General features: G+C 49.0%; 1 protein-coding gene across 7 annotated transcripts; it reads right to left on the bottom strand.

Annotated features, from left to right (window-relative positions):
* Positions 1-21,347: 21,347 nt before the first annotated feature.
* dhdds (dehydrodolichyl diphosphate synthase) lies at positions 21,348-45,586 on the bottom strand. Of its 7 annotated transcripts, XM_038797752.1 has the most exons (10): positions 45,510-45,586; positions 43,371-43,488; positions 41,362-41,478; positions 40,552-40,694; positions 38,509-38,625; positions 38,251-38,352; positions 35,992-36,106; positions 33,608-33,715; positions 24,320-24,594; positions 21,348-22,085 (listed from the first exon to the last, which is right to left on the bottom strand). In XM_038797752.1, the coding sequence occupies exons 2-9, from the start codon at positions 43,431-43,433 to the stop codon at positions 24,349-24,351; spliced, it is 1,011 nt and encodes a 336-aa protein (XP_038653680.1). In that variant the 5' UTR covers positions 43,434-43,488; positions 45,510-45,586; the 3' UTR covers positions 21,348-22,085; positions 24,320-24,348. The 7 variants fall into 7 exon arrangements, with proteins under 7 accessions (XP_038653680.1, XP_038653643.1, XP_038653672.1 ...); XM_038797715.1 differs by lacking the exon at positions 21,348-22,085 and having other exon boundaries at positions 23,548-24,594; XM_038797744.1 differs by lacking the exon at positions 21,348-22,085 and having other exon boundaries at positions 23,548-24,594; positions 45,518-45,536.
* Between the last annotated feature and the right edge of the window lie 9,959 nt (positions 45,587-55,545).

Here is a 55,545-nt window from a genome sequence, read left to right as displayed (position 1 = left end):
CCCCCCCCCCCCCCCCCCCCCCCCCCCCCGTGCATACATAAAGGAAGAACATAGAACATTACAGCGCAGTACGGGCCCTTCGGCCCTCGATGTTGCGCTGACCTGTGAAACCATCTGAAGCCAATCTGACCTACACTATTCCATTTTCATCCATATGTCTATCCAGTGACCACTTAAATGCCCTTAAAGTTGGCGAGTCTACTACTGTTGCAGGCAGGGCGTTCCACACCCCTACTACTCTCTGAGTAAAGAAACTGCCTCTGACATCTGTCCTATATCTACTACCCCTCAATTTAAAGCTATGTCCCCTCGTGTTGGTCATCACCATCCGAGGAATGAGACTCTCACTGTCCACCCTATCTAACCCTCTGACTATCTTATATGTCTCTATTAAGTTACCTCTCAGCCTTCTCCTCTCTAACGAAAACAACCTCAAGTCCCTGAGCCTTTCCTCGTAAGACCTTCCCTCCATACCAGGCAACATCCTAGTAAATCTCCTCTGAACCCTTTCCAAAGCTTCCACGTCCTTCCTATAATGTGGTGACCAGAACAACACCCGTCATTCGCACAAAACAAATGCCCGTCCCTTCAGCAGAAATGACAACCCCCCCCCCCCCCCCCCCGTGTATCCGTGTATACACAAAAGAAGAAACTAATAGTACCCATCATTAGCACAGAACAACTATGCACGTCCCTTCAGTCCAAAACAAAGAAACGACCCCATCGTGGCCCCCACCTCCCCCCTGTGCCGCCTCCATTGCCCCCAAAATTTGAGGGTAGCCGCCACCACCGGGCTCGTAGTATACCTTGTTGGAGGGAGCGGCAGCGGCGCCGTTACCAGCGCCTCCAGGCTCGTGCCCACACAGGACGCCTTCTCCATCCTCTTCCATGCTGCCCCCTCCCCCTCCATCACCCACTTACACACCATTGCTGCGTTGGCAGCCCAATAGTACCCACAGAGGCTGGGCAGCGCCAGCCCCCCCCTATCCCTGCCCCGCTCCAAGAACACCCTTCTCACTCTCGGGGTCCCGTGTGCCCACACAAATCCCGTAATGCTCCTGTTAACCCGCCTGAAAAAGGCCTTCGGGATAAGGATGGGGAGGCACTGGAACAGGAACAGAAATCTCGGGAGCACCATCATCTTGACTGACTGCACCCTACCCGCCAGAGACAGCAGCAGCATGTCCCACCTCTTAAACTCCTCCTCCATTTGCTCCACCAGCCTTGTGAGGTTAAGCTTATGCAGGGCCCCCCAGCTCCTGGCCACCTGCACCCCCAAGTACCTAAAGCTCCTCTCCGCCCTTTACAGTGGGAGCCTCCCAATCCCCTCCTCCTGGTCCCCCAGGTGTACCACAAACAGCTCGCTCTTCCCAAAGTTGAGCTTATACCCTGAGAAATCCCCAAATTCCCGGAGAATCCCCATCACCTCCGGCATTCCCTCCACCAGGTCCGCCACATACAACAATAGGTCATCCGCATAGAGCGACACTTGGTGCTCTTTCTCACCCCGGACCAGCCCCCTCCAATTCCCCGACTCCCTCAGCGGCAACCCCCGCCTCCAAATCTGGAATCCGGCCCAACATGCGCCGCATGAAACCCGCATAATCCCAATTCGGGGTGTATACATTGACCAGCACCACCCGCTCCCCTTGCAGCTTGCCGTTTACCATCACATACCTCCGGCCACTGCCTTCACCACATTCGACACCTCAAATGACACCCTCTTCCCCACCAGGATCGCCACCCCCCGAATTTTTGCATCCAGCCCCGAATGAAACACTTGGCCGACCCATCCCTTCCTCAATCGAAGCTGATCCGCCACCTTCAGGTGCGTCTCCTGAAGCATGGCCACATCCGCCTTCAGCCCCTTCAGGTGCGCAAACACGCGGGACCGTTTGACCGGCCCATTCAGTCCCCTCACATTCCAGGTCATCAGCCGGATAGGAGGGCCACCTGCCCCCCTCCCCCGTCGACTAGCCATCACCCTTCCGTAATCCGCCACATGCCCGCGCACCCCGCTCAGCCCGTTCCCCACAGCGACAGACCCCCATCCCGACCCCCTCTACACGCTCCAGCTCCTTCTTGGCCATTCCAGCAGCAACACGGTACCCCCTCCCCTCTTTCTCCCCCCAAACCTCCCCACACCCCCCCCCCAGCTGCGTAACCCCTTCCATTGTACTTCCGTAAGTCAGCCAACTCCTGCTGACCCCGGCTGCTCCCGCCACCCCAATGAATCCTCCCCAGTGCCACACAACCATCCCCCCAGTGCCGGCCCCGCCCCCTGCTCCTCCAGCGCGGGAGAAAAGCCCGCGTTTCCATCCCAAGCCCCAAAACGCGGTAAAAGACGGGCACATGACCCAACAGGACCGCGAACCCCACCCAAACTCTCAACCAGTGAAAAATATATATAAAAATCCAAACATGACGAAACACCCAAGTAAACAGATAACAGTCCCAAAAAACAAAAAAGCAGAACAGCAAAAAACATCGACCAATAGAACCGTTCAGTGAGTTGGTCACACCGCAGATTAGGATTGGTGACGGAGACAGGGAATGGGTGACCAAAAGGCAGAGAAAGAGCAGGAAGCCAGTGCAGGTGTCCCCTGCGGTCATCTCCCTCCAAAACAGATATACTGTTTTGGATACTGTTGGGGGAGATGACTCACCAGGGGAAGGCAGTAGTAGCCAGGCTCATGGCACCGTGGCTAGCTCTGCTGCACAGAAGGGCGGGAAAAAGACTGGCAGGGCTATAGTCATAGGGGATTCAATTGTAAGGGGAGTAGACAGGCATTTCTGTGGTCGAAAACGAGACTTCCGAATGGTATGTTGCCTCCCGGGTGCACGGGTCAGGGATGTCTCTGATCGGCTGCAGGACATACTGAAGGGGGAGGGTGAACAGCCAGTTGTCGTGGTGCATATAGGCACCAACGATATAGGTAAAAAAAGGGATGAGGTCCTACAATCAGAATTTAGGGAGTTAGGAGATAAGTTAAAAAGTAGGACCTCAAAGGTAGTAATCTCAGGATTGCTACCAGTGCCACGGGACAGTCAGAGTAGAAATTCAAGAATAGTCAGAATGAATACGTGGCTTGAGAGATGGTGCAGGAGGGAGGGGTTCAGAGTTTTTGGGACATTGGAACCGGTTCTGGGGGTGGTGGGACCATTACAAACCGGATGGTCTACACCTGGGCAGGACTGGAACCAATGTCCTTGGGGGTGCTTTTGCTAACACTGTTGGGGCAGTTTTAAACTAATGTGGCAGGGGGATGGGAACCAGATTAGGAAGTTAGAGGTCAGTAAAGAAGCAGCAACTAAAGCCAGTAAGGTACGAGACAATAAACTCAATGTGACTAAGGGGAAGAGTAGACAGGGAAGAGATGATGAACGCAAAGGTGGTCTGAGGTGCATTTGTTTTAATGCGAGAAGTGTAGCAGGTAAGGCAGATGAACTTAGGGCTTGGATCAGTACCTGGGAATATGATGTTATTGGTATTACTGAGACTTGGTTGAGAGAAGGGCAGGACTGGCAACTGAATATCCCAGGGTATAGATGCTTCAGGAGGGATAGAGAGGGAGGTAGAAGGGGTGGAGGAGTTGCATTAGTTGTCAGAGATGATATCACAGCTGTGATTAAGGAGGGCACGATGGAGGATTCGAGCACTGAGGCAATATGGGTGGAGCTGAGAAATAGGAAGGGTGCAGTAACATTGTTGGGACTTTACTACAGGCCTCCCAAAAGCGAGCATGAAGTAGAGGTACAAATATGCAGACAGATTATAGAAAAATGTAGGAGCAATAGGGTGGTTGTGATGGGAGATTTTAACTTCCCCAACATTGAATGGGATTCGTGTAGTGTTGGAGGCGTAGATGGAGCAGAGTTTGTAAGGAGCATCCAGGAGAGTATTTTAGAGCAGTATGTAAATAGTCCAACTCGGGAAGGGGCCATACTGGACCTGGTATTGGGGAATGATCCCGGCCAGGTGGTTGATGTTTCAGTCGGTGATTACTTTGGGAATAGCGATCACAATTCCGTAAGTTTTAGAATACTCATGGACAAGGACAAGAGGGGTCCGAAAGGAAGAGTACTAAATTGGGGAAAGGCAGAGTATAACAAAATTCGGCAGGAGCTCGGGAATGTGGATTGGAAGCAGCTGTTTAAGGGTAAATCCACATTTGAAATGTGGAAGTCTTTTAAGGAAAGGTTGATTAGAGTGCAGGACAGACATGTTCCTGTGAAAATGAAAGATAGAAATGGCAAGATTAGGGAACCATGGATAACGGGTGAAATTGTGAGACTAGCTAAGATGAAAAAGGAAGCATACATAGGATCGAGGCAACTCAAAACTGATGAAGCTTTGGAGGAATATCGGGAAAGTAGGACGAATCTCAAACGCGCAATAAAGAGGGCTAAAAGGGGTCATGAAATATCTTTGGCTAACAGGGTTAAGGAAAATCCCAAAGCATTTTATTCGTATGTAAGGAGCAAGAGGGTAACTAGAGAAAGGATTGGCCCGGGCAGCACGGTGGCACAGTGGTTAGCATTGCTGCCTACGGCGCTGAGGACCCGGGTTCGAATCCCGGCCCTGGGTCACTGTCCGTGTGGAGTTTGCACATTCTCTTTTTTTTTTTTCTTTTTTTTTTAAATTTAGATTACCCAATTATTTTTTCCAATTAAGGGGCAATTTAGCATGGCCAATCCACCTACTCTGCACATTTTTGGGTTGTGGGGGCGAAACCCACGCAGACACGGGGAGAATGTGCAAACTCCACACGGACAGTGACCCAGAGCCGGGATCGAACCTGGGACCTCAGCGCCGTGAGGCGGTTGTGCTAACCACTAGGCCACCGTGCTGCCCGAGTTTGCACATTCTCCCCGTGTCTGCGTGGGTTTCACCCCCACAACCCAAAGATGTGCAGGGTAGGTAGATTGGCCACGCTAAATTGCCCCTTAATTGGAAAAAAATAATTGGGTACTCTAAATTTATTTTTTAAAAAAGGATTGGCCCACTTAAAGACAAAAGAGGGAATTTATGCGTGGACTCAAAGGAAATGGGTGAGATTCTTAATGAGTACTTTGCATCGGTATTCACAAAGGAGAGGGACAAGATGGATGTTGAGGCTAGGGATGGATGTTTAAATACTCTCAGTCAAGTTGTCATACGGAAGGGGGAAGTTTTGGGTATTCTGAAAGACATTAAGGTGGACAAGTCCCCAGGACCGGATGGGATCTATCCCAGGTTACTGAGGGAAGCGAGGGTCGAAATAGCTGGGGCCTTAACAGATATCTTTGCAGCATCCTTGAGCACGGGTGAGGTCCCGGAGGACTGGAGAATTGCTAATGTTGTCCCTTTGTTTAAGAAGGGTAGCAGGGTTAATCCAGGGAATTATAGACCTGTGAGCTTGACGTCAGTGGTAGGGAAACTGTTGGAGAAGATACCGAGGGATAGGATCTATTCACATCTGGAAGAAAATAGACTTATCAGTGATAGGCAGCATGGTTTTGTGCAGGGAAGGTCATGTCGTACCAACCTAATAGAATTCTTTGAGGAAGTGACAAAGTTAATTGATGAGGGAAGGGCTGTAGATGTCGTATACATGGACTTTAGTAAGGCGTTTGATAAGGTTTCCCATGGCAGGTTGATGGAAAAAGTGAAGTCGTATGGGGTTCAGGGTGTACTAGCTAGATGGATAAAGAACTGGCTGGGCAACAGGAGACAGAGAGTAGTGGTGGAAGGGAGTGTCTCAAATGGAGAAGGGTGACTAGTGGTGTTCCACAGGGATCCATGCTCGGACCACTGATGTTTGTGATCTACATAAATGACCTGGAGGAAGGTATAGGTGGTCTGATTAGCAAGTTTGCAGATGATACTAAGATTGGTGGAGTTGCAGATAGCGAGGAGGACTGTCAGAGAATACAACAAAATATAGATAGATTGGAGAGTTGGGCAGAGAAATGGCAGATGGAGTTCAATCCAGGCAAATGCGAGGTGATGCATTTTGGAAGATCAAATTCAAGAGCGGACTATATGGTCAATGGAAGGGTCTTGGGGAAAATTGATGTGCAGAGAGATCTGGGAGTTCAGGTCCATTGTACCCTGAAGGTGGCAACGCAGGTTGATAGAGTGGTCAAGAAGGCATACAGCATGCTTGCCTTCATCGGACGGGGTATTGAGTACAAGAGTTGGCAGGTCATGTTACAGTTGTATAGGACTTTGGTTCGGCCACATTTGGAATACTGCGTGCAGTTCTGGTCACCACATTACCAGAAGGATGTGGATGCCTTGGAGAGGGTGCAGAGGAGGTTCACCAGGATTGTGCCTGGTATGGAGGCTGCTAGCTATGAAGAAAGGTTGAGTAGATTAGGATTGTTTTCGTTGGAAAGACGGAGGTTGAGGGGGGACCTGATTGAGGTCTACAAAATTATGAGAGGTATGGACAGGGTGGATAGCAACAAGCTTTTCCCAAGAGTGGGGGTGTCAGTTACAAGGGGTCACGATTTCAAGGTGAGAGGGGGAAAGTTTAAGGGAGATGTGCGTGGAAAGATTTTTACGCAGAGGGTGGTGGGTGCCTGGAACGCTTTACCAGCGGAAGTGGTAGAGGCGGGCACGATAGCATCATTTAAGAGGCATCTAGACAGGTATATGAATGGGTGGGAACAGAGGGAAGTAGACCTTGGAAAATAGGAGACAGGTTTAGATAAAGGATCTGGATCGGCGCAGACTGGGAGGGCCGAAGGGCCTGTTCCTGTGCTGTAATTTTCTTTGTTCTTTGATAAAGCGAAAGGATACCAAGGAGGACAAAGCCTCCGGGATGTGTACAACGTTCCCCAGCCCCCAGTCCTCAGTTCAAGTCCAGCTTCTCTGCCTGGACAAAAATCCAGGCCTCCTCCGGGGAGTCAAAATAGAGCTGGCGGTCTTTATAAGTGACCCACAGGCGTGCCGGCTGTAACAGGCCAAACTTGACCCCCTTCTTGTGGAGCACTGCCTTCGCCCGGTTAAACCCAGCCCTTCTCTTCGCCACCTCCACACTCCAGTCCTGGTAGATCCTGATCTCTGTATTCTCCCACTTGCTACTCCTCTCCTTCTTCGCCCATCTCAGCACACACTCATGGTCGACAAAGCGGTGAAAACGGACCAGCATCGCCCGAGGCGGCTCGCTTGGCCTGGCCTTCCGCAGCAGCACCCGATGGGCACCCTCCAGCTCCAAGGGTCCCTGGAACGACCTCGCACCCATTAGCGTGTTCAGCATCATAGCCACATAGGCCCCCAAATCCGAACCTTCCAGCCCCTCTGGGAGGCCCAGAATCCGCAGGTTCTTCCGACGGGCCCGGTTCTCCATCTCCTCCATCCTCTCTGACCACTTATTATGGAGCGCCTCGTGCGACTCCACCTTCACTGCCAGGCTCAGGAGTTCATCCTCGCTCTCCGAGGCCTTTTGTCGAAGCTCTCGGATCTCCGCACCCTGAGCCGTCTGGGTCGCCATGAGCTTGTCCAGGGAAACCTTAAAACGGTTCCAGAATCTCTGCCTTCAGCTCCTTGAAGGAGCGCCGAAGCAGCTCCTGCTGCTCTCGCGCCCACTGCTGCCACACTGCTGCTTCCCCGCCCGCCGCCATCTTGCTTTTCCTGCCTCGCACCTTTCTCTGCTCCAAAGCCGATTTTTTGACCGCTCCACTCCTAGTCCAGGCCATCCACCGGCGGAGAATCTTAGAAGAAGTGTTCCCACACGGGGCAAAGTCCAAACAGCACCGCTACGGACCCTTAAAAGAGCCCAAATGACCGGAAATAGTCACCGAACATGCGGCTTAGCTCCGCATCACCGCAACCGGAAGTCTCAGGTATATAATTATTATTGGGTCGTTGCCAGGTACTCCATTGGTCTTAGTTAATTGTATTCACCGGATTGGGATGATACAGCTTTTATTTAAAAAAAAAAAAAATTTTGCATAACCAATTATTTTCCAATTAAAGGGCACATTTTGGGTTGAGGGGGTTGTGGCTCTAACAATTGCACACAATTGTACCGACTCGAATCGATACAAGAGAGGCTTTACTACAGTGAGATGCTATTTCTTCGGCTGCAGCTGTAGAATGGCAGCTCAGGGGAACTTATGAATATTTATACTGCTCCCTGTGGGTGGAGCTAGCCGGCAGGGGCTTACCGGAAAACCTGTAATACAGGTACTGTCTGTGCCCCCCGACCAGGCTGATCACCTGGAATGTCAAGGGACTGAATGGGCCGGTTAAGAGGGCGCGGGTGTTCGCGCACTTGCGGGCCCTGAGGGCGGACGTAATTATGTTGCAGGAGACACATCTGAAAGTGTCGGACCAGACCAGGCTAAGGAAGGGCTGGATTAGCCAGGTCTTCCACTCGGACTTGGACTCGAAGTCCAGAGGGGTGGCAACCATGATCAACAAGCACGTGCAATTTGAGGCAGAGGGCATATCCGCAGACAGGGGGGGCAGATACCTGATGGTACGGGGCAGACTGGAGGGGAGAAGAGTGGTGCTGGTGAATATATATGTCCCGAACTGGGATGACGTGGACTTCATTAAAAGAGTACTGGGGAAGATCCCGGACTTGGATTCTCGCAGGCTAATAATGGGAGGGGACTTTAACATGGTCCTTGACCCGACTTTGGATCGGTCGTGTCCCAGAACGGGTAGACTCTCAGCAATGGCAAGGGAGCTGAAAGGGTTTATGGAGCAAATGGGGGCAGTGGACCCCTGGAGAGATAGACAGCCAACAGGAAGGGGCTACTCGTTTTACTCGCACGTCCATAAAGTATATTCCAGGATAGATTTCTTTATACTAAGCAGGGACTGTATGGGGGAGGTAAAGAACACGGAATACTCAGCAATTACCATTTCAGACCATGCCCCGCATTGGGTGGACCTGCAGTTCGGGGGAGCGAGCTATCAACGCCCGCAATGGAGGCTAGATGTGGGACTGCTGTCGGAGGAGGGGATCTGCGAGAGGCTTCGGAAATGTATAAAAAATTACCTGCAGGTGAATGACACGGGGGAGGTCTCAGCGGCGACCTTGTGGGAGGCGCTAAAGGCAGTAGTGCGGGGGGAGCTGATTTCAATCGGAGCCCACAGAGCCAAGGCAGACCGGGCAGAGATGGATAGATTGGTCAGGGAAATGGGTCGGATAGATGAAGAGCACGCGGAGTCCCCGGGGGAGGTTTTACTCAGGGAGAGGCAGAGACTACAGGCGGAACTGGGGGCACTATCCACGAGCAGGGCCGTGGAACAGCTTAGGAAGGCGAGGGGAGTGGTGGACGAGCATGGGGAAAAGGCTAGCAGACTGTTAGCGCAGCAACTCAGGAGGAGGGAGGCGGCAGGGAAATAGGTAGAGTGATGGATGGGGAGGGGCGCAAAGTGGAGGACCCGGCAGAATTGAATAGGGTATTCCGGGACTTCTATCGTAAGCTGTATACTTCGGAGCCGCCGGAAGAACCGGAGGGGATGAAAAGGTTGCTGGACGGGTTAACATTCCCAACAGTTGGTAGGGGGCGAGTGGAAGAGCTGGGGGCCCCGATTAGAGTAGAGGAGGTATTGGGGGGCCTTAAGGCTATGCAGTCGGGGAAGTCCCCGGGGCCGGATGGATACCCAGTAGAGTTTTATAGGAAGTTCTCTGAGCTGGTGGACCCGGTCTTGGCGAGGGTTTTCAATGAGGCAAGGGACAGAGGGACCCTGCCGCCGACAATGTCACAAGCCACCATATCTCTGATATTGAAGCGGGGTAAAGACCCGGAGGCATGCGGGTCCTACAGGCCAATCTCCCTGATTAATGTAGACGCCAAGCTCCTGGCAAAGGTACTGGCGGGTAGAATGGAGGACTGTGTACCGGAGGTGCTTGGGGAGGATCAAACGGGGTTCATGAAAGGTAGGCAGCTGGCGGCCAATCTGAGGAGATTGCTCAATGTGATAATGATGCCCCCGGCGGGTAGAGAGGTAGAGGTAGTGGTGGCAATGGACACCGAGAAGGCCTTTGACCGGGTGGAGTGGGACTATCTATGGGAGGTGCTCGGACGGGTTGGGTGCGGGGAGGGATTGGTGGATTGGATCAAATTATTATATCAGGCCCCGAGGGCCAGCGTCAGGACCAACAGAGAAGTGTCGGAGTACTTTAGGTTGTACCGAGGGACCAGACAGGGCTGCCCGCTCTCCCCGCTGCTGTTTGCGCTGGCCATAGAGCCGCTGGCGATTGCGCTGAGAGCCGCAGAGGGTTGGAAGGGGATGGTGAGGGGCGGGGTTGAACACAGGGTTTCTCTTTATGCAGACGACCTGCTCCTGTACGTGTCGGACCCAGTGGCCGGGATGGGAACTATACTGGGAATGCTGAGGAAGTTCGGCCAGTTCTCAGGATACAAATTAAATACGGTCAAGAGTGAAATGTTTGTGGTCCAGGCAAGGGGCCAGGAGAACAGATTGAGAGGGCTACCGTTTAGGCTGGTTGAGGAAAATTTCCGGTATTTGGGAATCCAGGTGGCACAAGACTGGGACAGGCGGCATAAGTTAAATTTGGCCAGGGTGGTGGAGCAAATGAAGGGAGAGTTTCGGAGATGGGATGCACTCCCGCTGTCGCTGGCAGGGAGGGTGCAGACTGTAAAGATGACAATCCTCCCTCGATTTTTGTTTATTTTTCAGTGCCTCCCGATCTTTATCCCACAGTCCTTCTTCAAAAGAGTTAACGGGCTGATCATGAGCTTTGTCTGGGCGGGAAAATCCCCACGGGTGAAGAAGGCGATGTTGGAGAGGAACCGCAGCGAGGGAGGGCTGGCTTTGCCGAGTCTGGTCAATTATTACTGGGCGGCCAACATCGCTATGATAAGGAAGTGGATGGTGGGTACGGGGTCTATTTGGGAGCAGGTGGAGGCGGCTTCGTGCAGGGGCTCCAGCTTGGAAGCCCTGGTCACGGCTCCTCTACCGCTGCCGCCGGCCAAGTACACAACCAGCCCGGTAGTGGTGGCGACCCTGCGGATATGGGGCCAGTGGAGGAGGCATGTGGGGGAGATGGGGGCGTCTGTCTGGGCGCCAATCTGCGACAACCATCGGTTTGCCCCCGGCAGCATGGATGGGGGGTTCCAAGTATGGCGGCGAGCAGGGGCGGGAAGGGTGGGTGATATGTTCCTGGAAGGGAGCTTCGCGAGTTTGAGGAGCTTGGAGGAGAAATTTGTGGTGGTAAGGGGAAATGATTTTAGATACCTACAGTTGCGGGACTTTGTTCGTAGACAGGTCCCATCTTTTCCGCGCCTCCCGCCAATGGGGATCCTCGACAGAATAGTCTCTAGGAGGGAAGAAGGGGAGGGCAGAGTCTCGGGTATATATAAGGTGCTCATGAGGGAGGAAGGGTCCCAGACAGAGGAACTGAAACTTAAATGGGAGGAGGAGCTAGGCGGGGAAATGGAGGATGGGCTGTGGACAGAGGCCCTGAGTAGGGTAAATTCGACCGCGACATGTGCTAGGCTCGGGCTGATCCAATTTAAGGTCGTTCACCGGGCCCATATGACGGTGGCTCGGATGAGCAAATTTTTCGGGATAGAGGACAAATGCGCTAGGTGCGCGGGAGGACCAGCGAACCATGTTCACATGTTTTGGGCATGCCCTAAGCTGAGGGGGTACTGGGAGGGATTTGCGGGGATCATGTCCCAGGTGCTAAAAACAAGGGTGGTGATGAGTCCAGGGGTGGCAATTTTTGGGGTTTCGGAAGACCCGGGAGTCCAGGGGGAGAAAGAGGCCGATGTTTTGGCCTTTGCTTCCCTGATAGCCCGGCGACGAATATTATTGGCGTGGAGGGACTCAAAGCTCCCGAAGACTGAGTTGTGGCTTGCGGACATGTCGAGTTTCCTGGGGATGGAAAAAATTAAGTTCGCCTTGAGGGTATCTGTGCAGGGGTTCACCCGGAGGTGGCAACCATTTATTGACTTCTTTGCGGGAGAGTGAGCGTCAGCAGGGGGGTGGGGGGGAGGGGGGGGTAGAGTAGAGTAGGAGGGAAAATATGGCGGGTAATACCGGTGGGAGGGGAGCGGGCTTGTGCAATATATTACGATGGAAGTATTGAAAGTACGTGGATGTTTGCACATTTTTGCCTTTTTTGCTTTCTTTCTGATGATGTCTGTAACTGTTTATAAAGCCAAAAACTACCTCAATAAAATTGTTTATTAAAAAAAAATACAGGTACTGTCGTACATCCCCTAATGCAAGCACACACATATATATACAGTGGTAGATCACCACATTCACCCCCTGTAAAAAAGGAGTCCGGCGGGGGTGACGTGAAACTATAATACATAAACGTGATCTATTTACAGAGGGGGGGGAAGACCCAAGTGTCCATCGGGCAACCCAGTGCCCGTCACAGGTTGAGTCGGACCGGCGGTCGGACGTTCCGTTGTGAGCGACGCAGCAGTGGTGGCGACGTCTGCACAGGCGGTGTTGGCGTCAACGGCGTAGGTGCTGGTGGTGTTGGTGCTGGCCTGTGGCTGGATGACTCCGGGAGCGAGCCAAAATCTTCCATGTCCTCTAGTGTTGGCAGGGGAACGAGGGATGGACCTGGTGGCTGAAGTCGGGGGCGCCGGGGAAAAGGAGGGTGGCGCGTGGGTAGGGAGGAGTGTGGGCATGGGATCAGCACCCGAGGGAGCCAGGTCCCTGAGCGAGACTGTATCCTGGCGGCCGTCGGGGAACTCCACGTAGGCATATTGGGGGTTCACGTGGAGCAGGCGTACCTTGTCCACCAGAGGGTCTGCCTTGTGGAGCCTGACATGCCTACGAAGAACGACCGGCCCTGGAGCTGCGAGCCAAGTCGGGAGCGACACCCCGGATGTAGACTGCCTAGGGAAGGCAAAAACACGTTCATGGGGTGTGTTGTTAGTTGCGGTGCACAGCAGTGACTGAATGGAATGGAGCGCGAGGGAGGACCTGCTGCCAGCGATCGGCTGGGAGGTTCCTGGACCGTAGGGCCAGCTGGACGGCCCTCCATACCGTCCCGTTCTCCCTCTCTACCTGCCCGTTTCCCTGGGGGTTGTAGCTGGTCGTCCTGCTGGAGGCGATACCCCTGCTGAGCAGGAAATGATGCAGCTCATCACTCATGAATGAGGATCCCCTGTCACTGTGGATATAGGCGGGGAAACCAAACAGAGCGAATATGGAATCAAGGGCCTTGATGATGGTGGCAGACGTCATATCCGGGCATGGGATGGCGAAGGGGAACCTAGAGAATTCATCGACCACACTAAGGATGTAGGTGTTGCGGTCGGTGGAGGGGAGGGGCCCTTTGAAATCCACGCTGAGGCGTGCAAAGGGGCGGGACGCTTTCACCAGGCGCGCGCGGTCTGGCCAGTAGAAGTGCGGCTTGCACTCCGCATAGACCTGGCAGTCTCTGGTGACTGTCCATACTTCCTCGACGGAGTAGGGCAGTGTGGTGAATGTGATTCACACCGGATTATAATCTGTATATACATGTGTCTGTATTGTAAGTGCAGTTGCACTACCTGTCCTCCAGGGGAAGTAGCTCTGGGAATGCTCGAGTTGTACGGGGCTTCTCCCTTGGCTCTGCCCAGGACTCCTCCCCCGGAAGCTGCTGTATAAAAGATCAGTGCCACATGGTCAGCCGGCCAGTTCACCGGAAGTTCAATGGCTAATAGGCTGGCTCTGTTGTGAGTATATTAAAACCGCTATTCTAATCCTACAAGCACGTGTCCGTAGAATTGTTGGTTCCAACAGGCAGATTGCGGGCTTTGACCAGATGGTACAACCGAGTGACCCCCGGATGGCAAAGGCTCTCGTGCAAGGCACGGAGCTGGTTCACTTGTGCACTGGCACATGTACCTCGGGAGAGGGCGTCTGGGGGCTCGTTGAGCTTGCCGGGGCGATACAAGATCTCGTAATTATAGGTGGAGAGCTCGATTCTCCACCGCAAGATTTTGTCGTTTTTGATCTTGCCCTGCTGCGTGTTGTTAAACATGAAGGCTACCGACCGTTGGTCAGTGAGGAGAGTGAATCTCCTGCCGGCCAGGTAATGCCTCCAGTGCCGCACCGCTTCAACGATTGCCTGGGCCTCCTTTTCAACAGAGGAATGTCGGATTTCAGAGGCATGGAGGGTGTGGGAAAAGAATGCCACGGGTCTGCCAGCCTGGTTTAGAGTGGTGGCAAAGGCGACATCTGAAGCGTCGCTCTCTACTTGGAAGGGCAGTGTCTCGTCTACTGCGTGCATCCCGGCCTTGGCTATGTCTGAGCCAATATGAGCGAAAGCCTGTTGTGCCTCGGGCGTGAGGGGAAATTGTGTGGACGGGATCATTGGGCGGGCCTTATCCGCGTATTGTGGGACCCACTGGGCGTAGTAAGAAAAGAACCCCAGGCATCGTTTGAGAACCTTGGGGCAGTGGGGGAGGGGGAGCTCCATGAGGGGGTGCATGCGGTCGGGATCGGGCCCCAGTAGTCCATTTTGGACTATGTAGCCGAGGATGGCTAAGCTGTCTGTGCTGAACACTCACTTCTCCTTGTTATAAGTGAGGTTGAGGAGAGATGCGGTGTGGAGAAATTTTGCAAGGTTGGCATCATGGTCCTGCTGGTCGTGGTCGCAGATGGTGACATTGTCTAAGTACGGAAACGTGGCCCGCAGCCCGTACCAGTCAACCATTCGGTCCATTTCTCTTTGGAATACCGAGACCCCGTTAGTGATGCCGAAGGGAACCCTAAGAAATTGATAGTCGACTGTCCGTCTCAAAGGCAGTGTAGGGACTGTCCGATTTGCGGATGGGGTGCTGGTGGTAGGCGGATTTCAGGTCAATTGTTGAGAAGATCCGGTACTGTGCAATCTGATTGACCATATCAGATATGCGAGGGAGGGGGTATGCGTCGAGCTGCGTGTACCGATTGATGGTCTGGCTGTAGTCCACGACCATCCTGCGTTTCTCCCCAGTTTTAACCACCACCACTTGGGCTCTCCAGGGACTGTTGCTGGCCTCGATAATACCCTCCCGAAGCAGCCGCTGGACTTCGGACCTGATGAAGGTCTTGTCCTGGGTGCTGTACCATCTGCTCCTGGTGGCGACAGGCTTGCAATCTGCAGTCAGATTGGCAAAGAGGGAGGGAGGGCAGCACGGTAGCATTGTGAATAGCACAATTGCTTCACAGCTCCAGGGTCCCAGGTTCGATTCCGGCTTGGGTCACTGTCTGTGCGCAGTCTGCACATCCTCCCCGTGTGTGCGTGGGTTTCCTCCGGGTGCTCCGGTTTCCTCCCACAGTCCAAAGATGGGCAGGCTAGGTGGATTGGCCATGCCAAATTGCCCCTTAATTGAAAAAAATGAATTGGATACTCTAAATTAAAAAAAAAAGGTTTGCACATTCTCCCCGTGTTTGCGTGGGTTCTCACCCCCACAACCCAAAAAATATGCAGGGTTGTTAAGGAATGGGTTAAGAAACATTCCAATTAGATGTCTCATTGATCCAATAATTGGAACTGATATGTAAAGAGGCTTCAGGTGGCCTTTGGAGCATGTGATGTGATGATAGAGTTTGGTGCTGAGTGTGTTCAAAGTGAAATAAAGGTGTTTGGGAAAATGAGCAGATCTCTTGACCCTTTACTCAACAGCAGCCAGAGGCTAACAAGGATATGTAGTTTGGCTACACAAAATTTCCCCTTAATTGGGAAAAGAAATACTGTATATGCCCACTCACTCAGCCTTTCCAAATCCCACTGAAATATCTCTGCATCCTCCTCACACCTCATCCTCCCACTCAACTTTGTATCATCTGCAAAGTTTGAGATAATCCAAATCATTAATATATAATGTGAACAGTTGGGGTCCTGGCACAGATCACTGCGGTACCTCACTTGTCACTGGCTGCCAATTGGAAAAAGACCCATTTATTCCAACATTTTGCTTCCAGTCTGCTAACAAGCTCTCCATCCATCTCAGTTTTGTTTTCTTTTGGGGGGTTAGTTTTGGAGTTGTATTTGTTATGTGTTGTGGTTTTACTTTGTTATAATTAAACATTTTCTGCATAAGTCATTTTAAATTAAACAAAAAAATGAACTTACCAGATCAGTTGGAAACAGCACCATTATTACTGGTTGGCAGCAGGTTGAAGTTTAAAATTGGGACCTAGATGTTAGGGACCAGACGAGGCCATTCAGCCTCTTGATTGTTCTGTTATTTACTTAAATCTTGCCTGTCTTGTAACTTAACTATCAATCTAATTTTTGAAATGTTCAATTGACACCAGCCTCTGAGCTTTTTGTTTCTTGTATTGTCCAGCTCTCACTTTATGGCCAAACCTTCTTGTACTCGCTGTTTATTTGTAGTTTTACCTGTTACACTCTGTCTCCTGTGGTCAATCTCTACCTCATTCCTTCAAAGTCCACCTTATGTAAATTTCAAAACTTGGTTCATGACTCGCCCATCTCTCTCTAAAACCTGATAACAAATACAATCATGTTACAGTCACTACTGCCTCATTACTCCTCACTAAATCTGGTATGGTCTATTGATACTGAAAGCCAACAAAAGCATGTGACAAAGTATATAGACCAGTATGAAGTGCAGATATAATTTTTTTAATAAGATGCATAGATAGGCTGAGACACTTGTACTATGTGGAACAAGCAGAGGTTGAAGTTCTGAACAGAAACTTATCTTGGGTGACTCCAGCTCCACAAACCACCTGGCACCGTGGTAAATCCAATCGACACGAAGACTTCACCTCCAGCAGGGTGTGATTATGGGACTCAAAATCAGGCCTATTAGGCTGTAGTTAATACTGTGTCTCATATTCCACAATACTTTTTTGTAAGAAAATATTTTATTGAAGCATTTTTAATTTTCACAATTTAACATGTTGACATTTCTAAAACAACTGCATATTCCACACTACTAATGGAGACCTACAATTGCAGCCCACGTCAAATACTAGTGCCACCATTTTGAGTACCATTCCAGCCCATGATTGACTACACAAGGCTCTGAGAGTCTCTATTAAGTCACCTCTCAGCCTTCTCCTCTCTAACAAAAACAACCAAGTCCCTGAGCCTTTCCTCGTAAGACCTTCCCTCCATACCAGGCAACATCCTAGTAAATCTCTCTGAACCCTTTCCAAAGCTTCCACATCCTTCCTATAATGTGGTGACCAGAACTGCACGCAGTACTCCAGGTGAGGCCGCACCAGAGTTTTTGCTAAGATTGCGCCCGCAGATGCTGAGCAAGTCTTGATGGGCACCCGTCAATCTTAAGTAATGTCCAATGTTTGATTAATAAATCATCCTCTAACAGACATCCATTTGAACAAACCAGGAGGGCCTCAGCTGAGAGTTAGAAACCAATGAGAGTAAATGAGGGATTAAACCAGAGATAAGAATTCCCTTAAAAGTAGGACGTCGTGGTCAAGGTCCTGTTCTAGATTTCCTGAATTCTTGAATCATCTATCTGTTTGTTTGTGTTCAAAGTGATTTCTTTATGCTTTTAGCCATGAGTTTGCCCCCTCAAAATCTTGCAGACTTCTATCAGGCCACCCTTCAACCTCTGTTGTTCCAGTGAAAACAAACCAATTTCTCCAACCTTTCCTCATAGCTAATGCCCTCCATAATGGGCAACATCCTGGTAAATCTTTTCTGTATCCTCTCCAAAGCCACCACATCCTTCTGGTAGTGTGGCAACCAGAATTGAACACTATACTGCCAAGTGTGGCCTAACTAAGGTTCTATAAAGCTGAAACATGACTTGCCAAGTTTTAAACTCAATGCTCCGGACAATGAAGACAAGCATGCGGTCGTATGCCTTCTTGACTACCTTTTCCACCTGTGTACCTGTACATCCAGATCCCTCTGCCTATCAATACTCTGAAGGGTTCTGCCCTTTACTGTATATTTCCCATCTGTATTAGACCTTCCAAAATGCATCACCTCGCATTTGTCCAGATTAAACTCCATCTGCCCAATTCTCCAACCGATCCATATCCTCTGACGGTCCCCCATCACTATCTGCAATTCCACCAACCTGTGTCGTCTGCAAACTTACTAATCAAACCAGTTACATTTTCCTCCAAATCGTTTATATTTACAGCCCTCCATTTGGAAACACACCCTTCCACTGCTACCCTCTGTCTTCTATTACCAAGCCAGTTCTGCATCCAACTTGCCAGCTCACTTCTGATCCCGTGCGACTTCACCTTCAGTACCAGTCTGCCATTAGGGTCCTTGTCAAAGTCCTTACTTAAGTCCATGTAGACAATATCCACTGTCCTACCCGCATCAGTTATCTTCATCACTTCCTCGCAAAAAATCAATCGAGTTAGTGAGACACGACCTCCCCTTCACAAAACCATGTTGCCTCTCGTTAATATTTCCAAGTGGGAGAAAATTCTATCTCTAAGAATCCTCTCCAATAATAAGACTTCGGACACAAGTACTTTTGGGCTGTTGAAGACTGCCTTTGTTGCTGGTTTGAGAATGGATGTCTACTGCATTAAAATTGGTGTTTCCTTAGTGGGACTGAGTATCAATAACATATGCGATATTAATAGATCGATGTATTCAAATTGACTGGGATATGGAAGCTAGAATTTGTGCTCTCCAGAGAGGGTTACAGCCTAAAGATTTACCATTTCAGTCAACAACTAATGCCCTATATAATTCAAATACTACACGGGAGCTGAAACCAATATAGTTAAAATGCCACAATTGTGGAAATGGCGGACACTGGGCCAGGTCTTGCCGGGCAAAACCATAGGGGTGTCAGGGACATGGCTCTACGTAAGGAGAGATGCATAGGGGCCCCGCCCTGTATCTCTGCGGATGGAAGCAGGTTACAATTTCTATGAAGATGGGATTTGGAGACAAGCAGACACTGACAGACCAGTTGCACCACAGTCACTGATACCCTTTTCGGCCCAACAGATCCACTCATGGGGGCACCTGGCCCCCTCAACAGATGTTGGCTTTATTCCAGAAAAGCTGCTGGGGTTGAGGATTCAGTAAACACACCGAGGTGGTCGCAGACCGCTGCGCCACCTGTCAGAAGAACAACTTTATAGGGCAGCATGGTGGCACAGTGGTTAGCATTGCTGCCTCTCGGCGCCATGGTCCCAGGTTCGATTCCGGCTCTGGGTCACTGTCCGTGTGGAGTTTGCGCGTGTTCCGTCCCCACAACCCAAAGATGAGCAGCAGAGGTGGATTGGCCACAATAAATTGCCCCTTAATTGGCAAAGAGTCATTGGACTCGAAACGTTTGCTCGTTTCTCTCCTTACAGATGCTGCCAGACTGAGATTTTCCAGCATTTTCTCTTTTGAATTGGAAAAATGAATTTGGTACTCTAAATTTATTTTAATAGGAACGATTCAGGACCTAGAACATCAATGCCTCAGTTGAGAGCTTCTACCCTGCAGGACCATTCCAGTATATACCGGTCGATTACATTACCATTCCGCCATGTCAAAGGTGACGTCCTGATAATAGCGGACAAGTTCTCCAGGTGGGTCGAGGCCGATCCGACCAGAAGAGCTACAGCTAGCCACACAGCTAAGGTTCTATACAAAGACTATATTCCCAGATGAGAGTACCTACCAGCATAACCTCAAACAGAATCAAAAGGGGAACTGATGAGTATTGATTTATTCATAGGTTTAGGTGCTAATTAAATGTATGTAGCAGAGAGGTAAAAATTATTAAGTGTCTTGACTGTGTGAATCCAGTCATTGTTTCAGTCACTGTTTCACATGATGCATTCCAATGTATTCAGCAATAAGAATGCATCAACCAGTCAGTTATATCAAGGTCACCAGGCCGAGCTGCAGCATGAGAAACATATCCGGTAATTTTCCTAAAACTGTGCACGCAGATGCTGAGCAAGTCTTGATAGGCACCAGTCAATATTAAGTAATGTCCAATACTTGATTAATAATCATCCTCTAAGTAACAGACATCCATTTGAACAAACCAGGAGGTATCAGCTGAGAATTAGAAACCAATGAAGGATTAAACCAGAGATAAGAATTCCCTTAAAAGGAGGACCTCCTGGTCGACGTCTTGTTCCTGAATTCCTGAATCATCTATGTTTGTTTGTGTTCAAAGTGAGTTCTTTATGCTTTTATGTTTTATGCTTTTTACCATGAGTTTGTCTTTTTTGTGTATCGTTTAATATTTCATTTCTGAAGTTTTGTTTCAGTTCTTAATCAAGTGAATAATTAGCAATAAAATCGTATTTTTTAAGGCTCCAATCAACCAGACTATCGACTCTCATCAGAAGGTAAAATAAGAACCCCAACACCTCAAGAATTCTCTTAGAAGACACATCCTAAGGTTATTTACTTATGTTGGGACCATCTATAAGTATGCCATAGTCTTCTGAATCTTTAATTCTCCTCAACTCCAGCTATTCTCAGAAGTAATATTTTCATTTACCATCTCGAGACTAGATATTCCAGTCCCTTGATCTGGTTACTTTTCAATACTTAAAAGCTAATTCAGCTGATTGTTTTATTTGCAAAATAAAGTAAAGTACAGTGAGGCCCTCTAAATTCTCCCACTAGCTTCAAATTAGGCAATCTAACAGCTCCTGTTCCCTCAAGATTCAAACTGAGTTTGTTTTTTTTTGTAATTAAGGGTCAATTTAGCATGATCAATCCACCTACCCTGCTCATCTCTGGGTTGTGGGGGTGAGATCCACAACAGACACGGGAAAAATGTGTGAACTCCACACAGACAGTGACCCGAGCCAGGATCAAACCCAGGTCCTCAGCGCCGTGAGACAGCACTGCTAAGCACTGCGTCACCGTGCCACCATCAAACGGAGTTTATGACTCACCCATGTTCCACACACTAAATTATGACATTAGTTAGTTACTCTGCTCAAGGTGAAGGTCTGTCATTTACTCTGGCTAAGTTCTCTCAGTGATCTAAAAACTGTATGAGGTCCAAACTGCAACTAACTCCCAGCAAACATCTAAATAAATTGAAACCAGAGGACTGTCTCAAGCTCCACCCATCTCCATGTTGACATAGCTTACTCTGGGCTGGACTCAAACTGATGGTATCCCTCAATTACAATTTCTTCCTTGATCTGAGGAACTACATTCATTTTACAACCTTTCAGGAATTACTGAAAGCTTTTTAACTAATTTAGCCCCACCTCCAAAAGCAAAAACATCGCTGGGCTGTCATTGTTCTTGCAGACATCATATCACCAGCTCTTTAGAGAAGCAAACCAACCTGCTACTATGTAGGTCGATCTCTTCTAACTTTATTAAATAAAGGTGCTTTTGATTAATAAGTGGAGATGCGTATTTCCCAATCCCTCGGTTTTGGTGTGATAAGAGTTTTCTATTAATAACCCAACAGCAGACTTGAGATACAATGAACTCAAAGGCTTAGTTTATTTGCGCACAAACACGAGAAGAGGTCCACAACATTGCGTCCTTTGCATCCATACAGTAAAAGAGGGATTGGGGATAGAAATATTATTTCACGTGGATCCAGAGTCTAGAATCAAAGTCCGATGGGGTATTCCTTCACGAAAGTAAGTGGGTTGAAACCCAACGCTTTATAATTCACTTTTCCAGTGGTGTTAAATTCACACAATGAGATAAACACAGAGATTAATCAGTCTTGTGGTCATTGATACAGAAGTTCCACCAGAAACAGTATAAATGGGGCCAAGTATTCAATATGGGCAGAGCCTCTTCTCTGTGATATCGCTAGTTAGATAGTAAAATGGCAGATTGAGTTTGCAGTACAGCAAGGCAACATAACTGGTCCCATCAGTTAAAGGTCCATGCCACATGACCCCCATCCTGCCACATTGTCTTTGACCAGGAATGTGTATCCCTTGTCTGGGTCTCCAAGATGATTAAATGTCTCAATCACAAAGACTTAAAAGGAAGTTTGTGGGTCCCTTTGTCTTTGCAGATGAGTAGACTCCAGTTAGCCAAGCTGGGTTACGAAATGTAGATAGCCTTTTGGTCTGTGCAGCCACAAGGGGCTTGTCGATTCTCTTCAGGGATAACAAAGTTCAAGATTCTTCAATACTGCCAGGTATTTCGGTCAAAGGTCACAGAAGGACCATTCGATTATTTTAAAAGGCATTTGTCCTGCTTTTAAAATTTTATAAATAGTCATGAGTATATCTATATAACGCTCATAAACACGTACAGTGTGAGGTCTTCGTCCCCTCGCAACAGATTGACAAAAATATCACTGTCTCTTTAAAGACAAGCTCCTTCTGGAAGCTGCAGAAAATGAGGTCCAGCGACTCAAGAGGTGAATGCTGTAAATGCTGGCTCTACCCGAGGTAGTTCCCTTGAATCGCATCTAAGACAATAATCTTTATTAGTGTGACAAGTAGGCTTACATTAACACTGCAATGATGTTACTGTGAAAATCCCCTAGTCACCATACAATGGCGCCTGTTCGGGTACACAGGGGATTGGACATTCTGAATTCCCTCTAACAAGCACGTCTTTCGGAACTTGTGGAGGGAAACCCGCGCAGACATGGGGAGAACGTGCAGACTCTGCACAGACAGTTACCCAAGCAGGACTCACACCTGGGACCCTAGAGCCATGAAGCAATGTATTTGCTAACCACTGTGCTACCGTGCCGCCATGTGTCAGTATTTACAATGTATCTGCTAGATTAAGCACAACAGATCAATTAAATTGACATTTCATTCCAACTACTTCCCATAGGCTGTTGATTAGAAATTGGTGAGGATATTGGCATATGTATTTTAGCATATATTCATCAGACTATTCAAAAGATTGGTAGTGAATGTCTAATTCAGATTCTGATGGGCCTGTTATACATTTGAAGTGTTGTGATTTATCTTTTAGTTTCACTCAAAAGAATCTGATTCCACAACTTAAAGTCTGTGACCCCAGCAAATTCTTCCCTAGTAATGAGCCTCTTTAGCTGAAGTCGGTTCACAAATGAAGTTCTGGATCAGTCTGCCATCAGTGCAGGACAGGGCCACTCTGATCAATCTGGGGGGTTTTCTGAGTTGGGATTTATCGAGATCAATATCCTCCTTCCTCAGACTGGGGATATTGGACTGCACACCTGCATTCCTCCAAAGTATCTAATCCATACTATTGTGCATTTATTATTTAGCAAACACACACTTCAGCCATTCAAACCTCTTACAATGTTCTGTTTTATATTATTCAGGTGAGGTATTAATCTCAGAACTGACAGATTAGACAGACACTGAGAGCAACAGCTATTCTGCAGCAGGATTCAACAATTGTCCTTAAATGACACTTTGATTCACTGAATACAAAAAACTCCTCACATTAAAATTCATACTGAGGGTTGTATATAACTGGGGAAAATACTTTGCCCTCACACTTCCAACAGGATCAATTTCAAACATTGTCCATGTTCAGAGGCTCAAATGTCTCATTGAAGAATGATCTGCTTTGTTTGATCCTTTGTTCTGGACTGTAACCAATCACTGTTTGTCGATGTACCAATTGTCAATGTACTCTGTTGATTATTCTTTTTTTTGTCTACCATGTATATACTGTGTAGGTTCCCTTGGCCACAGAAAAATACTTTTCGCTGTACTTCGGTACATGTGACAATTAAATCAAAATCAAAAATCTCCATCGCATGGGAACAATAGGCTTTTTCAGCACCTGCCACTCTCAACAGTCTCAGGAACAGTTTAATAATCACTGGTTTCTCATATGTTCATACTCCTAACCAGCGAGCCCAGTGATAATTCAACTTTGGAGGGGACACAACTGAACTCAATTCTGTCCACACATGCACAGCATTCCATGGCAAATGGACAGTGATCAGGAATAGGAAACCTGGAAATGCACTGCCAACAGGTGTCAAGAGTGCTGCCGTGGCAGTCAGACTACTGGTCCCGCCAACAGAGTCTCAGAGTGCCAGCTGTGGGTGGCAGTCACAGTGCCAAACTGTCTGAAGTTAAAGCCCTCCATAAAGGGACAGAATGTGACCATGTTTTATCCTTGGCACGAAGTTAGCAGGGAAAACTGCAGCTACTACATAATTCTCATTTGCACCAGAGGCTTCACAACTCAAATATTATCAATCTCCATATCAGTGGACATCACCGTTCACATTATGCAAGGTGCAGCATTCAAACATGGGCATTTTTGTATTCCCAACTGGCACATACATCTGGAGACAGCTGCATTTATCTAGTTCATGTCAGAGTGAGAAACCTAGCCGGCAGAAACTGGGAGCAAGAAGACCTTGAATCCAAAACCTGCTAGCTGAATTTAACAGGCAGTGGGTCAGAGACATCCAATAACAGCACAAGACACCTGTTACATATTTATCACTTAATTCTCACCCTGCTGTCAGCTGTCCACTCCGTGTTCCCTAAACACGTAGAAACGGTGCAGAGCTCTGCACCAAGTCAGTGAGAAATTTCCTCCGCTTGTTCTCTAGCCTCTGCAGGAAATTGGAGACTCTCTCTTCTCGTTCTCTGCTGTACTTTAGGATCAGTTCCTGTTTGCACTCTGTGCCTCCGGTCTCCCCCACTGTTCCCAGTTGCTCCAGCACACAGGCAAGATCTGCCTCCACCTGCTGATGCCGACATGCTGCTTCGTGCAACAACTTAGCTTTCTGCAAAATAAAAGAACTAACCAGTTTAGGCTCACATGCAAAGGTCAATATGTAGGTCAGCATATTTAATATTAGTTAAATCTGCTCCTAAGTCATTACATTGATGTAATAAGCAGCAGTTGCATATCTAAATGACAGCTTGTCATCCACATTCCCTCTAAAATGTGATCTTTGTGCATGGACAGATTTTTCAGTATGCAATCCCATTAAATTGTTTTTCGCCACCACACACCCATGCATCATAGTGGAAACATTATTTGTAAATCTTACAGGGACTGGAATAAGGGACACAACTATCTAGCTCAAACAGCTCTAGCCCAGGAGTTGGCAAAAAGAGGATCTGGAGGCAGTAAGCAGTACCTGGAAGAGCAAGCAAAAAGAGGATGCAGATGCAGTCAGCTGCAAGTGTGTGTGAAAGGAGAATTTGGTGGCAGAAAGCAGCACCTGGAAGACCTATCTAATCCAATCCAGTCTATGGCTCCAGGGAGGAGTGACTAAATTCTGAGAGAAATTAAAGCAAAACATAAATGGTTGTCTGGTGAATATTTTACTCGTTAATCTTCAAAATGTGTGCATTAGTAATTGTAATGTTTTGTTAGTTCTAGTAAGGTATATCAACAGGTTATTGGATGCCAGTGTGCATCTAGGGCAAACATGTCTGTAGTAAGTGAGTCACTGAGCTGGAGGCCGAGCTGCAGACACCGAGATATATCAAGTTACCTGGACACTTTGTACCATGAGGCAGTCACACCCCTTAGAATAGGGGCTTCCGATTTGGTCAGGGAAAGGAAAGTGTGACTGTGAGTCAGGAGGTATGAAGACTCAAAGTAGAAGTGGAGGAGCATCAGCCTTTGCAACTGTCCAACAGGTTCAAGGTGCTTGCAACCTGTATAGATTTAGTGGGGCGACAGGATATGTAAACGATCTGACCATGGTACAGAGGTCATTCAAGGGGAACAATAAATAGGAATGTAGTGGTACTAGAATACAGTATAACCAGTGACTAGACACAATTCTCCAGACATAGCCAAGAGCAAGAGTCTTGAAGAGTCCAGAAGGCTGCGTTGCCTTCCTGGTGCCATGATTTGGGATATCTGCTCTGGGTTGGGCAGAAATATGCAGTGGAACGGGGAGGATCCACTGGTCGTGCTTCACGTAAAAACAGAAAAAAATGGCTCAAGAAAATATAGGGAGAAATTAGAGTACTAAAGAAAGCTAGCTAGAAATATAAAAAACAGATAGTAAGAGTATTGCTGCAGGTATTTAAAAAAAAAGTAAAATGAACACTGGTCCTCTACATAGTGAGTCTGAGAAATTAATGTAAAATAAGTAAATAGCAGATGAACTGACAGAGATTTTTGCATCTGCAGTCTCTGTGGAGGATGCAAATAATATCCTGGAAATAAGCCTGCATCAAGAGGTGAAAGGGAGGAACGTAAAACAATTACAATCACCAGGAAGTGAGTACTGAGAAAATTATTAAAACTAAAAGCTGACAAGTGTCCCAAACTAGCTGCTGAAATAGATGCATTGGTATTAGTTTTCCAAAATTCCCTAGATTCTGGAAAGGTTAGGGCAGATCGGTGGCGCAGTGGTTAGCATTGCTGCCTCATGGCGCCGAGGTCCCAGGTTCAATCCCGGCCCTGGGTCACTGTCCGTGCAGAGTTTACACATTCTCCCCGTGTTTCGCCCCTGTGGTGATATGATCTGCATACATGTCTGCCATTGGGGCAGAACACCGGCTTACCATTGGCCCTGGTCGGTCATGTGCCTCTCGACCGATTGGCCGAGAGGCTGAGTTAACCACGCCTCCATTAATGACGTATAAATGGACAAACGCCCGGCGATTGTCCATTCCATTGTAGACGATCGCAGAGCTGTGTTCTAGTCTATTAAAGCCTGACTTTTGTAAAGCACACGTCTCGCGTACAATTGATGGCACATCAATTTAATAGACTAAGACTTTGAAGATGGAGTTCCGCATCAGCCCGCAAACTCCAAACTCTGCAGAACTTTTCCAACTCTGGCTGACATGCCTCGAAGGGTTCCTAGCATCTACAACCACCCCCCCCCACCGTGGCACAGAAGCTGCACGTCCTCCACTCCAGCGTGGGTATCGACGCCTACGCAATAATCAAAGAGGAAACGGATTATGATGACGCAATACAAAAGCTAAAAGGACAATTCATCAAACCAGTCAGCAGGGTATTCGCCCGACATCTGCTGGCCACCAGAAAGCAGGCAACCAATATTACCGGGCCCTCCATGCCCTGGGGAGGAGTTGCTCCTGCGTAGTTGTCTCGGCTACGGAGCACATGGAACTACTGATCAGAGACGCTTACGTGGCTGGGATGCTGTCCCCCACTATCCGCCAGCGGATGCTGGAAAGAGACAACCTCAGCTTAACTGAGACACTGACTCTCTCCTCCTCTCTGGAGGTCGCGGATCAAAACGCCCGCTTCTATGACCCTAGCCAGGTCTCCTGGCACGCTTCACAACCGCCACTCCCCACCTCCCTCAGGCCTGTGCCGCGGGACGCCCCGACAAGTCCACGGGGCCCCGCTACTACTTTTGCGGGTTCGCAAACCACCCTCGCGCGCGCTGCCCAGCCCGCTCCGCCCTCTGTAAGAGCTGCGGGAAGAAGGGCCACTACTCCACGGTCTGCCAGGCCAAAACGCTGGCTGCGGCGTTTCTGGACGCCACGCAGCACTCTTCCCCCCCCCCCCCCGCCCCCAGGCCTCTGCAACCGGCCTGTGCGCCTCTCTCTCTCCCCCGGGCCTCCCGACCCGCGCCTCACCGGCAGACCTGCTCGCCTCTCCGGGTCCTCCCGGCCCCGATCTGCCTGCCTCGCGAGCCTCTCCCCCACCGCCCCCGGGCCCCGGCATGCTCGCCTCTCTGGGCCCTCCCGGTCCCTGCCTGCCCGCCGCGCGAGCCTCTCCCCCCCGCCCCCGGCATGCTCGCCTCTCTGGGCCCTCCCAGTCCCTACCTGCCCGCCGCGCGAGTCTTCTCCCCCCCCCCCGCCCCCGGGCCCCGGCACCCGACATGCTCGCCTCTCCGGGCCCTCCGGGTCCCTACCTGCCCGCCGCGCGAGTCTTCTCCCCCCGCCCCCGGGCCCCGGCACCCGACATGCTCGCCTCTCCGGGCCCTCCCGGTCCCTACCTGCCCGCCGCGCGAGCCTCTCCCCCGGGCCCCGACATGCTCGCCTCTCCGGGCCCTCCCGGTCCCTACCTGCCCACCGCGCGAGTCTTCTCCCCCCGCCCCCGGGCTCCTGCGCCTGGCCTGCGCGCCTCACCTCCCCCGCTCGCAGCCGCTCCACACGGCTCGCCGGCACCGCTAGCTCCGCCCCCAGCGGCCACGAGGGCCTCCTGGGCGCCGCCATCTTGGGGCGCCGACCCCACGTGCGGGTCCTGGGCGCCGCCATCTTGGGGCGCCGACCCCACGTGTGGGTCCTGGGCGCCGCCATCTTGGGGCGCCGACCCCACGTGCGGGTCCTGGGCGCCGCCATCTTGGGGCATCGACTCCACGTGCGGGTCCTGGGTGCCGCCATCTTCGGATCCCGACTCCACGTACGGATCCTGGCCACCACCTTCCGGGATTTGCACGCAAGGTTCCTCCAGCATCGACTCGGACGGCGACGACGGACACGGATTTTCTCCACGGCTCGCGGTCGTTCAGCTCGACCAGTCACGTCCACGTACGCTCGCCAAAACAACGCTGATCCACCTCAACGGCCACGAGACGGGCTGCCTGCTGGACTCCGGGAGCACGGAAAGCTTCGTTCACCCTGCCACGGTAAGACCCTGCGCGCTCCCTGTCCATCCGGTAACACACAAAATCGGGTTAGCCTCAGGTTCGCACTCCGTCCACATCACCGGGTGCTGCATCGCGGACCTCACGGTCCAGGGGAAGGTTTTTAAAAATTATAAATTCCTTGTCCTCCCTGACCTTTGCGCACCGGCACTCCTAGGACTGGACGTCCAGTGCAACCTGCAGAACTTGACCTTCCAATTCGGCGGCCCTATACCCCCCCCTCACTGTCTGCAGCCTCGCGTCCCTCAAAGTGGATCCCCCCTCCTTGTTTGCTAATCTCACCCCCGATTGCAAACCCGTCGCGACACGGAGCAGACGGTACAGCGCCCAGGACCGGTCCTTCATCAGGTCCGAGGTCCAGAGGTTGCTGACGGAAGGGGTCATCGAGGCCAGAAACAGCCCCTGGCGAGCCCAAGTGCTGGTGGTCCGGACTGGGGAGAAAAAACGGATGGTCATCGACTATAGCCAGACCATCAACCGGTTTACGCAACTGGACGCGTATCCTCTCCCCCGTATTTCCACCATGGTAAACGAGATCGCGAAATACAAGGTGTTCTCCACTGTGGACCTTAAGTCCGCTTATCACCAGCTCCCCATCCGCGCGAGTGACCGCATGTACACCGCGTTCGAGGCTGATGGGCGCCTCTACCACTTCCTTAGGGTTCCGTTTGGTGTCACAAATGGGGTCTCGGTCTTCCAACGGGAGATGGACCGAATGGTCGACAAGTACGGATTACAGGCTACCTTCCCGTATCTTGATAATGTCACCATCTGCGGCCACGACCAGCAGGACCATGACGCCAACCTCCAGAAATTCCTCCCAAACCGCAAAACTCCTTAACCTCACATACAATAAGGATAAGTGTGTGTTTAGCACCGACCGTCTAGCCATCCTCGGCTACGTAGTGCGTAAAGGAGTGATAGGCCCCGACCCCGAACGCATGAGCCCCCTGATGGAACTCCCTCTCCCTAATACCCCAAAATCCCTCAAACGCTGCCTGGGGTTCTTCGCATACTACGCCCAATGGGTTCCCAATTACGCGGACAAGGCCCGTCCCCTCATTCAAACCACGACCTTCCGGCCGTCGACGGAGGCCTGCCAGGCTTTTAGCCGCATCAAAGCGGACATCGCAACGGCCACGATGCGCGCCATCGACGAGTCCCTCCCCTTCCAGGTCGAGAGCGACGCATCAGAAGTTGCTCTGGCGGCCACCCTGAACCAAGCGGGCAGACCCGTGGCCTTCTTCTCCAGAACTCTCCAGGCTTCCGAAATCCGTCACCCCTCTGTGGAAAAGGAAGCCCAGGCCATAGTCGAAGCAGTGCGACATTGGAGGCACTATTTGGCCGGCAGGAGGTTTACCCTCCTCACAGACCAACGGTCAGTAGCTTTCATGTTTGATAATGCACAAAGGGGCAAGATCAAGAATGACAAGATCTTACGGTGGCGGATCGAGTTGTCCACGTACAACTATATCTTGTATCGTCCTGGGAAGCTCAATGAGCCTCCTGATGCCCTGTCCCACGGTACCTGCGCCAGCGCTCAGATAGACCTCCTCCGCTCCCTCCACGCGGACCTCTGCCTTCCAGGGGTGACCCGCCTATACCATTTCATTAAGGCCCGCAACCTGCCTTTCTCCATCGCGGAAATGGGGTGATTTTTGGACGAGCTGGAGATTCCGAGGCTGGATGAAGAGAGGAGGCAGGTGCTGGAGGAGCCTTTAGAGTTGAGGGAGTTGATGGATAGCATAAGAGGAATGAAGTTGGGGAAGGCCCCGGGGCCGGACGGCTACCCGGCAGCGTTCTATAAGAAGTTTGCACCTTTTTTTCTGGGGGTATTTAGCGAGGTGTTGGAGAAGGGAGAGCTACCGGACACATTGTCACAGGTGTCGATTATTCTAATCCTGAAGAAGGGAAAAGACCTGTTAAGAGTATGGGTCATATAGGCCCATTGCACTGCTAAACACGGATGTACAAGTGTTGGCCAAGTTAGTGGCGGGGAGGATGGAGGGGTCGCTGAGGACCAAACGACCTTCGTAAAGGGCAGGCAGCTCTAAGTAACATTAGGAGGCTGGTAAACATAATTATGACCCCATCAGAGGGGCAGGTACTAGAGGTTGTGGTCTCTATGGATCCAGAGAAGGCTTTCCGGCAGGAGTGGAGGTACCTGTTCGAAATCCTGGGAAGGTTTGGGTTTGGCCCAAAGTGTGTGGCATGGGTGCATCTATTGTATGTTGTCCTGTTTGCGTGCATACAGACAAATGAGATGAGTTCACATAGTTTGGGGTTGAACAGGGGAATTAAGCAGAGGTGTCCGCTGTCGCTGTTGCTGTTTGCGTTGGCGATAGTGCCCTTGGCGATGGCCCATAGGGGGTCAGTGGAGTGGCAGAGGATTGGGAGGGGGTGTAGGGAACACCGGGTGTCACTGTACGCAGACAACCTGTTGCTCTTCATGTTGGACCCGCTGGAGAGTATGGGGAGAATTATAGCCATACTGGAGAGGTTTGGGGCTTTCTCAGGGTCGGGAAGAGTGAGGTGTTTCTGGTGAATGCGGCGGGTTGGGGAGGCAATCTGGGGGCATTGCCATTTAGGTTAGCCAGGGACAGGTTGAGGTATTTGGGGGTCCAGGTTACTGGGGAGTGGGCAGCGATGCACAAGTGGAATCTGACAGCATTGGTGGAGGTGGTTAGGGGGGATTTTAGGAGGTGGAATATGCTGCACCTGACACTGGCGGGGAGGGTCCAGGTGGTTAAGATGAACACACTACCGAGGTTCCTGCTTGTGTTTCAGACCCTCCCAATCTTTATCCGCAAGGCCTTTTTCCAGAAATTGGACGCAGCGATCTCAGAGTTTATATGGACCGGAAAGGTCCCAAGGGTAAAGAGGGCCTTGTTACAGAGGCAGAGGCAGAAAGGGGGGCTGGTGCTACCAAACCTGCTGCATTACTACGTGGCGGCGAACGTGGAGAAGGTGAGAGGTGGTGGCAGGGGGAGGGGTTAGAGTGGGTTAGGATGGAGGAGGAGTCCTGTAGAAGGCTCAGCCTGAGGGCCATGGTGACGACGTCACTTCTGCTGTCACCGGGAAGGTACACAGTGAGCGGGTGGTACAGTCCACAATCAGGGTGTGGAACCAGTTGAGGAGACACTTCAGGATGGAGGGAATGTCGTTGCTGACACCATTGTGTGTGAACCACAGGTTTAAGCCGGGGGAGACGGATGGCATGGATAGGAAGTGGAGGGAAAGTGGGGCTGGTGAGGGTTAAGGGATTTGTACCTGGAAAAGAAGTTTGCAGGTCTGAAAGAGCTGCGAGAGAGGGTAGAGCTGCCAAAGGGAAGTGAATGCAGGTAATTGCAAGTGAGGGCAGCACAGTAGCACAGTGGATAGCACTGTTGCTTCACAGCTCCAGGGTCCCAGGTTCAATTCTCAGCTTGGATCACTGTCTATGTGGAGTCTGCACATTCTCCCCGTGTCTGTGTGGGTTTCCTCCGGGTGCTCCGGTTTCCTCCCACAAGTCCCGAAAGACGTGCTGTTAGGTGAATTAGACATTCTGAATTCTCCCTCTGTATACCTGAACAAGCGCCAGAATGTGGCAATTTGGAGCTTTTCACAGTAACCTCATTGCAGTGTTAATGTAAGCCTACCTGTGACAATAAAGATAAATTTTTTTTTTAAACTTTGCGCGAAATGAATGGTGAGGGTTTCCCAAGCTGCCGGAGTCTACCCTGCTGGAGCGGTTGCTGCTCCCGGATGTGGAGGGGGCGGGCAGGATTGGTGATATATATGGTTGGCTAGGGGAGCGCAGGTAGTGGGATCAAGAGCTGGGGGTGGGGAAATAGGATCAGGAGTGTGGAGTGTGGTGATGCATCGAGTAAATTCAACCTTTTTGTGCGTGAGGATGAGCTTCATTCAATTCGAGGTATGAGACAGGGTGCATATCACCCGGGCGAGGATGAGTGGGATCTTCCAGGGAGTGGCAGACGAGTGTGAGCGAGGGCCAGCGAATCACGTGCACATGTTCTGGGGCTGTGAGAAGTTGGAGAAATACTGGGAGGGGATATTCAGCACACTTTCGAAGTTTATGGGGGTAGAGGTCAGGCCGGACCCAATGGTGGCAACCTTTGGGGTATCGGAAATGCCCGAGCTGATGGAGGGAAGGAGGGCCGATGTCGTGGTTTTCCCCTCTCTAATTGCCCGGCGAAGGATATTGTTGGACTGGCAGTCGGCAATGCCGGGGCAGCCTGGCTGGGGGACCTGTATGACTTCCTTCAGCTGGAAAAGATAAAGTTTGAGCTTTGAGACACAGTGGGGACTGTCCATGACCATTTTGTGGGGGGGGGGTAAAAATTGTACAAACTGTGAAGGCGTAGATAACGTTATTGATTTGTGTTCTCGTATTTTTGAATATGTTTGGAATAAATACATTATTTTTTTTAATGAGTACTTTTGGTGGCCGCTTGTTGTGGTTAAAAGGCCGTAGTCGAAGTTCTTAGACAAGAGCCATCTTTCACGTGACCGCTCAGCTCATGGATGCCACTGGAAGTGATCAGTGAATATTTTTAAGGCCAAATTGGATAGATTCTTGATTGACAATGGAGTCAAAGGGCTTAGATGGTATGTAGGAAAATGGAGTTGAGGCCACAATCAGATCAGCAACAAACCTATTGAATGGGAGAGTAGGCGCAAGAGGCCAAATGTCCTACACCTTCTCCTAATTCATATGTATGTTTTTAGAAGGAGATTATTGCTACTCACCCTCCTTTCTCAGGGGATTAGATTGTAAAGCTTCAATGCCTTTTATGAAGTTCAATAATGGGATCAGTGTGAAGGTAAGTACTCACTGTAGAGGGAGTAGCTTGTGATCAGCTTACAACACGGTACACACGGTTAATCTTTGGGCATCATTGCCAAAAACTAGTGTAGTTTGTTGGACTGATGATGCTTTTAAGTGGCTTTTAGAGCAGCTTGGAAAGATATAGATAGACAGTATGACAAGGGTCTACCATTTCTACTGGTCGTCATCCCAATGTCCTATACGCCTGCTGTGCCTCAGCTCAGCCTCTTCCAATGAACCAGCCACCCTCTCCATACTGTCTGCAGGACAGGAGAGCAGATCTAGAATGTTACTCCTTCCCCACTACCCACAAAAAAGGTTGAGTACCAAGCTGCCACGTCCTGGTGCACTTGCTGCAGGTTTCCACATGCTTACCTGTAGGGCAGGGTGATTGACCTGATACTGCAGGATGGCTTGACACAGATTCCAGAAAGAGTATTCTGGCCACAGCACAGGCTGAAACACCAAGCATGAATGAGAGGTCTGCAGAGGTGAACAATCATTGTTTAATTAATAAACAGAGACAATGACTAAGACACTGAGATACAGTACAAACAGGAAGAATATAAAAGGATACAGGGAAATTGTATTAGATAGTTCCAGCTGCAGCACCTTCACTGGCTTGGGGCAATGGGCCAAAAGGCTTTCATTTCTATGGTTTGTATCATTTTTCAGCAAAAAACAGGAATTCTCTGGGTGTCCTGGGGCAATATTCCTTACACAACCAACCTTTCTAAAACAAATCATATAACGGGCAATTTCTCATTCCTCTTTGTAGCATCTTGCTAGATGAAGTTGTAGCAAAGTTTACTGAAGCAATACCTTGGAGGAATCATAGAATAGAATCATAGAATCCCTACAGTGAGGAGGCCATTCGACCCATCAAGTCTGCACCGACCCTCTGAAAGAACACCCTACCTAGGCCCGCTCCCCCGTCCTTTTCCTGTGACCCCCACCTAACCATTGGACACGAAGGAGCAATTTAGCATGGCCAATCCACCTAACCTCCACATCTTTGGACTGTGGGAGGAAACCGGAGCATCCGGAGGAAACCCATGTGGACATGGGAAGACTATGCAAACTTCAAACAGACAACCACTCAAGATCAGAATCAAACCCGTGTCTCTGGCGCTGTGAGGCAGCACTACTACTAACCACTGTGCGCCTTGAAAATAAATCATTGTGTGAACAGCTTTGGGATGTCCTAAGTTTTGATAAATTGTTGAATAAATGCAAGCTTTGTCTTTCTGCTCACAGTTTAATTTTGGAGCATACCACACTCTTCAGCATATAAAAAGGAGAAAGATAGTTTACCATGTCTAGGACAACCAAGGATGGTCTACCATCAAGTATTTACATTCTGTCTCTCTTGGATGTTAATATCCAGTTATGCATTTCCACACTTGCAGTCAAGGAAAAGGACAGTATGCTGGACATCACAAGGCAAGTAGTACTGAATCAGGGACAGGGACTCACCAAAATTAATGTAAGTAAAGTAACAATATCAAAATGAATATTGACAAATCCCTCAGAACCAGGTAGTTTCCACACAAGGTTTTAAAGGAAGTAGGGGAGAATACTGCAGATGTCCTAACTGTAAAGTTTTCTCCAGTCAGGAACCATTCTATTAATAATAATAATCTTTATCATTGTCACAAGTAGGCTTACATTAACACTGCAATGAAGTTACTGTGAAAAGCCCCCGAGTCGCCACACTCCGGCGCCTCGTTGGGTACACAGGAGAATTCATAATATCCAATTCACCTAACAAGCATGTCTTTCGGGACTTGTGGGAGGAAACCACGCACACACGGGGAGAATGTGCAGACTCCGCACAGACAGTGACCCAAGTCGGGAATCGAACCTGAGACCCTGGCACTGTGAAGCAACAGTGCTAACCCTGGATTGGAATTAGATTGGAATATTCCACCGGTCATTCACCTTTTTAAGAAAGGTGACAGTAGGAAACCAGCGACTTATACATCAGTTAACCTAATATCTGTTTTGGTAAATTATTGGAGTCTATAATAAGGATAAAGTGATTGACGACCATGAAAGATTTCAGCCCGAGAGCCAGCATGCATTTGTAAAAGGTAGGTTATGCCAGATGAACCCAATTGAATTTTTTGAATAGGTGGCAGCAAAGTAGTGAACAGAGGAATGTCTTTCTATTAAAATTCAATTAAGGGACAATTTAGCATGGCCAAACCACCTACCCAGTACATTTTTGGGCTGTGGGGTAAGACCCATGGAGACACAGTGCAAACCCAACACAAACAGTGGGATGGGGCCGGGATCGATCCCGGGTCCTCAGTGCCGTGAGGCAGCAGTACTAACCACTGCGCACCATGCTACCCGTAAACAGACAAATGTCTATGGTGCTATTCATAAGAAGGTATTCATAAGAAGGCATTTAATAAAGTCTGTCATAAGGTACTGTTATCTAAAGGTGAAACCCAGGTAATTGAAAATAAATTATTGATCTAATTATGAAATTAGCTAGTTAGGAAATTGGCCAAGTGGTGCTTTTACTCTAAGCTAAAGCAAATCTGCTCTATGATTTTTATCCTGCTATGTTTCACAGTAACACATTAATGTTAAACACCAGCCTGTCTTACAATTTTACATCTTTAGACAGTGTCAGAATGCATAATTGTTAAACTCAAAATATATTTAATGCAGAAATGTGCACTAATAAAATCGATGATGTGCATTTTATGATAAATGTTTAAAGCAACAGCTCTGCGTCACCTCCTCACCTGCCACAGCAAGAAATCGCTGAGCCGAACCTCCCCAGATGTGCGGATTAGCAGATCTGGGTCCGGGGAGCCACTCGAGTACAGGCACCTGCCCAGCAGAGACTCTGAAAGATCACTGAAACACAAAGGGGCTCAGATTAATGCTGTGCATTGGGGCTACGTGCCCTGAGATATTATTTCCAAGAGGTGAGAAAGTGATCAACCCCTCCCCAGGCTTAACATTGATTAATCCCTCCATTCCCAACCCTCAAGGCTCGACACTGAATAACCACTTCCTAGGCTCGACACTGATTAATCTGTCTCAAAGAACAAAGAAACGTACAGCACAGGAACAGGCCCTTCGGCCCTCCAAGCCCGTGCCGACCATGCTGACCGACTAAACTACAATGTTCTACACTTTCTGGGTCCGTATCCCTCTATTCCCATCCTATTCATGTATTTATCAAGATGCCCCTTAAATGTCACTATTGTGGGCAGCACGGTGGCACAGTGGTTAGCATTGCTGCCTACGGCGCTGAGGACCCGGGTTCGAATCCCGGCCCTGGGTCACTGTCTGTGTGGAGTTTGCACATTCTCCCCGTGTTTGCGTGGGTTTCACCCCCACAACCCAAAAGATGTGCAGGATAGGTGGATTGGCCATGCTAAATTGCCCCTTAAATTAAAAAAAAAAAATGTCACTATTGTCCCGGCTTCCACCACCTCCTCCGACAACGAGTTCCAGGCACCCACTACCCTGTGTAAAAAAACTTGCTTCGTACATCTACTCTAAACCTTGCCCCTCGCACCTTAAACCTATGCCCCTAGTAATTGACCCCTCTACCCTGGGGAAAAGCCTCTGAAGATCCACTCTGTCTATGCCCCTCATAATTTTGTAGACCTCTATCAGGTCGCCCCTCAACCTCCGTCGTTCCAGTGAGAACAAACCGAGTTTATTCAACTGCTCCTCATAGCTAACCTCCATACCAGGTAACATCCTGGTAAATCTCTTCTGCACCCTCTCTAAATCCTCCACATTTTTCTGGTAGTGTGGCGACCAGAATTGAACACTATACTCCCAAGTGTGACCTAACTAAGGTTCTATACAGCTGCAACATGACTTGCCAATCTTATACTCAATGCCCAGGCCAATGAAGGCAAGCATGCCATATGCCTTCTTGACTACCTTCTCCACCTGTGTTGCCCCTTTCAGTGACCTGTGGACCTGTACACCTAGATCCCTCGGACTTTCAATACTCTTTAGAGTTCTACCAGTCACTGTATATTCCCTACCTGCATTAGACCTTCCAAAATGCATTACCTCACATTTGTCCGGATTAAACTCCATCTGCCATCTCTCCAAGTCTCCAAATGATCTAAATCCTGTTGTATCCTCTGACAGTCCTCATCACTATCCGCAATTTCACCAACCTTTGTATCGTCTGCAAACTTACTAATCAGACCAGTTACATTTTCCCACAAATCATTTATATATACTACGAACAGCAAAGGTCCCAGCACTGATCCCTGCGGAACACCACTAATCACAGCCCTCCAATTAAAAAAGCACCCTTCCATTGCTACTCTCTGCCTTCTATGACCTAGCCAGTTCTGTATCCACCTTGCCAGCTCACCCCTGATCCCGTGTGATTTCACCTTTTGTACCAGTCTACCATGAGGGACCCTGTCAAAGGCCTTATTGAAGTCCATATAGACAACATCCACTGCCCTACCTGCATTAATCATCTTTGTGACCTCTTCGAAAAACTCTATCAAGTTAGTGAGACACGACCTCCCCTTTACAAAACCATGCTGCCTCTCACTAATACGTCCATTTGCTTCCAAATGGGAGTAGATCCTGTCTCGAAGAATTCTCTCCAGTTATTTCCCTACCACTAACGTAAGGCTCACCGGCCTGTAGTTCCCTGGATTATCCTTGCTACTCTTCTGAAACAAAGGAACAACATTGGCTATTTTCCAGTCCTCCGGGACATCACCTGACAGTGAGGATCCAACGATTTTTGTCAAGGCCTCAGCAATTTCCTCTCTTGCCTCCCTCAGTATTCTGGGGTAGATCCCATCAGGCCCTGGGGACTTATCTACCGTAATATTTTTCAAGACGCCCAACACCTCATCTTTTTGGATCTCAATGTGACCCAGGCTATCTACACACCCTTCTCCAGACTCAACATCCACCAATTCCTTCTCTTTGGTGAATACTGAACACTGGAGGTTCAACAAAGATCAGCTCCCACCTCAGTATGGTGAATGACGTAAAATTACCTGGGTTTCAGTATCCCTTCCTCCACTCCCAGAGCCATCTCCCGAACAGCACTGGTGATCTCATGCCGAGAGGTGTAGGCGAAGCAGACATTCAGGAAACATCTGCAATACAGTGGGTCAGTTAACAGAACAACATCAGAGAGTGGGGGAAAGTAAGAACAGGGGAGAGAGTGCCCCACTCATCCGGACTGAGTGTCAGAGACACGGCCATCCGCCAGACACACTTATAAACATACAGAGTACAGTAGAACTTCGTACTTGTTATAACTCTGTGTTGCTAACACCGCCTGTGCAATCAGCTCCTGGATGTCAACAGGCAGCAGGGTCAGGTTTCCCAGGACTCTGATACAAACACCATGTTTCTTCAAATTCTCTCTGGAGATTGAAAATAAAAATGATCAACAAACGCTGTGGAGAAATCACAACTCAACCGGTCTAACTTTGATGCCACCACCGTGCATGACTCTGGCAGTCATGGTTCAGTTGGTAGCACTCCCACCTGAATCAGAAGGTTGTGTGTCAAAGTCCCACTCCAAAATTTGAGCACAAAAATCAAGGTTGACATTCCACTGCAGTGCTGAGGAAGTGTTGCACCGCTGAAGGCACTGTTTGCTGGATGAGACCTTATACGGAGGCCCCACCTGCCCTCCTTGGACATAAAGATCCCATGGCACTATTTTGAAGGGTAGCAGGGGACTTTACCTCCGGTGTCATGAGCAAACAGAACCAACATCTTGCATACTCTTGCCATAGAATTCTTACAGTACAGAAGCAGGTCATTCGGCCCATCGAGTCTGCATCAACCCTCTGAAAGAGCACTCTACCTAGGCCCTCTTCGCCCACCCTATCACAATAACCCTAACTAACCTGTACATCTTTGGACACTAAGGGGCAATTTAGCCTGGTCAATCCACTTAACCTGCACACCTTTGGAATGTGGGAGGAAACCAGAGCACCTGGAGGAAACCCAGACAGACATGGGAGGAAGTGCAAACTCCACACAGACAGTAACCTTCGGCTGAAATTGAACCCAGATCCCTGGTGCTGTGAGGCAACAGTGCTAAACCACTGTGCCACCATGCTGCCAATGTTGTTGGTGCCAATCACTGGATCCTCCCCTCCCTCTCCAGTATCTTTTCAAGCCGACTCGAGATGTTCTCTACCTTGGCACCAGGTGTGCAACACCATCAGGGACTCTCAATCCTGCTCACAAAGGATGCCATCTGTCCCCTAATTATATAAACCCCTGCCACTTTTCTTTGTGCTCTCCCCGCTTTAATGGCTTCCTGGACCATGGTGCAGTGGTCAGTTTGATCATCCTCCCTGCAGACTCTTTCCTCGTCCATAAAGGGAGCAAGTAGGTCACACCTGTTGGCTAAGGCCAAGAGCCGAGGCTTGACCAATACTAAGCTTAGGATCCTGCTACCTGCCTCACTTGTTGTCACACTCTCCTGTCCCTGACCAGTGGCCAAATTTGAATTATTTAAGCTACATGGTGTGACTGCCTGGAACACAGGGTCAATGTAACTCTCCCCCTCTTGGATGTTACTTGTTCATTATCACACATTGCTATTTGTGGGAATTTGCTGTGCACAAATTGGCTGTTGCATGGACTGAAAATGAGGAAGCCATTTGTCAATCTAAATTAAAATGAAAATCAACAAGTTTGATTTTTTGCATAGTGGGGTGGAAATCTCTTAATCTCATTGGTATTTACAGCACACTGTTACTACGCACATGGATATTTAAGTACTCAGTCCAGAAGTCAATGGGCAGTGATCAGGAGCGAAAATACTGGCTGTTTTTCTTTCTGTAACCCAGGCATCAGTGCACTCCACAAACTGGAGCCCTCCTTCATGGTTTGGGTGAGTCAATACCACAGAAAATGGACTATTTATCACAGAACTGCTGGGATGACCCATGCATCTCTCAGTCCTGGGACCCACAGTCAGGCAGGGGGGAATCAGGGGTGGAGGAGGAAGGCCGAGGGTCAGTCACAGGGCATTGCTCTGGCTGTGTAATGGAGTGACACAGCCGGGACTCATTATTAGATTTGTTTTTTTGTTTATAAATTTAAAGTACCCAATTCATTTTTTCCAAGGGGCAATTTAGCGTGGCCAATCCACCAAGCCTGCACATCTTTGGGTTGTGGGGGCGAAACCCATGCAAACACGGGGAGAATGTGCAAATTCCACACAGACAGTGACCCAGAGCCGGGATCGAACCTGGGACCTCTGTGGCTCTTCCATTATTAGATTCTGAGTAGTTACTCAATGTTGGTATAATTTCCTGAAAGCCTACTGTTCCTCAAGAAGTCTTGTGAATTTTTGACGTGCGAGTTCCATTAGCCCATCCACTTCTTCTTTGGAGCGCTTGAAATTCTCAATACTGAAAGCGTAAACAGTCACCTCTCGGATATTCAGGTTCAAACACCAGCGTAAAGTCTGCAAAAGAAAATGCCAACCTCCCATCACTCTAAGCAGTTTTACACTTTGCTGCTCCTCCTCTCAAGGAGTTCAACTCCCCATATCTATGCAGCTATGAAAATTTGTCTTAGACCATAAGACATAGGAGCAGAAATAGGCCACTCGGCCCATCAAGACTGCTCTGCCATTCAATTCATGGCTGATATTTTTCTCATCCCCATTCTTCTGCCTTTTTCCCATAACCTCTGATCCCCTTATTAATCAAGAACCTATCTATCTCTGTCTTAAAGACACTCAGTGATTTGGCCTCCACAACCTTCTGTGGCAAAGAGTTCCACAGATTCACTACCCTCTGGCTGAAGAAACTCCTCCTCATCTCTGTTTTAAAGGATCGTCCCGTGAGTCTGAGATTGTGCTTGAGCTCCTGGCATTCATTTATTTAAATTCACTTCAGCTTTGAAAAAATAATTTTCACAACATTTCAAACTGTGCTCAGATTGCGTTCCAGGCAAAAGCTGCAGTTTGCGAGCCTCCCAAAAGGTACAAAAGCCTGAAAGTCTGATTTTACACAACGTGCCTTTGATACATCCCTGGAACCTGACTAGAAAACAAAAGACTCTTTGACGCTCCAACAAGGAAATGGGCATTTATCATGTTAATGTGAGACGTGGATATAGTTTATTACCTCAGCCAGCTTCTCAAACCCCTGAGAATGGCCCTGCTCTCTCTCCACTCGACATTTCTGTGCATATCGTCGATTCCCATCCATGATGAATGCCACATGCTCAGGCATTGGACCAACCTGCAGAACAGGACTACATGATCTTCGAAGTCTCTACTGTACAAAGACTAATTATTCAGATACTTCTGACATTGGGCGACACACCTTACAGTGAGGAAACAAATCATTGGCTTCTACCAATCAACCCAATTGCTGAGCTCCAAGATATCCAAAACAGCAGCTGGGGTTTTTACTTACGCAATATAGAGTGTACTCTTCTCCCTACACACTACCCCAAGTAAAAGGACACAACCCAACATCCTATCAGCAGATCGTTTAGGCGAGGGTTAGCAATGAACAAGGCTCCCACCCTCCCATAGTGCAACCAGTACTGCTGAAGTTTACAAAGGTGAAACCTTCGGGGCAGCACGGCGGTGCAATGGTTAGCACTGCTGCCTCACAGCACTGAGGACCCAGGTTTGATCCTGGTCCAAATCACTGTCTGTGTAGAGTTTGCACATTCTCCCCGTGTCTGCGTGGGTCTTACCCCCACTACCCAAAGATGTGTAGGTTAGGTGAATTGGCCATGCTAAATTGCCCCTTAATTGAAAAGAAATAATTGGGTGCTCTAAATTTATATTTTTAAAAAATAAATGGAAGGTGAAACCTTGCAGTTTTTTTTATTTAATTTAAAGTACCCATTTCTTCTTTTTTTACAATTAAGGTGCAATTTAGCATGGCCAATTCACCTACCCCGGTACATCTTTTTGGGTTGAGACTCACAATATGCAAACTCCACACGGACAGTGATCCGGGGCCGGGATTAAACCCGGGTCCTCGATGCTGTGAGGTAGCAGTGCTACCCACTGCACTACCATGCTGCCCTCCCTTGCAGGCTTTTTATAAGATAGGTCATTTCCATTACATGGAACCTACAGTGCAGAAGGAAGCCAGTCGGCCCATTGAGTCTGCATTGGTCCTTGGAAAGAGCACCCTACTTAAGCCCACGCCTCCACCCTATCCCCATAACCCCACCTAACCTTTTGGACATTAAGGGACAATTGATCATGGCCAATCCACCTAACCTGTACATCTTTAGACTGTGGGAGGAAACCCACACAGACATGGTGAAAGGTGTAAACTCCACACAGACAGACAGTTACCCGAGGCCGGAATTGAAGCTCGGGTCTCTAGAGCTGAGAGGCAACAGTGCCAGCCATTGTGCCACCATGCTGCCCATAATCGATGATAGTTTTATGGTGCCAGTTGTCCTTTCCCCCATTCTCCACTGTTTAAGTACTTCTAGCTCTCGGAGTGGTACATTTTACCATCTTACAAAGTTAACTGCTAGTTTAAACTGTCACTGTCCCTGTGCACTCGGCTCATCAGGGTATTTGACTGCAAGTTTTAGATTAAATTGAAAAGCAACAGAGTAGCACCCAAGTACAGCCTGGTGACAGTGGAAATACAACTTGTGTCCTACAAAGTCAATTGAGCACATCTATGTCTTGTGTGAATTGCAGAATTTGAGTTTAGTTTATGACTTGTATACAACAACTAGATCTCCTCACATCCTTAGAGTTTTGAAGCCAGGAATGCAGAGAAGTACTTAGTTCCTGCTAACGTGAAAGATAATGTGAATTCTCAATTACATGTGCAGGGAAACATACTAATGAGCTTGGAACACAAATCCAGGGAAGATACACTGACTACTTTTTTGGAAGCATTTTTCCCAAAGAGTCAGGCTGCTCAGAGACTAATCAGAGGTTCAGAAGCCTCTCTGGAAATAGATAGCTCTGCCTGGTCAGTGAACATCAACTTGAGAACAGAGGGGTGAAACAGCGAGTGGATGTGTGGCAAGGAATTCTGCAGTTTATTTTAGAAATCTAAATGTCTTTATCAGGTTTTACCACATAGTAAATCACCCTCACCACCAAATTTGCCTGTCCTTGAAGATAAATGAATACATTTACCTTTAAAATGGATGCACACAACCTCTCTCTGAGATTCAACTCCGCCTCCTGGATCCAAGACATTCTCAGGGGTCGGGTGCTCTTCAGTGCAGACACAGATCTGGTAGGATTCTATAAACTGGGAGAGGAGTTAATTATGAAGTACGATGGAAGATCAGATAGTCCATTAGTTCTTACCAATGCCTCCTGGTAATAACATGCAAGATCATAGAAAAGCCCTTTGGCAGTACTGGAATTGAGTGACTTTTCTCTGAAGGGAGGGCCACAATTCACAATTAGTACAAATGGAAGAAATAAATTGAGCACTTCAATAAATTGGTGAATTGATGTTAAATAAAATGTTGTACGCAATTCTGCACACCACACTTCAGGAAGATCAAGGCCTTGGAGAGGATACAATGATAATTTCTCAGGACGATAACAGGGCTGAGGGGCTTCAGGTAGGTGGAGAGATGGAGGAGCAAGATTTGATCTCCATGGAGCAGAAAAAGTGAGAGGGACATTTAATAAAGATGTTGAATATTATTAGATATTTTGACAGGAATAGTCTCCTCTGGCAAGTGGCTCAGTAACCAGAGATTGAAAATAATTAATCACGGGAAAGCGGATGGAAATGAGAAGGATCCCCCACCCCGGAAGACCCCCCGACGCCCGGAAGATGATGATGATCTGGAATATACTGCCCAAAATAATATTGAAAGCAGATTTCATGGGAACTTCCAAAGGCAATTGGAATGTGTTTGGAGGAATAATTTGCAAGATTATGGGATAAATTGGATGGCAACTTCAAAGGAGCCAGCAAAGGTAGGACAGGTTGAAAAGCCTTCACCTAGGGGCTGGTTTAGCTCAGTGGGCTAAATAGCTGGCTAAGCAGCACAGGTTCAATTCCCGCACCGGCCTCCCCGAACAGGCACCAGAAGTGGCATCTAGGGGCTTTTCACAATAACTTCACTGAAGCCTACTTGTGACAATAAGCGATTACTATACTGCACATTTCTATACTCATGTCCAACAGAGAACAAGGTTATCCAGCCTAATTGGTGTATGCTAGTGTTTACACATCACTGAATCTCCTTCCACTCCTCTTCATCTCATCCTATCACCATGATAAATTTAATCCTATTTCTCTTGTGATTATCTAGCTTCCTTTCAGATGCATCTATGGTATTCACCCCAAAAACTCCTTATGGCAGCGAATTACACATTCTAACCACTCTCCTAGTAAATAAATTTCTATTAAATTCTCTATTGGATTTAACAGTAACTATTTTATATTCATGTTTAACTCTTCCTAACAAACCCTTTTATAATCTTATGATAAAAGCAAATTACTGCAGATAGTCGAATCTGGTAAATCACATCAAGTCTGACATTGCCTATAGAGAGAACACTGGGTTAATGTCTGGAGTCTGGATGATTTATAAAATGTATCATCCAGACTCCAAATATTAGCTCTCCATAGAATCCGTACAGTGCAGAAGTAGGCCATTCAGCCCATCGAGCCTGCACTAACCCTCTGAAAGACCACCCTACCTAGGCCAACTCCCCATCCTATCCCCATAACCCCACTTAACCTTTGGACAATAAGGGGCAATTTAGCATGGCAAATCCACCTAACTCGCATACCTTTGGACTGTGGGAGGAAACCAAATAACCTGGACGAAACCCACATAGACATGGGGAGAATGTGCAAACTCCATGCAGAGATGGGAATCGAACTTGGGCCCCTGGCGCTGTACAACAGCAGTGCTAACCACAGTGCCACCCATCTATTCTCTCCACAGATGCTATCCGACCTGACAACTGTCCTACATTTTCTCTTTTTGCTCCTAATACAATTATATCGCGTCACCTCTCAGCCTTCTTTCTATTTCCTTCTGAACTTTACCCTTTATTTAAAGGAGCCCCCAGGCCATTGGAAACCCATCAGACCCCGACACACAGAGGCCCTCTCTCTGATTAACAGCAGGCCAAACCACGAGGACATCAGCCTCCTGGCCCAAGCTGCCAATCAGTGTGGTGGAAATGAGCCCTGGGTTTAGACGATGTTGTAACCAGGTTTAATCCTGCATCTCCTGTGCCCTTCCTCCGGTACACCCACTGCCAGCACCATTCAGCTGACCCCTCACTCTGCCTCACCCAGTTACCGGCGGCCTGACGACTCCAAGCGCACCCCTCCCCCCCCGACGTGAATACGTCACCCCTGCGTGCCGACGTCGCCCTTGCGTCAACCTCCATCACCTCCCTGCTGACATCATTCCGCGGGCTCCTTTCGTTGCTTTAAATGTTTTTTTTAAAGATTGAGAACCATCAATGATTAGAAAAGCAAAATTGTGTTGTCAATCGGCAACTTCTTGCTTAACATTGAAATATGTTACCATTTAGCTCTGGACCTATTTTCTAGGGGAACTTGTTTCGGAAATCAGGGCGTAAGGCCTGAGCATCTGAAAAAAATGAATGAAAATGAAAAGCGTCATTGCTTAAAGGGGCGAACCTCCAATATCCACCAGCAAATATTTCTGATCATGATATAAAATTATTTGGGTCTTTATTTTACATAGTGTACATAATGACAAACCCATTCCACTGTCCATTTTACCAGTTATGCGAGTAGGTGACATTGTGAGAGGAAGTTTAATGCCCAAGTGGCACACAGGTTGCTGGTCAAATTTGCACTGGCATCTCACATCGTCTGACCCAGTACAGGAAGGGCCATAAGTTACGCTTCCTGATGGAGTAAAGCAGGCCACAGAGTAAAATAATATAATTTAATTCATCTACCTCCGTCCACAATACACACACTCGTCCTCTTATGTCCCCTCTCCTTCAGGATATCTGCACCTGCTATTGGCATTATTTTATTTAGTTACTTCCCATTGAGCATCAGCAAGACATTTGAGATGCTATAATGACCTGGACAACGTTCAGGCTTCCGCCAATAAGTGGCATGTAACATTTGTTCCACTTAAGTGGCAGACAATGGCCATCTAACCATCTCAAATGTTCAACTATTACCATCGCTGAATCCTCCAACATCAACATCTTGGGAGTTACTGTAGCCACCTGGGGTGGCCACGTCCCGATTCCAAAATGGATACTCGCAAAGAGTGCAGGGAAAAATGGACATCACTAGAAAAACAAGCAGGTGCAAGGTTTCCTGTGGATTGGAACTTGCAGAGCCCAGACAGAACTGAAACTACAAGCCATTAGCATAGTAATGAGCTATCTTCGGGGACAAAATAAAACATTGAAACAATCGGTATCAGGACAGACTCCCCGGCGCCAGTGGAGACTAAAACAAAGGCAGGCCAACAGTTACCTAGGGCCCGCCCAGCGATTGGGGAATGACCCCGTTATTGGAGAGAACCGATACAAATGATTGGGACGTGGTCCAGTTAATTGGGACCAAGTCCAGGGTCCGCCCAGAAGGGCGCAAAACTCTTTGGACTATAAAGAAGAGTCCCCAAGGTCAGTTCGCTCTCTTATTTCTCCATCTTCACCTTCACCTTGGCATTTGGTTCTCAGCGACGAGAGGCCGCCAAGCACCAGCCAAGTAAGTCTAAGATCAACACACACTACGAGATAGGCGCTCCTAGCTACTATTCTATACCAGTTCAAAGCCAGCAGTATCAGAAGCGGCCAACGGCCATTGTTCCTCTGACTGAGTGGGCCCCCCCGAAGCTAAGTATAGGCTTTTAGTAGTAGTTGTAGTTTAGCGAGTAGAGTTTGTGCATGAGTAATAATTGACTGTGTGTGTAAATAAATGTGCATTGATTTCAAACTTACTAACTAGTGTATCGAGTCATTGATCAGTATTCGGTTTTGAACCTTGTGGTGGTATCAGAAAGATACCTGGCGACTCTTGAGCAAAGGTAATTAAAACAGAGCAAATTAAGGGAAAGCATAATGAGCAACATTACCAATGACCAGAAGCTTAACTGACCAGTCATATAAATATGGTGGCTGCAAGAGCAGGTCAGAGGTTGGGAGTTCTGTAATTAAAACATAAAATGCTGGAAAAGCTTAGGAGGTCTGGCAGCATCTATGGACAGAGAAACAGAGCTAATGTTTCAAGTCTATATGATTCCGTGGTAACTCACCTCCTGACTCCCCAAAGCCTGCCTGTCCACCATCTGCAAGGCACAAGTCAGGAATGTGATAGGAACCTCTCCATTTGCCTGGTGAATGAAGCTCCAGTAATGCTTAAGCAGCCCAGTTTATTGTTAGCCCATCCACCATCTTAAATCATTCACTCACTTCACCAGCAACATTCTGGCAGCTACCAAGTACAGTGCAGGAACTCAACCAACGTCCTACAACAACGCCCAAGATAGTTTTTGGAGTCTGTTACATTGTGTTAGGGACTTTGTTTAAAGTAGACAAAGTTTGAAATCCCAGTTACTATCTAGCCACGAGATTCCACAATCTTAAACAAACAAAACTAACTTTACGACACAAAGTCAGAAAAGTAATCAATCTGCAATTTCCAACTTATACTCTATTCGGAATTAATGAGATAAATATGAATTGACAGGCAAACTGGGGTTGAACACATCATATTGCACATTAAATGCCAGAACGCACGGATTGATCAGCAACCCAGCAAGACGTCAGTGACCACTGAGTTACAAAATCTAATTAAAACCCTGTCTCCCTCATGAAGGATGTCAGCGCCACACTTTCAAAGATCTATCCTATGGATTCCCTCACAAGCGGCTCTAGCTCGGATTGTCTCTACTCATATTGGTTCAATCTCATCAGATTGTGCTCCAAGAGATTCACAAGGCTGCACTCCCTGCCTATAATTTACTTGCGCAGACCAACTCCACCAAGTTGGCACTGTCCTGGGTTTTTCCAAACTCCTGGATGAGTTATAAATGACTCCCAGAACTTCTCAGAGCCCTAACTGCCTGGCACAGAACCAGTGACCTCCTCAGGTACTCGGGACTTTGCTGAGCCCCAACTACCTTGAGCCTGCTAATATTTCACTATAGCCCTTTCCCCTGCTACAATGGTGTAGTGCAGGGGTGGGCAAACTTTTCCGTGCAAGGGCCACATTCAGAAATTCACAATTCACAAAGGGCCGCATAGTATATTAAGTAAAATAATTACTTCACCCGGTTAAGATTCTGGGCGCCTCATAGAGAACATAGAACAGTACAGCACAGAACAGGCCCTTCGGCCCTCGACGTTGTGCCGAGCAATGATCACCCTACTCAAGTCAACGTATCCACCCTATACCAGTAAGTAACCCAACAGCCCCCCCCCCCCCATTAACCTTAAAAAAATTTAAAAAAAAAAAAAATTAAAAACATTTTTTTTTTTTTTTTTAAATGACTTGGTGGGCCGCAGAAATACCTTTGGCGGGCCGCATGCGGCCCGCGGGCCGTAGTTTGCCCACCCCTGGTGTAGTGTTAACGTCACTGGACTAGCAATCTAGAGGCCCAGGCTAATGTTCTGGGATCACGGGTCCAAATCCCACCATGGAAGTTGATGGAATTGAATTTTTTTTAAATCTGGATTATAAAGCTGGTCTCAGTAATTGTGGCTGTGAAACCGCCATTGATTGTTGTAAAAAGCATCTGGCTCACTCATATCCCTTTAGGGATGAACATCTTCCACCCATACCCAGTCTGGCCTACAAATGACCCACAGCAATGTGATTCACTGTGACCCACAGCAATGTGATTCACTGTGACCCACAGCAATGTGATCCACTGTGACCCACAGCAATGTGATCCACTGTGACCCACAGCAATGTGATTCACTGTGACCCACAGCAATGTGATCCACTGTGACCCACAGCAATGTGATTCACTGTGACCCACAGCAATGTGATCCACTGTGACCCACAGCAATGTGATCCACTGTGACCCACAGCAATGTGATTCACTGTGACCCACAGCAATGTGATCCACTGTGACCCACAGCAATGTGATTCACTGTGACCCACAGCAATGTGATCCACTGTGACCCACAGCAATGTGATCCACTGTGACCCACAGCAATGTGATTCACTGTGACCCACAGCAATGTGATCCACTGTGACCCACAGCAATGTGATTCACTGTGACCCACAGCAATGTGATCCACTGTGACCCACAGCAATGTGATCCACTGTGACCCACAGTAATGTGATTCACTGTGACCCACAGCAATGTGATTCACTGTGACCCACAGCAATGTGATTCACTGTGACCCACAACAATGTGATCCACTGTGACCCACAGCAATGTGATCCACTGTGACCCACAGTAATGTGATTCACTGTGACCCACAGCAATGTGATTCACTGTGACCCACAGCAATGTGATCCACTGTGACCCATAGCAATGTGATTCACTGTGACCCACAGCAATGTGATCCACTGTGACCCACAGCAATGTGATCCACTGTGACCCACAGCAATGTGATTCACTGTGACCCACAGCAATGTGATCCACTGTGACCCACAGCAATGTGATCCACTGTGACCCACAGCAATGTGATTCACTCCAAACTGCCTTTTGAACAGGCCTAGCGAACAACTCAGTTGAAGAGCAATTGGAGATGTGCAGCAAATGCTGGTGTTGTTAACGATATCCAAATCCCATTAAAAAATAAAAACTCAATTGAAACTAGAAAACCTTCTTAAGCCTCACCCATCTCCATGAGAGCACAGCCTTTCTGGGTTCACTGAATGCTGTTACCACTGGGATGGGAAGAGTGTGCAGTTCACCTAACCCCACTACTACAATGCAGCACCATTTATGCAAATGTTTAATTCACTCAATGATTGATTTCTGATAAAACAAAATTTTAAAAACAAGTTGCAATAACTGGTTAACATACCAGTAATCGAGGGACAGCACGGTGGCCTAGTGATTAGCACAGCTGCCTCACAGCGCTGAGGTCCCAGGTTCTATCCCGGCTCTGGGTCACTGTCCGTGTGGAGTTTGCACATTCTCCCCGTGTCTGCGTGGGTTTCGCCACCACAACCCAAAAATGTGCAGAGTAGGTGGATTGGCCACACTAAATTGTCCCCTTAATTGGAAAAAATAATTGGATAATCTAAATTTATTTAAAAAAAAACAAAAACATATCAGTAATCTGGCTTCCGCTGTGGACCATGGAGTAAGTGGTCACACACAAGGCAGCTCCTGCCCAAGGTTACAGAAAAGAGCTCTTTTTTAATCAACACGGGGTGGAATGTTGATGAAAAGATGTAGGTGAATGTTGGAGGAGTACTTTCCCCCAGGAATGGTATGTCTCTTGGTTACCAGACCCGGCAGAAACAGTGAGGGATTTGGCTGGAGCTGCAGCAAAGACAAAAGCCTCTTCCAGCATGCAGGCGGGGGAAGGGCGAGCTTAAAGGCCTCAACTTGACTTGAGGGCCTTTATTAAAGCTGAATTCTAGCAGCAGAGAGAACAACTGTGAAAAGATCTCACCAAGGCCATTGAAGAAGCGGTGACGAGACTTCTGGTGGCGGCCATGGAGGAGTAGGTCGCGCATTCGGCAGCTCCTGTCTGGAACGGACTCTCGGACCTTTTTCAGGAGTTTCCACGGACTTTTTGGGGCAGATTGGTGAAGCGAACACTGCCAATAGGATTCCCTCTCTGTTGTATGGATAGCTGTACCAGGAGTGGCCAGGTGACGTGTTTGAGTCCCACCAGACAGAAGCGTGTGGAGCGGGCGCCGAGGCACGGCATGGCAGCCGGTATAGACCAGGGTGCATGGGCGCAGTGGGCACAGGAGCAACAGGAGCTCCTTAGGGGCTGCTTTGCCGATCTTAAAAAGGACATGCTGGCCTCGATGAAGGCATCAATAGACCAAATGATCGCAACTCAGGCAACACAAGAGAAAGCGATTAAGGAGATGAAGAAAAATGAAAATGAAATGAAAATCACATATTGTCACAAGAAGGCTTCAAATGAAGTTACTGTGAAAAGCCCCTAGTTGCCACATTCCGGCGCCTGTTCGGGGAGGCTGGTACGGGAATTGAACCGTGCTGCTAGCCTGCCGAGGTCTGCTTTAAAAGCCAGCGATTTAGCCCTGTGCTAAACAGCCACTAGCATGTCTTTTGGGACTTGTAGGAGGAAACTGGAGCACTCGGGTAAACCCACACAGACATGGAGAGAATGTGCAGACTCCACACAGACAGTGACCCGCCAGGAATCGAACCTGGGTCTCTGCCGCTGTGAAACAACAGCGCTAACCACTGTGCTACCGTGCCCCCAAAAAGCTATCCGACCAAGAAGTGGCAGCAGAGGCTGAAGGGCCTAGAAAACAGGTCCAGGAGACAGAACTTGAGAATTGTGGGCCTCCCTGAAGGTGTGGAGGGGTCGGGTGCGGGAGCATTTGTGTCCAAGATGCTGGAGACGCTGATAGGGACGGGGGTATTCCCTCGACCCCTGGAGCTGGACGGGGCGCACAGAGCCCCCGCAAGGAAGCCCAAGGCAAATGAACCGCCGAGGGCCATGGTGGTGAGATTTCATCGCTTCTCGGACAAGGAACCTGTCTTGCGGTGGGCAAAGAAAGAACGGAGCAGCAGGTGGGAGAACAGTGTGATACGCATCTACCAGGACCTGGGTGCGGAGCTGGCCAAGAGGCGTGCTGGATTCAATCGGGTGAAGGTGACACTCTTCAGCAAGGGCATGAAATTTGGGATGCTACACCCAGCAAGGCTATGGGTCACGTACAAAGAACGGCATCACTATTTTGAGACGCCGGGCGAGGCGTGGTCATTTGTCAAACAAGAAAAGCTGGACTCGAATTAAAGGGCAGCTAAGCTTTGGTGGAATACGGCGGTAAGGTTGGGTAACACGGTACCATTTCTAATATGAGATTATATGCAATGTTGGGTGCGTGTAAGGGCTGAGGTGGTGGCTGGAGTGTGCAGTGTTTTCGGCAAAGTTGAGATACGGAGGGGGGAGGGGGTCCTGTACTCAGTGCGAATTTTCGGGAAGTTGGAGGCTTGGTTCAACAAGCGTCTCCTCACGGAGAGTGTCTTCTGTTTATTTTTTGTTTTGTATTACTATTTACTCACTGGGGCTGGAGTGGTAGTTTAATTAGTTTATTCACGTGGGGAGAAGGGTCTGGACAATGAAGCAACAGTCTGATCGGCGCCAGGGGCGAGAGCTGCCAGGGTCAGCTGACTCTCGGGAGGGTAGTGGGGGATGAGAAAGTGCCCAGCTTGTGCTTGGCGGGGAGTTTTGGGTCATGGGGCTGTTGGGGGGGAGGGGGGGGGGGAGGGGGGGGGGGGAGGGGAGGGGGGGTGCTGCTTTGCTGACAGAGGAGGTATCAATTTCAGGGTACCAATTGAGGGTCAGGAGCGGCGGCTCCCTGTGGGGGCGCTTGAGGAAGCGAAGGGCGCGGGCTCGAGGTTGGCCAAGAAAGGGCGATGGCTAGTCGGTGGGGGACGGGGGGCCCCCGTCCAGGCTGATCACGTGGAATGTGAGGGGTTTGAATGGGCCGGTCAAAAGAACGCGCGTGTTCGCACATCTAAAGGGGTTAAAGGCAGACATAGCAATGCTTCAGGAGACACATTTAAAGCTCGCAGATCACACGAGATTGAGAAACGGATGGGTAGGCCAGGTGTTCCATTCAGGACTGGATTCGAAGACTAGTGGGGTAGCAATTCTGATCTGTAAGGGTGTGGAATTCGAGGCTGGGAGAATTGTGGCAGATAAGAGGGGCAGGTATATAATGGTGAGTGGAAAGTGGGTGGAGATCCGGGTGGTGTTTGTGAACATCTATGCTCCGAATTGGGATGATGTGGAATTTCTGAGCTGCATGCTCGGCAAAATCCCGGACTTAGAGTCACATCACCTGATCATGGGGGGAGACTTTAACACAGTCATTGACCCCGAGCTGGACCATTCGAAGTCCAGGACAGGGAAGTGACCAGCAGTGGCTAAGGAACTGAAGGGTTTTATGGAGCAGATGGGGGGAGGGAGGTTTGGGAGAGGCGGCCAGGGAAATTGGGGGAGTAAAGAATAAGGAGGGCAACGCGGTCTTGGATCCAGGGGGTCTTTAAGGAATTCTACAGTAAGCTATACGAGTCAGAGCCCCCGACGGGAGCGGAAGGGATGAGGCAATTTTTGGATCAGTTGAGGTTTCCAAAGGTGGAAGAGGACCTGGTGGAGGGGCTGAGGGTCCCAATTGAATTGGAAGAGATTGTCAAGGGTATAGAGGGCATGCAATCAGGTAAAGCCCCGGGCCCGGATGGTTACAGGTGGAGGAGGTACAAGAGGGTGGAGGGAGCGTTGGTCTGGACCCCGATATGCAACAACCACAGGTTTGTCCCGGGTAGGATGGATGGTGGGTTCCGGAGCTGGCAGAGAGTAGGCATCAGAAGGATGGGATATCTGTTCATAGACGGGAGCTTTCCCAGTTTGAAGGCGCTAGAGGACAATTTAATCTGCCGCCAGGAAACGCCTTTAAATATCTGTAAGTATGGACGGCGGGCGGGAGGCGGCCACGCAATGGAGGGCTCCCATTTGGGAATGGCATTTTCGGGACTTTAAGCCCGGTCCCAGGGTCCACGGAGGCGTCAAAGGCACGGAGAAGGCGCAGAGGAGGCACAGCAGAAGAAGATATCAAAGGTCAGTAAGAAAACGGCTGTTAAAACGCAGCTGAGGGCCCGTCGGGGAGTGGAGAGGTCACCGCGGGGTCACCAGGGAAAAAGGAGGCTGGTGTACCAGGGCAGGCCGCATTGCTGAAGGCTGAAGAAATAATCAAGGTGATGGCTGCAGAATTCGATAGGCAGTTTACAAAACACTTGGAGGCGATGAGGAAGGAGACGAGGGAGGTTTTGAGTGTGCTGGTGGAGGAGGCGATTTCCCCGGTGATGACAGCGGTGGCGAGTGCAGTGGCGGAGGTGCGGGCGCAAGGGGAGGCGCTGAAGGAAGTGGAGGAGACGGTGTTGCAGCACGGTGATCAACTTACCTTGATGGGGAAGGAGATGCGGAATATGACGGAGGCGAACAAGGATCTGCGAGGAAAATTGGAAGACCTGGAAAACAGATCCAGGCGACAGAATTTGAGGATTGTGGGGCTGCCCGAAAGAGTTGAAGGGCCGATGCCGACGGAGTATTTTGCTGCTATGCTGGCGAAACTATTGGGACAGGGGGAGGATCCCTCCCGATATGAACTGGATTGGGCTCATCGGTCGTGGAGGCCTGTACCAAAGGCGGGTGAGCCGCCAAGGGTGGTGACTTTGTGCTTCCGTAGGTACAGTGTGAAGGAGAAGGTCCTGTGCTGGGCAAAGCAGAAGCGGGTGGTGCAGTGGGCTGAGCTGGTATACGTGTATACCAGGACTTTACGGTGGAGCTGGCGAGGAGGCGGGCTGCTTTCAACCAGGTGAAGAGGGCACTGTACATCAGCAAGGTGCAGTGCGGCATTGTATATCCAGCGAAGCTGAGGGTGACTTATAAGCTCAAGGACTTTTATTTTGGAACGGCGGAAGCAACGGAGGAGTTTGCGAAGGCAGGACTGTGGCAGAACTGAGAAATGGCCATGTGCTGATGTAACCTCAGGACTGTATTTTCTTCTTTTTTGTTTCACTGCGTGCTGGTGTACGGGCTAAAGGAGCCAATGGTGTATATATTTGGACAAGGAAAGTGATGGGACTTGCACTAAAAGTGAGGGCTCTTTGGGGTGTAGGTGGATATGCGGGGTTTGTGTGTTAAAAGGGGATTTCTGGGTTTTCCTAAGGCCGGGCAAGGGGGAAAGGGACCCGGGCGGGGGCTTCCACGCTGGCTGGTTTAAACCGGCCAGTGAACGGGAGTGAGGTGGTGGGAGGGGCTGCGGCCATCGGAGCCTGGCAGAACAGGGTCCGAGTGGTCTAGCCGGGATGGAAAGTTGGGGGGAAGGAACCAAGGTTGGGGGGAGGGGTTTTACAAGAGGCAGTGGACGGGAGGAGTTGGAGGGGGGGTTTACAACTCTTGGGTATCATGTACTGTACTCTTTCAGAGGTTGGACGGCGTTGAAGGGGGGGGGGGGGGTGGCGGGAGAGTGGACTCTATGGTGACCATGGGCGGTCCCGGACTCCTTTCTCTTTTTCTCCTTTGTTTCCACCGTGGGAGGGTTTGTTTTATTGGATGCATATATTGACAGGTGGGCCGTTGTTTGGAGTGGTGGGAGGATGGGATCGTTGTTATTGTTAAGGGGATTGATTTTCTATTTGTTACCGTT

The sequence above is a fragment of the Scyliorhinus canicula genome, chromosome 1 (genome assembly GCF_902713615.1).
Source record: "Scyliorhinus canicula chromosome 1, sScyCan1.1, whole genome shotgun sequence".
Taxonomy (NCBI): Eukaryota; Metazoa; Chordata; class Chondrichthyes; order Carcharhiniformes; family Scyliorhinidae; genus Scyliorhinus; species Scyliorhinus canicula.
Note: the sequence above shows the minus strand (reverse complement) of the source record. Positions and strands in the feature narration are given on the sequence as shown.

Excerpts from the sequence above, each read along its gene's own strand:
- dhdds (XM_038797752.1), bottom strand. The coding sequence starts at position 43,433 with ATGTCTTGGATCCAGGAGGCGGAGTTGAATCTCAGAGAGAGGTTGTGT. Across the intron at positions 41,479-43,370 it reads TGTGTGCATCCATTTTAAAG|GTTGGTCCAATGCCTGAGCA; the intron begins GTAAATGTATTC and ends CCTGTTCTGCAG. Across the intron at positions 38,626-40,551 it reads ACAAGACTTCTTGAGGAACA|AGAGAATTTGAAGAAACATG; the intron begins GTAGGCTTTCAG and ends TTCAATCTCCAG.